The 72,089-nt window shown below is 45.9% G+C and overlaps 1 protein-coding gene across 1 annotated transcript; it reads right to left on the bottom strand.

The window, feature by feature from the left end:
- Positions 1–17,146: 17,146 nt before the first annotated feature.
- LOC311428404 (uncharacterized protein) lies at positions 17,147–68,505 on the bottom strand (the record flags this gene model as incomplete). Its single annotated transcript, XM_084539873.1, has 5 exons — positions 17,147–17,169; positions 21,985–22,251; positions 22,356–22,698; positions 67,841–68,070; positions 68,175–68,505. 5 exons carry the CDS (start codon positions 68,503–68,505, stop codon positions 17,147–17,149), a joined length of 1,194 nt encoding a protein of 397 aa, XP_084395999.1.
- Between the last annotated feature and the right edge of the window lie 3,584 nt (positions 68,506–72,089).

The raw sequence follows: 72,089 nt of genomic DNA, 5'->3' as shown, positions 1-72,089 counted from the left end.
ACGCAGGATCCACATCCCAAGTCTGTTGTGTGCCATATACACGCGGTTCTGTATGTACCCACATTTCCTAGCTTGCTCATGTTGAATTCTCAAAATTATGAGCAATAGCACCCAAGTGGAAAAGATACATGTCCTGGTTTCAGTTAGGACAGCGTTAGTTCTCCTCCTAGTAGCGGGTAGGTTGCTATGTTTTGGCTGAGGATGTGTGAAAGGATGTTTAGAAGAGTGCTGATACCACCCCAATATTTCAATTGCTGCAGAGCAGTACTTACAACAAGCCAAGGACCTTTCGGTGTCTCACTGTCCTATTGGCGATCAGAATCGGCGCACAGCAACAGCTGCGAGGGGACAGACTCAGGATGGCCGACCCCAACTGGCCAAAGAATTCTATGCCTTATGGCAACACGCTGCACCATGGATAGGGCGGGGCAGCCGGGCTGCTAGGGGTTACACTGGGCACTGGTCAGCGGGTAGTGAGCAACTGCATTGTACATCACTTGTTTTGTACACATTACTAGTAGCAGTACTATCATCATCATCATCATCATTATTATTATTTTCCTGTCTTAATAAACTGTCTTTATCTCAACTCGCGGGCTTCACTGTCCCGTTTCTCTCCCCCATCCCAGAGAGGGAGGTGGGAGGGTTGCAGAAGGGCTGTGTGGTGTTTAGCTGCCGGCCGGGTTAAACCACAACAACACCTCAAAGGGGTTGGGGAAAAAAACAGGCTTTTTTTAGAAAAGCAGAAGACTTTCACTGAGAAGAGGGATTCTAGTTTTAAGGTACTGGTACGCCATCAGCATGCTCATAGGCCTCTGCTGATTTTAGCCGGAGGTTTATCAGGCCACAACTCACTGCACATGCTTTCTCTCTTGCTTTTCAATCTACAAATCGAACAGAGATTGAACATATAGAAATACAGTACCTTGAAAAGCGTCTTCTCTTGACATTTCCCCTCAGTATCGCCATACTTTCTTCAAAGCTGGAGACTGAACACCGCAGGATGCTTTTGCTCATTGATCTTCAACGGTGTCCGTTGAAACATTCATTACTGGGAGAAGAATAATCCTAGGGAAAGAAGGAAACAAGAATATATTTATGTGAACCACGTAGATTCAGATAAAGAAATTCTGCCTCACGCAAGTTTAATTGACCCTCCTGACTTGGTAGTGGGGCAACTAATGGCAGGCAGACACTGAAACGCTGCTGTGCTCAAGAAAAACCTGGAGAGAAAAAAAAAAAAAAAAAAAAAAAACTTTCAAAACTAAAGCTTCCTTTTCCCCACCGTTTTCTTGTGGATAACTTAAGCTTAATATCCTTGGCAAAAAGATATTGCAGCAAAACCTTTCACATAAACTTAGTGTTTCGTGAAAAACTACAACAACAAAACATTAAATTCAATTGGAATTTTTTTCAATAAATTCAATTGGAATTTAAATTCAAAACTTTAAATTCAGTTGAATTTAAATTAAAAAAAATAAACTAATTAATTTAAATTAAAAAAATTTAAATTCAATTGACTGTTCAGAGGAACAGTCAAGCTTGACATTATACATCCTAGAATTAAAATCTAGTTTGAGTTTTTCTCCCATCTCCAGACCTTGCTAAAGATGCTTATTAGGAGCTCTGTCAAAAAAAGTGAAAGGCTTGTTATATCAAAGCTTCGAACCCTTCTTACTGCCCTTGACCTTCTTCACATTGCTGCTCCTACAAGGGTGAGTACTATCATTTTTAGTACGGGAGGGAAGCTGTCATATCCTTGAGTGGGGGGTCGTTCTGTTTACAAAATGAAGTTCCAGTAAGAGTACATCAAATGAACCAACTTTCTTTGAACTTTAATTCATCGCTATATTGAATGAATGACCTCTGGATTTCTCTCTCCCATTTGGAAGTCAATTTGAAAACAAACTACCTCTGCCATAAAGAGCCAGGCATCAGAGACACCTGTTGCGCCTCAAGAACAGAGAAGGTATGAATGACAAGAGCAGCTGAATAAAATGCAACTTGCCATTAGAAATGGGTGTACTGGCATCTACAGGTGCCGCTGGCATCTCCTCATTTTCATTACTCTCTTCATCTGGTTTCTCGTCTTCAGTAGCAGGGTTCTGCTGTGGTGACTTGGAGTTGTCGCATGGAGCACACGCTGCAGAGGTGCGACCTTGCAAGAAAGAATAGATACCAAAGATCTTCGTCATGCATTTTCAGTTACAAATGCAGAGACAAGTCTTCAAATCCTTAGCGTTAAAGCACGTACCTCTTTTCTCACGAGATTCTTTAATTTGTTCACAAAGTCGTCTAAACTCTGTATCCAGTTCGTTCCTCACCATTGAATATGCAGTGTCTTGCAAAACATAGGCGCTGTGACGATCTGAAATTTTACACACTTTAACTGAATGTTGTCTACCAACCAATGAAACTGTTTTGATCACAGAAGAAAATTGCTTTCTTCATAGGTTGGTTCCGAAAGGTTCTCTCAGTGAATATTTTCAGCATAACAACATCGAAGTTAATTAAAACAAAAGCACTAGTTCCTTGGGAACACTTATATCACAATTCCATGCCCAAGTAGCAAAATGATAAAATATTTACAGTCTGGACGTCCAAAATCAGCTAATCCATCCGAAGTCTATTGTCCGCACACAGCATTTATCCATCTATATGTTTGACAGATTTTTTAAACTAGGGCTAAAAAGCACATCCTCACCTGTAGATCTTTGATCCGGGTAGTACTCTAAGGCATTGTTACAGATTAGATCGATGTCCTTCAGCTAGTCTCCGGCAGCGAGGTACTGGCGCGAGTCAATTTGAGTCAGAACTGTTGAAAGATCCATCGGCTCTTTAATCCTTGTGGCATAGTCAGGTACCTGCAGATCAAATACAAGCATTCAGAGGTTTTCTTAACCTTGCACACTGTCTACCAAAATTATTCTGAAGACTTTAAATAAACGACTTCCTAAAAACTCTGAACATTTGCGATGCATCAGAAGATGCTGACATTAACCAGTTTGCTTCTCAAAAATGGAAGGGCTTTTTCATTTTTTCATTAGAGCGGCCACGAGAGGACAACAAGAAGTAGGGAGGTCAGAAGCACATGCATGGTAGAGAAGAAACACTGAGGGTGGGAGATTCATTTCACTTTGCTTCAGAAAATCACAACAGTGAAAGCTGAGCAAGCCATCCGGCATTCTCTTTGTTGTCGACATTGAGGAAAAGGTGCATGAATTGCACCTGTGAAGTACCTATTGCAGGCATCTACTTTAGAATGAGATAACTGGGCCCTGAGGTGCTCATTTCTTCCCTCAGACCAGAAGAGGAGCCTAATGACCAGTTCAGATGAGGACATATGTATCTGTCTAGATTTTTCACAGCTCAAGAACCTAGGAGAAAAGGGGAAGAAAAGCCAGTGGAGGCCCACATCAAGAGGACTTTGCTGATCCGCAGGTATATTCAAGTTACATCTGTCTTTGAAATATACGCCCCTAGTTTAGGCTTATCTCATAAATTAAGGAGAAAAAGGCATCTAAGCAGCCAATTGGAGGAAAAAGAAAACACACTGCACTTATGGTTGATTCCTATTGAGGAGTTCCAGATGAAACAGAGAACAGGATCTCAAAACTTAGTTTTACAAACTGCTGCTCCTATTCCTGTTCCCACAGGAACTGACAGTCCAAGAAAGGGCTTCAGACTTCACTCAAGTAGTCCTGTAAATACTGTTTGTAATTATAAGGAAAGATCTCTGTGCTTTGCAGTGCTGTGACACGCCTACATATCAAAGCTTTTTCACGAGCAAACTGTGTTGGCATTTGGACTGGCTTTTTAGAATGAAACCAGGGCTTTCAGCGAATAATCCCATAAGACACATTTGAGAGTCAGCAGAAGTAAAAGCACTGCCTCTGCTTCTTGCAAAATCCTTACAGTGCAGCCCTAAAAACAAAGTTGAACCTTCCCCAAAACGCTGAGAAGTACGAACACTGAGAAGTTACAGACACACACGGATCAGCACTACTTTACCTTCTGTGGGTCAACGGGCTTTGCAAATTCCCTGAAACGTCTGTCAGTGGCAAGTCTGCGAGTAACGTCCCTCAAGAAAATTCTAAGGTCACGCAAGGTATCCTCCTCTTCCTCCTCCAGCATCCCTACTTTTGTGGGGATCACTCTTGTGGCTTCTGAGGCTCAGCTGGTGGTGCTACAGGCACAACTTCCAATGTCCAATCAACTTCAATTCATCAGGAAAAATTAGCCAATTTACAGTACTCAAATACAAGCATACGACAAATTACTGACAGAAAATGACCACCAAAGCAAAGCCCTAAGAGCTAGTAACTTCGATAGGAAAGTTTTAGATGTACTTCTCATATCCTCCTCACCTCTTTTCTTTACGGGAGGCTTAGCCACTTCATTTAGAATTAGGTCCTCAAAAAAAGGCTGCTCTCTCTGCCCTACCAGGCAACTCAATATTGCACACTTCTCCAAATTCCGTATTAAATAATTTTTGGATCTAAAGCAGAAGGAGGAAAGACATTTCAGATTTAAGGCCACAAAAAACTCATCTTCTATTCCAAAAAGACGAGTACCTTTTCAAATTAAGAATAACCTGAAGAACACAAACTGAGAAAAGTTATCATCCTGGCCTTAAAACGCTACATTTTCAGAGGCTGGCACGGCAAATTCAAATATCACCTTTAAGAATCACCTGTAGAATTAAAGCTCGCTGAAGGGATTGTACGCTACACTGGTAAAGTAATGGCTTTCACCACATCCAACAGCGCCTCCTTTGTATTTACTTGCCTTGCTGCAGCCTTTACTTAGAACCTTTACGGCTATAGAGGGAAGAGAAAGGCTTCAGCAGACAAGTGAGGGCTTTTTGCTGAGTTTTTATTTCTCTACCAAAAGGTGTCTGAAGTAGCTAGTACCTCTACGTCTTCCTCCATTTTCAAGTTCTAGTAATAAAAGGTAGGTGAGGAATTTCACTACTTATTTTAGAAGGAATTTACAGCCTGTACAAAAACTTCTGTGGGAACTCAAGCACTTTCAAAGCAGTTGATAATAAACACGTCTAGGTAAGACCCGTTCTCTTCCCCCAGTGACTGAGACCAAATCATCAGAATGACAACAGCGTGGTCCTGTTTTGGGCACCTTCCCTTAATGTAAACTCTCAGAAGTCAATGAAGTTCTGCACCTACTTTTACTACAGTTTATTTAGGACTACAACTAGAATTCGATTCCAAAGTTACTTTAGCAGAAATTGGAACTCAGCTTTCCAGCTTGGAAAGCTTTGGCCTATATGAAGAAAGAAACTGATTTACTTATTTTTTTTTAATCAAAGTGTTTCAATTCTCTACTAAATTGCATTATTAGCAGTTTACCCAACATAGCATGGAATGGCAGACTGTCAGAAGAAATCTCTTCAGTAAAAACCTCCTCTTGTCATTTCAAGCACTGCATATTCTTGACTGAACCACTTTGTAGCCACCAGAATTATTGTATTAATTTATTATTTGCATGTGTGAGAAGGGGGTGAAAGTCACTTGCTTGACTCAGAAAAAACCTTAAGCAGATGCTTTCACGGTATTTTTTTCTCTAAGCAAATTTTAAGTGATTTGTTAGGGTGCCTGAGTAATAACAGCATGCATTTAAGAAAGCACAGCATTTTGATGCTGAAAGCATTCATAAATTACAAGACACTGAAGAAATAGTAAGGAAGGTATTGACAAATACCTCTTCTGGGAGATCTAGTGACGTACATCAGACGGAGCAAGCAGCAAAACTGGCAAAAATGCTGGAATGTTACGTAGTAGAGTTAGAAAAGTAAGTTTCAAGGCAGGTCCAGCGTTGTCCCACCATAAATGGATATCTGGGACATAAATTGTGCTTGGTGTTGTCTTCTGAGCATTTCGGATCAGCTAGTGAAAAGGAAAGCTTGCGTAAGAAAACTAAAACACGTACAAGAACCTCTTAATACATAGCTACATAGCCATCTGACTGCCCCATGAAATGAAACTATGTGAACAGAGTGGCAAGCATCCTTTCACATAAGGAATTTCTCTGTGCACCCTTTCAGATTATCAGTATTCGGAGAACTCTAGTCAGAAGATGGGAAGGATATATTCAGGCAGTGGCTAGACACCGTAGCTATATGGCCACAGCCACAATCATCGCATAACAAAGAAAGGAAATGTCCCGCTTAAGGGACACATCAGTATTCAGTCGTGTAACATGTCTGTCCTTACTTGTATGGCTCTCAAACGTTTCCACTAAAGGTAAAAGTATTTTAAGGTAGTGATGCCAAACAAGAAAATGGATTTCCTGCCTAAAAGTAAAAGCACCAAATCTGTTCATTTTTTCTAGTTAAAACCACATCACCGTGCAAATGAAGTGTTTTCTGAATGTTAATGCTTTTAGTGCACATACTGCAACAGCACAAGTTGTGTATGTCCGTGCGAAAACAAAATAAACAGAAGCCCCAAACCTTGGTTGCCTTACTAATATAATTTAGAAGAAGCCTACAAAAAGTAGCCGACATGCAGTCTGATACAGAGCCATCTACCGGGAGCACACAGTCTTAGGAGGCAATGAGAACTACTTTCTGGATCCCAGTGACATGAGCAGCATTTCTTTCCACAAAGAGATGTTTATTAGCAACACCGCCCAGCTTCCTGAGCTGCTAGCAACAGCCTCACTGTAAAATTGGGTATGGAAAATGTGGACATGTACAACATCCGGATTGTTTGTGGTGCTGTCTAAAAGAAAAGGGGATTTTCAGACAGAAGCAAACATCCCAGCACATTAAAACAAGGCCACCTCCATTACCAATGAATTTTGCTCACCTTACTTGCAACTCGATTGATCCTTTACATACAGTCAGTGAATCCGATGAGAAGAAAAAGAAAAAAAGGTACCTGTCCGCAGATTTCTTCTGGCGATGCAACGTTTGTAAGCAGAACAGAAAGGTCCAGGGTGTGAACGGGAAACTTCTCCAAAGCGTGCAACACCACGGGTGCCACGTAAGAAACCTGGCCGTACCCTTCTTTTCCTACTATTAGCAGACGGGGCTGGCATGATGTTGGTTCGCAGAAAGCACTCCTAGAACAAGAGTTAAGAAAACAAGCTTATAAATGAGGTGCTGAATAGACACACAGATGTTCCAAGTAATTTTCCTATAGACTTTCTTTTCCCTCCCCAAATAATCCAAATGGCAGCGGTACATTAAATACATGTAAGATTTCCAGTTAAGTTATTCACTCATTCCAATTGTTTCACCTTCTTCCCTTGTGTTTCCTATTCTTTACTAAACCAAGACTGCAAATTAATATCCCTGCAATCTTGCTTTACTTTATTATAAATTTATTATTTATTATATATTTATTATATACTTTATTTTAAATTTATTTTTATTTAAAAATAAATTGGTGAGGACCATTTGTTTCCCCACTACAATCAGGCTGTACCTCTGCTGGCTTAAATCAAAGATGCTAGAGACTTAGCCTTGCTCTAGAGGACAGAAAATCTTCTGGACAGCACAGCAATAGAAACTGAGAAAAATAACTGATCCAGCTGTGACAACATGATCTAACTTTCCAACTGTGGGCTTGCATGACTTCCATACTAAAATAGCACAAGATTAACACAACTTGGTGGCTTAACAAATAAAGACACCATTCACATTTTTCTCAAGGTGTTTTAACAAGCCATTTCTCAGTTTTCTTTCTGCTACATAATTCACTACTGGTTTAACAATCCTGGAAAACAGAAGGGCAAAAGGTGGCAACACAAACCCATAAAGTTGGGCTATTTTTAGCTAAAAGGACAGACTGCACATTTATGTGGTCTTGAGTCTTTCAAAGAATGCCATGGATTAAGTCAACGTGTTCTGGTAGTCTACGGATCACTTTGGCTTACGAAGAGAAGCCTGGGCTTTTCAATTTGGTCATTCAGAGCAACTTCATTACAACTTTAGTCCCTCCACCCTTTCTTCTTGTGAATACCAAGCACCCCTTCAACACACAAACTTGATGTTGCCCCTTCGTCTACCAACCCTCGCACTTTTAACAGCTGGAACTGTTTACAAAGACTCAGCAGACCTGAGAATTTAAACATAACAGGGATCTATCTTTCTTTACCTGCTGAAACAGAGGCATTTTTTCTCTGGTCCGTTAGGCATTCCATCTTTTAATTCATCTCCAGAAACCAAGGATGCATCGTCATCACTGTCAAACATATCATCTTGTAAAATAGGATTGAAATGCTCTGAAAGGCAAAAGAGGTTTGTTAACTTTCCTGAATAGCCTTTGTCTCTTTCTCTTCCATTAATACAGCTTCTAAATCAGTGCCAAAACCCTTTCTTCATTTGAGAGCACACACTGAAAGCTATTTCCTAGAGTTCAGCCCACCACAGATCTAAGGAGATGGCACAAGGCCCTACAAAGCTCTACTAAGTACCACTGATGTGTATGTATAAGGTACGCTACTCTTGGTGATTTTTTTCTCCCCCTTAGAATAAAGGAGATTACGAACAATTTCTGCAGTTGCTAAATAGCTAAAAAAACAAACAAACAAACAAACAAGACCATTTCTTTCTGGAGGAGGTTCCCACAATGAAAGCATGGGGATAAAGGATGTGATGGCCACAGAATTCCATTCATCTAGTAAATATCAATGCTAATTGATCTCATGTGCACGTGTATAGTACGATCCACAAACGTTTAAATTAGGAGACTGGTTAAAAAGGATGATAGCTAAAACAATATTTAGCTTAGACCAGTTATACTTGTATCCTGGTCCTGACATTCTTCAGAAAGGAATTAGAAACATTGACCTAGAAATGCTTCCCCTCCAAAGATCTGAGTTTTGATTTTTTAAAGAAAAATAGGTGCCTTATACTTCAAACCTCAAGTCAACCTCTACAAATGCTAATTATCTTAGCTGCCGTCAGAAGCAGGATGCTTCAGTAGAGAACGCATCGTCCTTTACTGTGTATTGAGTCATTCAGAGCTTCCATTTGGCATTTCAGTTTCGAATCCACAATAAAACCTATGTGTTGTATTCCAGACTTGCCCAAAAAAAAGACATGCACATGCAAATAATAAAATTCTACCACCATTATGTCTGAAAGCTATAAGTTGATTGCACAAACCACAAGTTTTTGCTTTAGCAGAATTATAAAGAAGTGGATGCTGTGGTTATACCTTGCTGTCGGTCCTCCTTTAGTGCAAGCTGTGCATGCGGGAAGATCTTCTGCACAACTTGTAAAATATTCTCTACTGATCTTTGAAAAAGTGGCTTGAAAATGGGTGATAGTGCTTGTACGGGTGAAGCCTTGATCCGGTTTGAAGCTGGAACAACCTTCTTCATAGCCATGAAAAAGTCCTTTGCTTTTATTTTAATAGAATTAACGTCTAGTAGCAACTTCTCCCTACTTGCATAAATCTGAGGATAGCATTGGCCATTGGCGTAGAGAGCACAGCGCAGCTTCAGTACAGAGGGATTTGATATCTGCACCACAGTCTCCTAACAAACAAAAATCAAACGTTACATCAGTCAAGGCCCAGGTTTACAACATGCAACATTTAAAGAATTTGTAATGCCAAAACCAAACAGCATAACAGGGAATTCAAAGTGCTACCGCTCTGCAAGGATGTTTCATGTTGCTCACTGCCTGATATCCTGCACTTATGCAGCTGAAGCAGACTCCTCATCAAAAACTATACTCTTGAGGAAGATGCCCCAGAACCACTTAATGTTCTCAGACAACAAGAGGAACGACAACAAAGAGTAAATAGATGAAAGGATCTCACACAGATTGCTATGAAGGCGTGCCAGCTGCCTCGTTGACTAGTTGTGCAACAAGGCACAAGAGCATGGGTACTGCCTGGTACAAGCTAAGGTTCTTTACAACTTGGTCACAAGCAAGAATCCGTTTCTGTTTCAGTCTTACCAATGCATTTCTCAGCTAGTTCATCAAGCAACATGTCCGGTGGCTGAGGGGTCCAGTCACGAGTATGAATCTTGACAATTTCTTTTCTAGCCTGGAAGCAAAATCATTGCATTTTAGCTTGTCCCAAGTTTTCCTTAAAAATACCAACAAGAAACAAACAAACCAAAAGGCAAACAAACAAACAACAAAAAACAAAACAGTCCTCCCTCAAAACCCCTCATCTACTAATACACTTTTCTTACTTGCTCAACTTTCAAGTATTTTACAGTTATTTAATATACACTCTGCATTGTCAACCAGGAAATTGAATATTTCTTATTTGTTATACTGAACTTTTTCTAGGAACCTACAGTGAAAGAAAAGGCATTTATAGCTTCAATAACAAGTTTCCAAACTACGAGACCTAAGGACCCAGAGGAAAATACTGTAATGAAAAATTTATCCAGAAACATTTCTTTGCTGTCCAAAAAACTTCTCTAAAACTTAGCAAGCTTTCATTGGGACAGTCTCATTACTTCATCACATTTGCTTTCCAGTCAGTAAATTCACAGAAAGCACTTCTGGCACAATGCTTCCAATTGCTACAATTACTATAAAGAAGAAAAGAATTATGACTCAAACTACTACCACCGAGCAGGGGCACAATCAAATGCAAACACGTCCCCTATTCATTCATAAGTGAAGGATTGAGACCAAAAACACAACTTCATGATGAAAACACCCAAGTGGACTAAATAATTAAGCAAACAGGTACAACTTTGGGAATGAAAGGTTTGATTATAGAACTAACTACTTGGTGGTATCATCCTGACCATATATATCCAGTACCAGATTTGTCCTCCATGGAACAACGCAGTGTCTCCACGTATCACTCTTTTGTTCAAGTTGTCAATATTTTTTTTTTTTCCTATAAAGTTGGACTTTGCCATGGTAGCACTAACGTTGAATTTAAGTTCTCACCTCTTTATTTGGCAAGTTGAAGAGGAAGTGTCTGCCAAAGCGTCCTGGTCTTCGTAAAGCAGGATCTATAGAATCCAGTCTGTTAGTAGCTCCGATTACCACGATCTCCCCTCTGTTATCTATGCCGTCCAGAAGGGTCAGAAGAGTTGAAACAATGGAACAAATAGAAAAATATAAGTTTTACTTACTGGTTCAGTAAATTTTGTTACATTCCACATGACTTTCTTGATGCCGGAATAACCTTCTTCCTAGCGGTCATTCAAAACTGGGAAAAAAATAGTCTACCAAGTCGGGGTTTTTTTGATTTGATAATAAATCTGCAGACTGTTAAGTCATCAAGCACTTCAAGACTGTTTGAAATAATCTCTACGTTAATATAAAAGGAGTACCGCACACTTCTGCTCAGGAAGAAAATCACGGAAAATGTCAACTTTGATTTTAAATGTTGAATTTGTTGCAGTGAGATCTTCCTCATCGCACGATTCTATTTGGATTTAAACCACATTATCTATGGAGAGACCAAGATTAGGACAAGAACAGCACAGAGTTCAGCATGAAGCCAATCAGGAGCTCAAGTTTGTATTCTTTGTATTCAACTTTATCCTTCTCTTGCTGGAAGGACCTGCTTTTTGACTCTCCTTCTCTTCACTAGGAGCATGTTCCCTCTTGCTTTGGTAATGCTCTTTCTCAGTGGTTTTAGTCTTGTCCTTTGTATCTTGGCATCTCTCTGTAACAGCTGAGGAGGAAAGGTTTTTAGAGCTACATTCAGTGTCAGACTCGAGAGAGGAAGTATGCCGCAATTTCTCACCAGGCTCACAAGACTCTTTGCCGGACAAAACGGTTTCTTTTGAAATGAGGTCACGTTCTTTTGATCTTCTTGCTTTCTCCTTGTCTCCACCGTCATCACATTGGTACTGGGCGAGGTATTCATCGTTCCCAGGAGATTTCGGAGGGTCCACGACACTGCACAAAATAAAATCACATTTCTCACTTCTGCTGAAGGACGTGAATATTAAGAGTAAAACCTTCCAAAGGCAAACAAACAAACAAAAACCTCCGGACTACAGGAACGCTCGCAAAGATATGCCATTTAGAAACCTCTCCGGTGATTAGGACACCTTCTTCAGCTCCCAGAGAAAGTGCTTTTTCCCCTCTTGCTTCTGAAGCCATTGCACTAAAAAAGCAAACGCATCTGTCTCCCTCCACATGCTGCTCTGAATAAGAGCCAGAATATTCAAAGCCACTCTATTTCTTCTCCCCACATAGCCGAAAAAACACCAGTTGAAAGAGTTTTCTACCTCTCTCCACGAATTTACATTCACATATCCTATGACTGCAAAAATAGAAGGCGGGGCTCAGGAGGAACAGCCAGTGCTGGAAATGAAAAAAAGCAGCCTGTTTCTTCAGAGTCTTAAGCCTATGCTACTAGGAACAAAACAAAACAAAACAAAACAAGAGGAGAGGAGAACAACAGCGGGAAATTTACCTATTCTCCAGGTGTTCAATTGCAAAGCCTCCTCTGGAGGATCAACAGTTGTGAATTCAGTGTGCTTAGGAGAAATCAGATCTACATCTGAACCACAACTATTTCAGTAGTATCACGAACTTCTGTTACTCTGAAGAAGCAGTCAGCACCGTTTCTATGTTAGGAAAGAGCTGAACAGAGTCTGTTACTCACATCAAGTAGTCAGGCAGGTTTCTTTAGGAAGGCTGGGTTTCACTAGAACATTACTAGCCTGTAAGCCTCATGGCATCACCTTCCATCTTGACTGCTGAACCTCCTTGCTCCCTACTATCTTCTTTGCCAAGATACAGCTGTCCACATTTACTTTTCCTACTTGGCTGGACTGAATTTAAGAAGATCTTGCATCTAAGAAAGGGAACAAAAGCTGCTGCCCAGCAGCGTCTGGCTCAGGGAGGAGTGAGAAAGCTCTGTGCAGCCCCCAGGGTCCGTGCAGCAGGAGGCAGGAGGTGCTCCAGGCTCACAGCAGCAGCTCCCCTGCGGCCTGTGCAGGGAGAGGCCCCTGGTGGAGCAGGCTGTGCCCCTGGTGGAGCAGGCTGTCCCCCTGCAGCCCATGGGTCCCCCGTGGAGCAGATCTCCACGCTGCAGCCCCCCTGCGGGTGGAGGAGCCCCCGGTGGAGCAGGTGGCTGTGGCCTGGAGGAGGCCGCGGCCTGTGGAGAGCCCCCGCAGGAGCAGGCCCCGGGCTGGACTGGAACAGGCTGTGCTGAGCCTGCTTTGCCCGTGACGCTCCTTGTGGAGTGATCTCCCTGTCCTTCTGGCAGCCCTTGAGCCCTTGCCAGCCTCTTTTCTCCCCTTGGCGTTGGAGGAGGGGCAGGGAGAGAGCGCTTGTGCTGGAGCTCAGCTGCCCAGCTGAGGAAAACCACCACGGCTCTGTCTTGCCGCTGCTGCAGCACGCTGGTAGCAGCCAGCACCGTCTGTTCTTCGAGCCTCAGCAAGCCCACAGCATCTTCCCAGAAGGGATCCCTTTCCTTCACGCCTGACAGGCGCCGCCTCCAGAGGCTGAGGGCTTGTGCCCTGTTTGCAAGCGCTTTCTCAGTGCCCCCTTCCCCAGAGAAGGATCCCAGCTGCTTGGCTTCCCTGCCCTCTGCTGCCAGGCTCCCGCAGCTGCTATCCCAGCAGCGCAGCAGCCAGCTGACAATGTGCTCGCCTGGAGGACAGCTGCAATCTTGTCCCATGGCTCGCAGCTCGCCCAGGGATGGGGATCACCTGCTTCCTGATGCTTTTCTCTCTGCTCTCCTTTCCAACAGCCTCCTGTGCCCTGGGATGGCCCTACCTTGGGGTAGGCTGCCTCGCCTTCCTCTTGCTCCTTCCCCTTCTTGGGAGGACTTTCTGCCCTTCCGAAACGAGATGACTTCTGCATGCATTCCTTCCCCTTGTGTGTATTGGTGCCTGAGACAGCAACGGGGTCGTCCCTGGAGCCAGCTGTAGGGCCTGTGCCAGGCTTGGAGGGGCTGCAGGGAACATGCCAGGGGCTGGAGTGGCTGGATGTGAAGTACTATCAGTAAAGAATTTCTTCCTAACATATATTAGAAATCTAACTTTTCAGTGTAAAGCTATTAGTCCATGTCCTGTCACTCCAGGCCCTGATAAAGACCCCCTCCCCAGCTTTCCTATAGGTTGCCTTTAAGTACAGGAAGGCTCTCGGCCTGGCACACAGTAAAAGTGATGGCAGATCCTTCACAATATTATTTGAATTTCACGTAAATAGAACAGACTATCAACTTACTTAGGAGAAGTAATACAATTTCAGAACTATTCAAAACCAAAGGCATTCCAAACTAAGTTTAAGTTCAGAGGAAATCCAAAGAAAAAAACTAATTTTGAAACTAATAATCAGAGACCATAATCTTCTTCAAATGATAGATTTTCCTCCTGTACTGGGTAATTTTGATCTGTCTTTAATGATCATCCAGACATGGCTTTGACACCGAGTATCTTGCTTTGCCTCTGCATTAAGTCTTCTTCTCATGTGAGGTAAATGTCCTGCTCTTATGGGATGGGCCTAGGAGACACACGCGCTGTGTCTCATGATGCTTGGATATCATCTTAATTCTGGGTGAAGATGAAAGGTCTCACTGCTTCCTGAACAGGGAAGTGGATGTCTGCAGTTAAGAACCCTCTGTCTAATCTAGAAACATGAAGGAAGGAGTTTGCTGGATTGCAAGTGACAGTGAAGAAAGCCACAGGTGACATATCAGACTGATTAAAATGTTATTTAGCTCAGGGCATGGCTAATGAAGTGGAGCTGGAATAGTTTGACGACTGTAATTACGCTCACTATCACTGTTACTTGTTTATAGGATGGTAATGCCTAAAGGTCCCACTGGAGCCTGAAACAAGGTTGTGCTGGGTGCTGCACGTGCATATCTCAGTAGCGCTTTGATAGCTAGTGATACAAACAGACAAAACAGAGATTGAAAGGAGAAACGGGGGGACAGAGATAAGAAGATCTTCCTGCAGGTCATTTAGGGTATGAGCCAGGAGTTCAGTGCATCCAGCTCTCTAGTGCTCTGCTGGCCCAGTGAGATGAATGGAAAACATTGCAGCCTTGGAAAAATAGTGCTTCTTCTAATTCTTTGGCCAGTTTTGATGATTTAGGACTGCTCTATTTATTTATTTATTGATTTTACTTTCCCCATTTGTGCTGGAGAAGGTGAACTTTTTAAATACCTATTCTGAATTCAAATATCATTTTCATTGTTATGTTTCTGTTTTGTTGGCACTATTCATAATGACTTCTACCCTTCAGTGGAAGCAAAAGCTTATCATACCATAAAACTGATAAAACAAAACATAAAACAAAACCAGGCTTAAAACGAAATTTTTGAGGCTTACAAATGCAAACTTTGAAATCTAAGGAAATGAATCATTGAGTCTGACTAAGCATCTCTGGGACTGGAGTGCAGAGAAGGCAGAGTTAAAATTCAAAATTCCGATGGGAAAAAAGCAATGAGAAAAGGTACATTTCAGAGGTTAAAAACTGCAAAAATAAAGTACGAATGACCCAAAACCTAGGTGAAACTTAATTTCACATAGGAAATTAAACAATAATAGTAAATGATACTTAAGCCACAGAACCCAGGGGGAACAAAGAGAACAAATTAGGACAGTTGCATACTCGAGGCAAAAATAGATCAAAAGTTAATGATGTCTCAAATGCTGCAAATCTTATTTCCTGCATCTAACAGCAACAACAATGTGATATTAAGGGCAGTGACAGGATTCCCATTGCAAATGAGGGTAGGGCACTAGGCACAACATCATCTGAGGTGAAATAAAAATCTACAGTGATTCAAGTGAAAAATGACAAGCTGATATCTACCTAGCCTATTAACAGCATTGGCACACAGAACAACAAGTCAAGTAGGAAAAATACATCACAACTGTGCAAATCAGGGATAGAGGGATAGTCCCCAGAATGGGAGAGTAACAAATATACTTCTGTCCAGGAGAATGTAAAGAGTGATCCAGACAAGTGCAGGCCTGTTAGTTTGACATCAACGCTGGGCAAAGTTTTGTAGCAAGAAGAGATAAGACTAGGGAAGTAGCGGGTAATGTGGAATTTACAAGATAATTTATTAAAGCTAATTTGTTTCCAGAGAATTTAGTAGCTTGCCTTTGTAGGACCAGTGTTCCCCTACACAGGGGATGAACTACATCTATTTCACTTTCTGTGAGCTTCTGATACCTTATCTATGGATTTGGGCTTTGGGGCTGCAAGTGAATCAAGGGAGTTTGCAATTGTTCACACTGTTCGAAGAGGGAATTACCGGCAAAGGAGAGGTTACCTGTAGTGATTCTCAGAGACAGTTCTGAAACTGCAGCTGCTAAGGAGGCAAAGACTCATGGAGAAATGTAGGCTGGAAGGGAGCTCTGAAAAACCAACCTCCTATTCAGAGCAGAGATGACTTCAAATTTAGGTATGTTCAGTACGGATATGGTGGCCGAAGACTAAAAATTACATATGAGCTTTGAGATTTCCAGGTGACGTAAAGTTGGGAAGTACTACCGAGCCTGACAGAAGGATATCCCTTGTGATTGAAATGGTTCAGGTGAAGTGACATTTGATAATACAAAGTAGAGCCATGCTTAGAGATTCTCAACAAAGGGTGTTTTTTTTTTTTTTTTTTTGTCATGTTTGCTATATGGCAGTCAGGAGTTTAAAACAAACAATAAAACAACAAAACCCCATGTTCATGCACTGTTAACAGAAGAACTGAAAAAGTTAAGTGGTTATATGGTATGTATGGCTATTCTTTTTTTTTTTTTTTTTTTTTCTCCAGTATAAATACACCTGACAGGGCAGCCCTGCCACACATATAAGACATGAGGCAAAATTCTGCCACTTGTATTCACATTGAACTTAGGAGGAAGTGTTCAGAAGACAGAAGGAACAAGTTGCCTATTGTGTGGAAGGGAATTAAAGGACATCATTCTGCTCAGCCAGATGCCAGTTGAGAGAAAAATATGATGTCTCTGTGAAAATGCATTTCTTGAGTAAATATCAAGGAGAATTAGGAAATGTGTAAGTTGGGAGATACATCTGAAATGATGATTGCAGTTGGCTTATGAGGAACTTTGGACAGGAAATTGGTAGAAACTTCCCATTTTAAGAATAAAGTGCACCATAGATATGAAGTCAGCATTCACCTAAAGAGTAGAGGCCAACTCAAAGCCCCCACAACAAAGCAGTGGACAAACCAGAACACTAACATGTTGTGGTCTAGAGTCACACAGATATACGTAAGTTTACTATACCAAAACATCTGAGGGGTTCCTTTGAGAGGCGGAGGGCTTGTGCCCCATTTCCATTTCCACTCTCAGTGTCCCCTGCCTCAGAGAAGGATCCCAGCTGCTTGGCTTCCCTGGCCTCTGATGCCAGGCTACCAGAGCAGGTATCCCAGCATCGCAGCAAACAGGTGACAATTTGAGTGCCACAGCAGTCCTCATTGCGAGCTGGACGCTCAGGGCACTTGCGGCCACCCACCTTTGTGAGCTCCAAGGCTGACAGTGACTCTCTGCTGAGCTGCCACGGCTCTCGGGTGTCCCGGTGACAGAGCTTTCGGCGCTAAGCTGACTGCCAGGAGAAAAGGCTGCCGTGAAATGGCTGCTCCACAATGCCAGGAGCAAGGTCTGCTGGGCTGGGGGTTCGCAGGGGAGCTCGGCCTTGGGCCTGGCAACTGCGCCTGGAAGCCAGGGACGGCCTTGGTGTGCAGCTGGACACCTGGGCCTGAGAAAGCAAGGTCTCTTTCCAGACACTTGGCACCATCGTCACCCAGTGGCTGTCTGAGGGGGACGAGAGAAATGCACAGCATCTCTTGCTTTCCTGAAAAAGGGATGGATTTGGACCCCAAAGCGAGCTCCTTTCTCTCGGAAGCATCACGTCCTCCTGTCTTTCTTGTATTTGGCTATGACTTTAGGAATCCCTGCAATCCCTGCAGCTGTGTCCCCTGCCAGCTTCTTGTGTGCCCCAAGCATCCTCGCTTGCAGGGCAGTAGAAGATGCAGAAAAGGCCTTGCCTTAGTGGAAGCACTGCCCTGCAGGAGCTCCAACAACCCTCTCAGCAGCACGCTGTAGCCCCCAAATGCCCCCGAAAGGGCACATTTCAGCTACTGGGAAGGAAATGAGTTCGCTCAAGGTGAGCTACCCGCTCAAGGCCCAGGTGTCTGTGAGGCAGTGTTGGCAAGGAGTCCTGTTGTGTGAGTCCGTTCTTTGTGGGTGCTCCGTCCCCACAAGGCTTGCTTTTCAAGGCCCAGGAGAGTCTTGTGGGCACTGGCCTGGGGTCCCAGGCTGAGCCAGCTGCTGGCTGGCAATCAGGGAGGCTCGCTCGGTGTCTTGGCTTGGGTTTGCGTGGCCAGGCTGTGGGAGCGGGGGGCTGCAGGGGTGTCCTCTGTGAGGAGAATGCAGCAGCTGCCCCATGGGAGCTCAGAGCCGCTTCCAGGAGGCTCCTTCCAGGAGGGACCCACCCGCTGCTGCCCAGAACGCAGAGCAAAAGGATGATGTTTGCGCCTGGGGGAGAGCCCATCTAAGAAAGGGAACAAAAGCTGCTGCCCAGCAGCGTCTGGCTCAGGGAGGAGTGAGAAAGCTCTGTGCAGCCCCCAGGGTCCGTGCAGCAGGAGGCAGGAGGTGCTCCAGGCTCACAGCAGCAGCTCCCCTGCGGCCTGTGCAGGGAGAGGCCCCTCGTGGAGCAGGCTGTCCCCCTGCAGCCCATGGGTCCCCCGTGGAGCAGATCTCCACGCTGCAGCCCCCCTGTGGCTGGAGAAGCCCCCGGTGGAGCAGGTGGCTGTGGCCTGGAGGAGGCCGCGGCCTGTGGAGAGCCCCCGCAGGCCCCGGGCTGGACTGGAACAGGCTGTGCTGAGCCTGCTTTGCCCGTGACGCTCCTTGTGGAGTGATCTCCCTGTCCTTTTGGCAGCCCTTGAGCCCTTGCCAGCCTCTTTTCTCCCCTTGGCATTGGAGGAGGGGCAGGGAGAGAGCGCTTGTGCTGGAGCTCAGCTGCCCAGCTGAGGAAAACCACCAAGGCTCTGTCTTGCCGCTGCTGCAGCACGCTGGTAGCAGCCAGCACCATCTGTTCTTCGAGCCTCAGCAAGCCCACAGCATCTTCCCAGAAGGGATCCCTTTCCTTCACGCCTCCAGAGGCTGAGGGCTTGTGCCCCGTTTGCAAGCGCTTTCTCAGTGCCCCCTTCCCCAGAGAAGGATCCCAGCTGCTTGGCTTCCCTGCCCTCTGCTGCCAGGCTCCCGCAGCTGCTGTCCCAGCAGCGCAGCAGCCAGCTGACAATGTGCTCGCCTGGAGGACAGCTGCAATCTTGTCCCATGGCTCGCAGCTCGCCCAGGGATGGGGATCACCTGCTTCCTGATGCTTTTCTCTCTGCTCTCCTTTCCAACAGCCTCCTGTGCCCTGGGATGGCCCTACCTTGGGGTAGGCTGCCTCGCCTTCCTCTTGCTCCTTCCTCTTCTTGGGAGGACTTTCTGCCCTTCCGAAACGAGATGACTTCTGCATGCATTCCTTCCCCATTCCTTCCCCTTGTGTGTATTGGTGCCTGAGACAGCAACGGGGTCGTCCCTGGAGCCAGCTGTAGGGCCTGTGCCAGGCTTGGAGGGGCTGCAGGGAACATGCCAGGGGCTGGAGGGGCTGCAGGGACCATGCCAGGGGCTCGAGGGGCTGCAGGGTGTGTGACAAGGCTTTGAGGGGCCTTAGGTCCTGCCGCAGTGGTTGAAGTCGATGCAGGGAACATCAGAGTTGTTGGAGGGGCTGCAGGTAAAATGCCAGGGCTTGCAGCAGCTGCAGGCTGCGTCACAGCTTTGCATCAGGTCAAGACGCATTTTCCTAGAACCATACATTTCCTCCTGAAGGGGCTGAAGAGCATGGAATGGTCTTCAAAATGCACAGAGCAGACCCCAGCAAATGTAGAGCTGCTGCTAGCAAGTAGGTAACTTTATTGTTCCTGTTGTTAATTTTGTTTCACAACAACAGATGCAAATATGTATCTTGAATGAGGGCAAAGGTGACCTTGGATCTGAAGCACACAGGCGTTCGCTAGTGTCCCCCCATCCGGAGTGAATCTAGAATGACTCGGAAGGAAAAATAAAGTCCAAACCAGTGCGTTGTGATAAAGAGAGTTTAATAGGGTAGAAAAGGAATAAAAACCAACAAAATAATAAATAATGATACTTACAGTTTATAAGATATTAATATATAAAAATATTTAATACTATTAAATACTTATAATTTTATAATAATAAAACAATGCCATACCGTACAACACAGTCAATAAGGTGGATTTAATTAAATAAATAAGAAAACCAATAAATTAAATGAAAATTAAAAAATTTAAATTTAATACAAATAAAACCCATTTTTCCCATTCCAATGAATTGCTATCCCCATCATCACTTCCCATCCCACTGATCATTTGCTATCCCAAAGACCTCCCAGTTCTTATCCCCTTGGCATGCCAGTGCAAGAAGAGCTGCAGGCAGAGGCCTTGCTGAGTGACCACCTAAGGAGAGGAATTTAATCCAGAAGGCAGGAAAGAAGAGCAATGCCCCGAAAGAAGAAGCAAGTCTTGTCTCTCAGCCCTTTGGTGTCCCAAGCAGCAGTTGCCATGGCCAAGCTTTCCCAGCCCAGCTGCTGCCAGCATCTCCCCAGCTTGCCATTGCCACCTTCCTGGGTGAGGCGCGCGCGCATTTGCCATTGGCGCTGTTGCCATCCCTGTGAGTGGCAAGCCCATCCCCTAGCTCCAGCACGAGAGAGGGGAGAGGGCAAGCGAGAGGGGCAAGGGCTGAGGAGCGTGGCTGAAGCTGGAGCACGTGCCTGCAGAGGTCTCTGTGCCTGCCTGGGTGCTGCGGGGGCCGTCGAGGAGAAGCCCGAGGTCGGTCACGGGTAGCTGGAGCCTGGCACTGTCGGCGGGGCGCTGGGCATGCTGCTGGGGCTGCTGGAGGTGGGCTGCGGCTGCACACAGGCCAGCTGGCACGCTGGCCCCAGCGCCTTGGCCCTGGCCCCCAGCGGCTGCAAAGTCTCGCTGGGGGTCTTTGTCCCCGGCTGCTGGCGCTGCAGCGTCCTGGCCCCGCTGGCCTGGGGACAGAGCCTGTCCTGGGGCCGCACGGCACGGGGCTCCCCACTCGGAGTCTCCGGCAGCAGCCGCGCTCTGCGGGGAGGTGGCGCCGCTGCTCCTTGCCCCCCTGCAGCCCCCGGGCTTCGCGCTCTCTTGCTGGGTGCCGTGGTGCTGTTGATCGCCAGCTGCTGCGCGCTGCTGCCTGCTTCCCTGCTGCTGCCAGCCACCGTGCTGCTGCCAGCCGTCTTCCCCTGGCACGGTCTCTTGCGGCCTTGGCCAGCCTGGCCCAGCAGCGTCTTCCTCTCCTTGCCGGGGGGGTTCTCTGTCGTCGGCCTCCTGTGCTGGCAGCTCTGCGCTGTCCCGGGGGTGCTGCTGGGCGCAGGGCGCTTGGCCCCCCGCTTGGTGCTGGTGGACGCAGGGGCAGGCGGGGGACTCTTGAGGGGACCCAGGGGGCGTTTGGGCAGGGGTCTCCTATGGTCACTGCGGCCCTTGGGGTTGGGGCGTTTCTTGGGGGAACTCAGGGGGGATTTGGGCTGGGGTCTACGAAGGGCACTGCGGCCCTTGGGGTTGGGGCGTTTCTTGGGGGAACTCGGGGGGGATTTGGGCTGGGGTCTACTAAGGGCACTGCGGCCCTTGGGGTTGGGGCGTTTCTTGGGAGAACTCGGGGGGGATTTGGGCTGGGGTCTACTAAGGGCACTGGGGACCTTGGGGTTGGGGCGGGTCTTGAGGGAACGCTGGGGGGGTTGGGGCAGGGGTCTACTAAGGGCACTGAGGAGCTGGGTGTCAGGGAGGCTCCTGGGGGGACTCAGGGGTGGACTGGGTAGGGGGCTCCTAAGCGCACTGGGCAGGGGACTGGCTGCAGGGCTGAGCGGGGGGCTCACTGCTGGCACGACGGGGGACTGCAGCGACAGCCCACCCTCAAGCTTCTCGGGGCGCAGCCCAGGGGTTGAGGGGACCTCACCGAGGGCTCCTGTGGCTTCCAGTCCCTGCGTGCTCGGCTCCTCGATGTCCTCGCAGAGGTCGGGCAGCTGCGAGAGGAAGCGGCTGAGGGCAGGACTGCTGGGCAAATCGGGGAAGGCGTCCTGGGGCTCCACGGCATCGAGCCAGCTGAGCAGCTCCTCCATGCCGGGGATGGGGATGTCCAGGTCGGCCAGGAGCTCGTCCTGCATGTGCTGCAGCTGCTGGCTGTCCCCTGCCAGCTCTGGAAAGGCCTCGGCAAAGGCATCAGGGCCCAGCTCGGGCAGCTGCGGGGGCTCCTCAGGCACCTGCGGGGCTGTCGCCGCTGAGGACGAAGCAAGAAAATCCCCCAAGACAGGCGATGTCAGCTTTCCCATGGCCCCTGGGTGTGGGGCGCCCAGCGGCCGGCTGTGCCAGCCCCAAACTCACCGTCAGGCGTCGCCGTCTGGGTGCTGGCGGTCCTTGGAGCCTGGGCAGGCTTGGGGGCAGTGGGGCCAGGCAGCGGGGGCCCCTGGTCCTCGCTGAGCCCCACGGCGTGCAAGCAGGGCTCCGGCAGCTGCCCCCGGCTGCTGCTCAGGGTGCGGGGCGTGGGGAGCGCCTGCCCCCGCAGCGGAGGCCCCGGGACGAGGGGTGGCGGGGGGTTGCGCTGGGCGGGGGCCTGCAACAGGCAGGTGCCTGCGGGGTGCAGGAGCTCCCCATGGAGCACGGCCCTGGGCCCCAGCCCCAGCGCATGGTGGGGTACCAGTGTCCCCGTCACCATGGGCTGTCCCCACTGATGGACACAGGGGGCACAGGGAGGAGCGGTGTGGGGGAGCTGCCCCCCGGCGGGGAGCTGCACCAGCTGCAGCTGGTGCCCCATGGTTGGGAGCTGCACCAGCTGCAGGTTTTGCCCCACAGCGGGGAGCTGCACCAGCTGCAGCTGGTGCCCCACGGCGGGGAGCTGCCCCACAGCAGGGAGCTGCCCCCCGGCGGGGAGCTGCCCAAGCTGCAGGTGGTGCCCCTGGGCTGGGAGGTGCCCCCCAGGTGGCAGCTGCACCCCGGCGGGGAGCTGCAGCACCTGCCCCTGGACCCCCGGCACCACGTGCCAGACGGTGGCCTGGGGCAGCGCGGAGGGGAGGGTGGGTACCTGCGGGGGCTGCAAGGGCAGCGCCGTCGCTCCGGGGAGGGAGGGCAGCAGCCAGGCAGCCACCGTTGGCGGCACGGCTGGGACGACGAAGGGGGAGTTTTGCGTCTGCGCAAGCCGCGGAAGCCGTCTGGGGAAACCCTCTGTGGGAAAAAGGCCGCTGGGCTGAGCTCTGGGGCGCTGGGCTCGCCAGCAGGGCCGCAGCCCCGGGAGGAGCGGGAGCCGGCTGCTGGACCTGCCATGGTGGCTGGAGAGTGGGGCGGTTGCTTGGGGAACCCGGGCAACGGGGGTTCCGTCCCAACGGCTCACCAGCCCCTCGCCGACATCTTGGGGAGGACTGCAGGCTTTGGACCCAAGCAGGCTGCCCAGCGCAAGACTTGGCCATGTTCATTAGAACATTACTAGCCTCTAAGCCTCATGGCATCACCTTCCATCTTGACTGCTAAACCTCCTTGCTCCCTACTATCTTCTTTGCCAAGATACAGCTGTCCGTCCACATTTACTTTTCCTACTTGGCTGGACTGAATTTAAGAAGGGAGCTTGCAACTCTTCCTCTTGTTTGCCACTTCATCATCAAACCAAATGAAAATAGAGCTTAGGGAAATGGTTTAGTGGGGACTGTTAGCGTTAGGTCAGAGGTTGGACTCGATGACCTTGAGGTCTCCTCCAACCTAGAAAATTCTGTGATTCTGTGAAAACCATTTGCCTTTAACCTCTTTATTTCAGGCCTTCTTTCCTAGTGGCCATTCAAAACTGGGAAAAAAATAGTCTACCAAGTGGGGTTTTTTTTTGATTTGATAATAAATCTGCAGACTGTTAAGTCATCAAGCACTTCAAGACTGTTTGAAATAATCTCGAGATTAATATAAAAGGAATTCCTCACACACGCTGCGGCCGCTTACCTTTAGTATAGTCGTTGGATGCGATGGAGCAGTATTTCTTGCTTTCGCCTGCACTGGAAGTCTTCCCTTCCTTGTAAGGTTGTTTACTGCTCTCACTTCTGCATTACTGACATGAAGAGCCATCTGGAGGATGGCATTCTTCCTTCTTCTCCCGCGTTATCTTCTGGAAACGAGGATCCAAGTGTTCCAAGGAGCCTTTTGCTTTCCTGGTGTTTCTCCTTTTTCTTCTTTTTCTTCTCCTTTTTCTTCTTTTTCTTACGCTTGCGATTGGCATTGTCAAAGCGGAGCGCACAGAAACACAAATCATGAAGTCTGAAAGAAACATGCAAGTTAAAAAGGGAAAAAAAGATGTGGCACTTGTTGCCTATATGAAACTTGATTTATTTTACCACAGGTGATGATTTGCAGCATGTCAGCTATTTTGTGGTGCTTTGTGCACACGCAACTTACTTTAGATGCAGCAAACTTAAGCCGTCAGATTGAAGGACCATAGGTCCTGGTTTGTACACAGATCATTAACAACGGCTAGCTCTGGAATATGTGCAAGCAGAAAAAATCTTTTAACCTAATCTGGAATGGTGTACGGATGTGATTCGAACTATGTGGTCCAAAGCTAGTGCTCTGACACAATTCAGCAAGAGCTTTCCTGTCTTCACTGATCAACCTAACAACATGATCCCCAGCCAGCTGGTGCTATCTAAAGAACTTAGAAACTACCAGAAAAAAAAAAAAAAAAAAAAAAAAAAAAAAGGAAGACATGAGAAGCACCCAGAAAAGAATTAGGATAAAAAATGCGGAGTATGCTGGAATCCTTGCTTACTTGGAATCCTTCTCTCCATCTTTATCCTTAGACTTCTGTTTCTTCCAGAACTTGTGATATTTTTGCATTTTTTTCACCACCTAAAAGCTCCTTTTCTATCTTTCTGTCTTTCCTTTCTATTTCACTTTCACTACCTTCTGCACGGGTATATTTTCTTTTTCTGTTTCCTTCTGTTTCATTTTTCTGGAGACAGTTCTCCAAATGAGCTGACACAGGTGGAAGCGCATGTCTTTCACGAGAATGTCTTCTGGAATGTTGCTGAGGTACCGAGCAACGATGCAAGTCTGCTCGGGGTGTGCTAAAGCGACGTACATCTTCCTCTCTCAAGAGGGAACCGTGAGGCCATCCGCTTTTGTAATGATAATGCTTATGTGACCTGCTGTAGTAAGTTGCAGTCCATCTGTCAAAGGCTGAATCGCCGTGAGAGAACTTTCTCTCTCTACTGTCTCCTGTCGCATGAGGTGAATAGTAATCCTTGTAATAGCCACATCTTTCCCATCTCCGTGCTTCGTCTCGATAGTATCTTTCTCTGCTCCAACTTCTTTCCCCTTTGGATCGGTAGTACCTATTGCTACCTTGTTCTGATCTTCCTCCGCTGCCAGATCTGTACTTTGAATATTTGACTGCTCTTCTGCCATTCTCAGGGCTGTTTCTTTCACGAGGGAAAGATCTGTACCTGCTTCCCTCCCAGTACTCCTGCTTGTGACTCTTTTGCTCAACAAATTCCACGCTCTGAGAACACCTCCTCTTGCTGGAAGGACCTGCTTTTTGACTCTCCTTCTCTTCACTAGGAGCATGTTCCCTCTTGCTTCGGTAATGCTCTTTCTCAGTGGTTTTAGTCTTGTCCTTTGTATCTTGGCGTCTATCTGCAATAGCTAAGGAAGAAAGATTGTTAGAGCTACATTCAGTGTCAGACTTGAGAGAGGAAGTTTGCCGCAATTTCTCACCAGGCTCACAAGACTCTTTGCCGGACAAAACGGTTTCTTTTGAAATGAGGTCACGTTCTTTTGATCTTCTTGCTTTCTCCTTGTCTCCACGGTCATCACATTGGTACTGGGCGAGGTATTCATCGTTCCCAGGAGATTTCGGAGGTTCCGCAACACTGCATAAAATAAAAACCCATTTCTCACTTCTGCTGAAGGACGTGAATATTAAGAGTAAAACCTTCCAAAGGCAAACAAACAAACAAAAACCTCCGGACTACAGGAACCCTCGCAAAGATATGCCATTTAGAAACCTCTCCTGTGATTAGGACACCTTCTTCAGCTCCCAGAGAAAGTGCTTTTTCCCCTCTTGCTTCTGAAGCCATTGCACTAAAAAAGCAAACGCATCTGTCTCCTTCCACCTGCTGCTCTGAGAAAAAAGGCATAGGGGCGAGCGGGGAACAGCCAGTGTTTCTCCAGACAGTGGAGAAAAATGGAAAAACATTCTATAAAGGAACACAAGTTCTCCTTGAGGCACCAACCTGCATCAGAGTGATATGCTCAGTGCTGATCATTAGTTCTGTTCGTGACACTGGACACACAGTATGGAATTGTACTAATTTAAATCCTTCCATTAAATACTATTAGTAGACAGATAAAACTGTAACGAACTTCCATAAAGTCTTGTCTTAATCAGACTGTGCTCATTTTACCTCATTTCCTCTGACAAGCTGTTCAGCTGGCTGGCTCTGAAGGACTCCGTGATGACTTCTCGATTGACTGAAGGCATAGCTCCAGGCATCTGCAATTAAAACGCACAAGTCAGCAGACAAAAAAATACTATTTGTAGTAGTACTGAGGACTAGTCTTGTCAGAATTTCTCCATTAAATGGTAAGCAAGACCGCTGTGAGTTGTATGCATTATCTACACTTCAAAGATAACCCCAACTCACCCCCCAAAATCTACTTTAGGAAACTTAGGAATTTTTATCTCAGCTGAGCTTAAGTTGACAAGTTCTAATGTAAGCTCAGGTCTGCAAATTCTAAGGGGATAATACCACAAAGTCTTATGATCACGTGTGTGCTGTGTTTTCTCAGTATTTCACCTGAATTAGGAACACAATAAACACTCCCGAATACATCGTAGGTGAGAAATTCTCGATGGAGCAAATCTATGTTTCAAGCAATCCATTTGTTTTAGAAAAGAACATCTCAGAAGGTTTAACAGGTTCTACTCGGCAAGTGGAATCATCAAGTTTCAGTCCGTTTTCTTTAGATTCATTAACTAACCTAATAGCACCATTTAGTGAATCTGTTTTTGGCAGCTCATGCTGGGATCTTCCTTTGTCAGCATTCTGACAGGAAGAATTGGAATGCTGCAATGTACGGACTACCTTTCACACCAAAATTCCATTAGAGGACATTGCATTGCATTTCAAATTCCTTTGAAATAAGCCCTTTGACTCCTCCTCAGATTTTCCTGAAGATTCTGCACCATAAGGGACTGTGTTATCAGAGCTGAGTTTAGGATTTTCATTCACTGTTGGCTCCACAAAAATTTCATCAGAAACTTTTTTGTTTGTTTGCATTTGCTTCATTTGCATTACCAAATTTGCAATTGTGGATGAAGGAACAGCCTGGTAGAGATCTTCATCCTCCACAGCACTGCTAAGAAAGTCAGGCTGTGACACAGTCTGACGAGCAGGCAATTTATTGTGAATACTGATGGTGATCTTCTGTTTTCTTGACGTATCAGTAATTGAAGGCCTGGTAATTGCCTGGTTTTGAACACAGGCCATTGGTGGTGCTGAAGATGGCCTTTTTAGGGTGACACCAGTGGTCTTTGCGTCCTCTTTTATGGATCCATTTCCATTTAAACGGCTTGAATTCTGTATTTAAAAAGAAGAAATTGCAAGATGGATTAACGCAAACACTGCATGTAACATTTTGAAACACAAAACTCTCCTACTGAGTGTTTCTACAAATGGTCTTAACACCTAAAAAGAAAAACACACTGCCCGTTAAGGATAAATGCAAGTCCAATAAGCGTATTCAATTCCTGCTTTTGGTTTACTGCAGATTGGTATCAAATTAACATCATCTTTGAAAAACAGCCAAGCAACTTAACATTACCTGCTGCTATTCCCAAATATATTTATTTTCCCCTTTAAACATACCCTGAAAAGCCTGAAGTAATCGTTCTGGTGCTCAGGAATAAGACATTTAGTTTTCCCTGTCTTAGCTAAAGTGACGAGGATAGGAAAAACAAGTCCTCTTTTAAATGATTTGAGGATTAGTACACTCTGCTTAAATAGTCAAAGAGCGTAGCTCTCTGTGCTTTAGAAAGCTGTCTTGGAGGTATAAAGTAATGGAGTCGCATGGCTGCACAATTTAGCAGTAACCACTGTTTGAATGACTCTGGCTGTAGCATGAGGGCTGTGAAGAAAGCTGCAGCGTGGGAAGGAAAACAAAACTAAGATGCCGAAAACCAAACAAAAAACCCCACACCAAACCCCAAACCCACTAGCAGTTTGGTGCCGTTATCTGCCCTCCCGCTTCCCTGAATTACCTTAATCATATGAGGAAGAAGTCGTGGTCCCAGAAATCCAGCCTGCTTACTATTAGCCCCCTGCTGACCAGGAGGGAATGAACAGGGATAAGATGGTGCTGGCAAGTAAAACGCACGTTCTCCAAGTGTCAAATCATAGCGCCTTCAGAAAAGAGCAGTGATCGTAGTTTAGTTTTTCTTTCAGCCTACTCTTGGATTAAATCCCATCCTATCATTTTAGAGGAACAGCTCATACGATATGGAAGCCTTCTCTACAGAAGGCTTCGCCATGACTACAGACTGAAAAGTAGAGAACAGTCTTCCTACTAAGACTATCACTTGCACAGCAATAATTCATTCTTACACCACAGATGGCCTTCATTTCTCTCCTTCTCTAAATTAGCCAGCTACAGATAACACATAGATAGCAATTTACATGAGTGCTGCAGTTTAAGGCCGAGCAACAAAAGATAATAAACGACACAGAGAATTTCAGGTTAGACAGAACTGAATTAGACAAATAATAATCTTCTCCCGGGATAGCAAGAAAAACACTTGCAAAACAGAAAAATATCAATAACAGGAAAGTAAATCTCTTCTGAACACATTTTAAGATTTGTTATTACCTGATATAAAAAAGTATGTAAGCTTGCTGACCAAGAACTCTTTTAATGTCAGTATGCACTACTTTAGCATCATTCATCTGATACCAAAGTCCATTACCAGCCTGCAAATAAAGACAACGATTTCTTTAGGTGAATTGCACGTTTTCCAATTGAAATCACGGATAGGAACAAAATACACACATGTCAAATAAAAATATAATGAAATCTTTTTCCCTAGAAACAGTAGCTGCTAGTCATGCTTTAATTGGTTTGCCAGCACAACCTTTACCCTGTTAGAAATGCTGTTGACTTCTACCTTTACATAGCATATATAGTGTCCTGAGTGACAGCTGACACCGTGATGTACCAGCACCGCGTATAAGGCATAGAGCAGTGGTTCTCCCATTGACTGCGACATGTAGGCTCTCAGGTCCAAATACTCCGGATATTTCACCTCCTAAAGAGACATCAAGAAGATAGAAAAATTATCCCAGAGTACTTCGTGGACTAGCCAGAGAAAAACACTTCCAAAAAACACAGACTAGAATTGATTTCTAGAATATATTTCTCGAATATATTTCTTGATTCACTACAAATAAGTCTTCCCATAAACAACGGTTAAGACTAGAAGTTGCAGAGAACTGTTTCCTGATGAATCAGCCTTCTCAGAGGAAAGCATATGCTTCTTGTCAAGCGGGAACTTTATTGATATTAAGAGAAAGAATAAGCCATAGTCGTTAGTCTACAATTATTGTCTGAAAATATTAACAACTTTCAGCTTTGGGGGATGTCCCATTACACAATGATATAGTTGCATTACAGTGGTAAATATACCTTGTTGATCTTTCCACCTGTGAAATCTGCAAATCTTTTCAGTGATATTGTGAGAACCTTGGAAGAACGGTGTATGGTAAATCTCTTGGACGCAGGAACCATCTTTTTACACCTTAAAACCAAGCAGAGATAAGTGTTTGAAGGCATCTTCTTTTTTCGCCCCCAAAACAAACTCCTTTTAATGTCTCACGCATGCCTATGCTATTTGAATGATATTTACTTGCATAATAGGTTGGTCTTTTTTCTTTTCATAAACCCATGCACTGCGTGTCAGGTTTGTTAATACAGAGAAGAAGGTCAATTTTCCCAACAACTCAGAGCATAGCGGGAACAGGAATCTCTCACAAAAGGGTATGACCAGGTTGGATGGCAAGGTACCATTTCTTGGTCTACAAAAGTGGCTATTTGAACTCCAATCCTGGATACATTCTTTCAGCTTTCAAGGGAAATACAAATACTGAAAGCGGAACGAGAGAGCCTTGGTCCCCAGGGCTAGAAATTGCAAATAATCTCCAACATAGGTCGACTATCAACATCAAAAATACAACAGAAGCACATGGTCATTCTACAGGAGAGAGACATTTAACAGTAGGAAGTCTTCATGTACTGAGCTTGTCTGGAAAGACACTGAACCCATCTGCCATCCTTTGAAACAAAATAGTTCAGTTTGACACATTGCCCGCTCCAAGGTAGGACCTACGGTGTAAGCAGTGAAAATTAGCCACTAGCCCAGAGAACAACGGAAACTGGGCAGTTTACATCAAGAAAAGTACTGTCGAGAGCTAATAAATAGAAAGAACAAAAGTAGCTCTTTTTGAATTCTGATGGCAAAATACAAGCCAGAGAATTGCAAACCCATAGGGAATGCTTATGAACAAGACTTCCCCCCTCCAAGGAAACAAAAATCCAAGTCTTTTATAAACTTCCACAAAACTTGTAAGTAGATCCAAAGTTTAGAGGTAGTCCAACAGAGTCATGCAACATAGAAAACTGACATCTAGGATTAAGACCTAATTCGTCAAAATCTTACTCGCTACATTTATAGCAATTCTCTCCATCCAGCTCTTCAGGTTTCACAAAGAGTTCCAGAGCTCTGCTAACAGACGAAACCGCCTAGAGCAGCGAGAAAGAAGAGCGTAAAGTCACCGTAATTCAAAATTCCAGAGACATACTAGTAGTTTATAAGAGAATCTTACTAACATACTCAAGCGATCTACTAGGAGCACTGTGAAGAAGGAGGCAGAAAGAGCATGCTCAGCATTGACCTCACCTGGAAGGCATTTGACTTTGGAACAAATACTTTCCCAGTTGCCTAGACAGCATCTACAGTGTGCTTTGTCATCAATACTGGGGACAAATTCATCAGTCTAACAATTAGATGTATATTGAGGTAGAACAACAAAGAAGTAGGACAGCATTATAATTTTTGCAGAAAGAGAATTCTTTCCCCTTAAACCCAATGCAAATGTGGAGACTATTTACATGGGTTCCACGGAAGGACAAAGTCCAATCCACTTCCTTAGCACCACCAAGCTCTTACGTTTTAACATTATATGTGGTTTGTTTTTTTAAGTTAAACAAGTTTAATTTAGAAAGTTATGCATGTACTTAAACATCATGAATTATATTTAGAAAACATCTTACCTTTATATCCAAAGTGATATCAAGAAATGCCTCATACGTATCCGAAACTGCTTTGCAATTCAAGCACTTCACTGGAAACAAAATATAAATGCTTAACATTATGTGAAGGAGACTAACTGTCCAAATTCAAGTTGTTGACAGATACTACTTTAGACAAACTACAGACTGCTTTACTACTGACAAAAGACACAGATCAGTTCTAAGGACAGGAATATTTTTTCAAGTACCTCTTGATCTTAGAAATCCTCCAAATATTTGATGAATGATGGTGGTAGCTTGAGAAGATCTGTCCAATCTGGAAATAAATTATAATCAGACCTCAGAAGATTTAAGGCACAGAATTAACTCTTCAAAGAGTTTGATGAAAACCAAGGATGATGTAGACTTGCGTTGCTGATAGTAAATAAGGCACTAAAAGGTGCTAGAGATCATTTCTGAGAGTAAATAAAGGACTAGAAGGTGCTAGAGAATGTATGAAAGTGAACTTGTTTATGCTTACTCGGTGCTTCCGTTCAAGCACGCTTCCTGCATAGCATCAACAGTATAGCGCAAGAACTCGTGTGCGTCTTCTTGACTGCCAAAACGGAAATGTTGTCCTATTCCTAAATAAGAAGATGATAGTATTGACCTCATTTAAAAATGAAATCATTCTTGTATTTCTAAAATCTCTCTTCATTGGAGTGTTAAAACCACTTAGACACATCAAATAATTATTTGAAGATTACAAGCTATCGAAAAGAAACACATCTGAAGCCACTTACGACTGAGATTACTGATAACATGCGTAGGCTCGATGGCATCAACAGTGCAACGCAGGGCCTGGTTAATGTGAGTCTCCATCGTGCACATCATGCAAAAATCTTGTTCACGACCTGAAGAGTGAAAGAACAAAGCATCCCAGTCCAGCGAAATATCCATACCTACAAACATCTAAGTACAATTTAAGCTATAGATACCATATCCACTCTCCTTGCTACATTCTATTCTCCCAAGATGCCAATGTCCCAACAGTCTTGTAACATTTCATTTCACACAACTTGACAGAAGAAAAATATCCACTAAGCCTGTATTCAAATGCATTTTGTGATGAGAAATCTAAAAGACTACTGCAAAGTCGCAGTTGTAAAGGCTGACAGGAATGTGAACTCCACAGGCTGCAAAATGTATTACTCTCTAAAATTATTACTAAATGCATTACTGTCCAATGCACTTCATTATTCCCATGAAGCAATAAATGATCCTTTAATAAACAAACAAACAAACAAACAAACAAATAACTAAATAAATAAACCATGGTGCATTAATTGCACTCCATATGCTATTCGGAGCCCACTGCTAATACAGTGCTCAAAGCCAGCTGCTACAGGTAAAATCAGGCAAATAAGCTTATCTCACAGAATCACTGCTGTTCTTTCACCTTCAGAGCTATCCAACAGATTCAAAATACTGTTAGAAAGTACTCACATGACTGGCTGTGCTCAAGAGAAAGCATGTAATTGGCAAGTGGGGGTGTGTAGGTCAAACACTGCAGAGTAGCATTAAGAAAACATGTGTTGCCAAGATTGTACAGGCCAACTCCAACACTTTGTGTTTCTCGCCAATCCATACAAATCTTCTCAGGTGGAAAAAGAATGCTCTGTGGCGGAGCAATTCCATCATTAACGACTGCAAGAAAGTTAAATTTAAAAAGAGATCTTGTTTGTTTGTTTCGAAGAAAGGTATTTAAAAAAATACTATTCTGCAGGAGCACCTAGAGGAGCTAGCTACAATCCAAACCAGAAAAACTTATTGCAGACAGCTTTAATACCACCAAATTCAAATTGGCTGGTCAACACAATGTTTTGGGGAAAAAAAAAACAAAAAACAAAAAACAAACAACTTTAGTCAACCATTTTAATTCTTCTAAGGCAAGGCTAACTGCCATTCTGTTTGTAGCACCTAATGCCAAGTTCCTCTCCATCTATAATCTTTAACCTGATTAACTCAACTACTGTTTTTTTCCTTATTATAACTTAAACCACAAACTTAGACTTGAAATTATACGGTAAAAACGTGAAAACTAGGAACTAGGAATGACGGTACCCCTACAGATACCAGATTTTTTCCTGAGCAATGTTATCCTTCAAAAAACCTGTGAAAAATGGAAGCTGTGAATAGCAACAATCAAACACTTTTCTCTGCAAAACAGAAAAGACATGGAGGAATCTGTGCATTACAAAAAGCTCCCCGTATTTCTCTGTTGACTGTAAATATATCAAAATTAATTTCTGTAACATCAGTCACTTCAGTTGCCTTAGGGGATTCGCTTTTGAAGTCTTTGTTCACAGTAGTCCCCTTCTCTATCAGTGCAACAAGTAAGAACTGCATTTTCTACTTTTGCTTTGAAGAAAATGGAGGCAGGATAAAACACACACTTACTTAGATCTCTTGGGGCAAAAGCCTTAGATTTTTCAGATGATCTACAGTAAATAGCACCTCCACGTCCTTGGGCCACAGAGACTTGGCTTGAATCTTCTGCAGGCACTATCCGGCCCCAGTTGGCGGTGCGTGACATCACTATTTTAGGACTTGGTTTCTTGGATTTGCCAGACCGCCTTGAAGAGGGCTTTTTAGGCTTTGAAGATTTGGGCTTCTTAGCTACGGTCATTGTTCACATCTGCAACAGAGACAGAAGTTCTGGCTGACGTAAGAATATCAAGAAGCATTCCAAGAAGAAAAGAGTAACAGAAGTCCTGTCACTTAATCTCAAAGAAACAGCCTTAAGAACTAAATCGCTGGTATGAATGATTTAAAAAGAATCCCCAAACTAAACACACAAAGTGAAAATTTCCATCTAAACTCTATCAGTATTACTTTTCGCTTCTGCAGAACTAGTGGCTGATGCCATTTCTTTCCCTTCCGTAGGATTTTAATCCATTACAACTCTGGAGTCTTTTTAATATAAAAATGTAGAAGACATTCTCTGAGGGGAATCAGTTATTTATTGATTTCCGGAGTTGCGCAATTATCTGTTAATTAGTACCTATGATCTAACAGATAATTGTTGCAATTATCTATTGCTGGCATTAGTAACGGAACACTATTACTTCACTGCCTGTGTTTTTCTGTTTCGTCTGCACAAAGGTACCCAGAACTCACTGCTACTTTTCTTCTGTCTTTCCAGGGCTCGCCCTCTACCTCACTGTCTACTGCACCAGTCATGAGGGGTTTGTTGTGATTCTATAATGAGCCTAGCTTTTAAATACACCTTTCATGGGCGTCACTTGGTGACGGCAAGTTAATTTGTGAGGGCTCCTCAGTCTACATCATGCGGTCGCTTTTTCCAGGTGAAAAAGCGGAGCTGTAAGTGGCAGTACACTAAAGCCCTGGCATGCTGAGATCCAAGAGGAGAGATGTTTGGCCCTCCTTTTCACTCCTGGGAACCATATACCTCAAAACCCACAGAGGATGGGCTATATCTCAGAGAAATCTTGGGAAAGGAGAGCATGAAGAGCATGTTTGCAAATTCATTTCTCCCTGGGCTTCTTCTGCTTCTCCAAGAAAGACGAGTTTGAATATAACTTTGGCAGCAGTACTTCTGGTGTTTTACTCCTACCACATTTAAAACTCCTATGAAAAACTGAAAAGTTAGACTAAAAAGCAGCTCTTTCCGTTCTCCTTTGAAAAGTTGCATGCTTTCCTCATGCAAAATAACAGGGGAATGTAAGCTAGAAACGGAAATGCTGAATGTAAAACAAAACAAAACAAACCTCAGCCCTCCAGGACAAAAGCCAATAACTGCTACAAAGTCCTTTTTAAAATGCTGATTAGGTTTCAAGGTGATACCGCTTTAAATAAGCGTAGTTGTGTGTCCATAGGCAGAAGCTGAATAATGACAGGATGAACTTCTATACTTCATGTTTTGTTACTGTCTTACTGTAGCACACAGGGACTTGTTACCTTTAGGGAAACCACTAACCTCATGGAGGGTTTAAAACATAAGCTAGTTTGTTATACCAAAATGACGGAGAGAACAAAGCATAAAGTGCTTTCAGATTTCTAGCACGCCTTGATTGCTGTCCATTAAACTTCAGACACGTTAAACAAAACACAGTAAATAAGAAAACTCCTAGTCCCACAGCTGGCAAATTGTGTGCAGAGGTTGTAATTAGAACTTTTTTGCCCTGACGTTTTACATTTAAAATTGATTTTAAATCCATTCTATACACACTTTCCATTCCTGAAAAAACAATACGCAAACCTGACAAATGCATTTACATGAGAAATGAAGTCGTCCTTGTCCGATTGGAAGACTAAGGTGACAGCTCCTGGGCTCAGGGATAAGCTCCGATCTTCACCAGTGACAGCTCCTTTTGTAGGATTGAAAGGGAAAATGTTTCAGCAACACTTTGGAAACATACTTAAGGGACAAGAAACAAAATCAAGACTGCAGTGAGAAGGAGAACAGAAAAACAATACTGGGGAAAATGAAAAGGGAAGGGAAGGGAAGGGAAGGGAAGGGAAGGGAAGGGAAGGGAAGGGAAGGGAAGGGAAGGGAAGGGAAGGGAAGGGAAGGGAAGGGAAGGGAAGGGAAGGGAAGGGAAGGGAAGGGAAGGGAAGGGAAGGGAAGGGAAGGGAAGGGAAGGGAAGGGAAGGGAAGGGAAGGGAAGGGAAGGGAAGGGAAGGGAAGGGAAGGGAAGAAGAAAAAAAAGAAAAAAAGAAAAAAAGAAAAAAAGAAAAAAGAAAAAAAGAAAAAAGAAAAAAAGAAAAAAAGAAAAAAAGAAAAAAGAAAAAAATAAAAAAAGAAAAAAGAAAAAAAGAAAAAAAGAAAAAAGAAAAAAAGAAAAAAGAAAAAAAGAAAAAAAGAAAAAAGAAAAAAATAAAAAAAGAAAAAAAAGAAAAAACGAAAAAAAGAAAAAAAGGGAAGGGAAGGGAAGCAAAGCGAAGCGAAGACCTTGATCTTTATACTCACCAATGAGATAAGCCTTACACATTTTTAAGTTTATTTTTGACAACTGATTGAGGTGTTACCAGGTATTAAGTACGATTCAAGAGCAAATATTAACACTAGAAAGAAGAAATCCGATCCACCACCACTGTTTCAAAATACATCCATTTCTCATTTGGAGATGACGTCTCTCTGGCAAGATAGTAGAAAAACTGTAAATACCAATAGAGCTTCCTCTCCCGATGTTCCATATACATACCGATGCTGTTCCTACACCTACGCTCTGAGCATAAATTTATGTTGACATGAGTGACAAGAGAGGGTGTTACTCCTCTCTTTGTTTGCCTTGAGAGACACACCTCTTGTCCATTGAAAAGTAAATTCAAGATTCCAGATCACTTAAGACAGTTGCTATCCCCCCATTCAGAGTTCTGCAGCAGCACTCTTCAGATGTGTTTAGCAGTCTCTTTAGAAAATGTTATCACTTAGGACCTGCTTCTCAGTAGGTCCACGTTTGGCCTCCGCTTAGCAGAGAGTCAATCCCAGCTTAAGCTTTCGTACAAGAGCCCCTTCACGAAACGGAGTTGAACCCTGACATAACTGAGTTGAACCTTTAACCTTGAAGCTTCCTTAAAGAAGAAAGCAGCACCCAGGCCAGGAAATAGAAATTAATCGTCACTTTACCCTGAAACGCAGTGGGCTATTCTGTGCTGGCAGGATTGCTGCCGGGCTGGCCGACGAGGCGGCGGGCAGCTCCCCGGGGCCACAGGGCCTGGCACAGGGAGCCGCCGGGGGTCTCCAAGGTCCGGGAACAGCGGCAACAGCGGCAACAGCAGGGACAGAGGGGACAGCAGCGACAGCAGCAGCCACCTCAGCCGGGGCCGTCTCCACAACCGCCACAACGGCCTCGGAACGCCGCCGAACTCGGAGCTCCAGCGTGACGCCTTTTGAACCTGGCCGCGCTGCTCATGGCTAAAACCAGAGCGTTTCCTCCGGCGTGTGTTTACTGTCGGTGCCGGATCGGCCCTCACCCCGAGCTCTCCCTGCCGGGAGGGCTTTGGGGTTGGGGTTTCCCTCCCGCCGCCGCCGCGGGCAGGCCCCGCGCGCAAGGGGTCCGCGCTGGGGAGCAGCATCTCACCCACGGCGAGAGACCGAGGGCACGACATGAAAAAGCCCCGACACGAAAAAGCCACGACATGCGGCCGAGGCGGCGGGGAGACGGCTCTGAGGGAGCTGCCACTTCGCCCCGCCGTCCTCCCCTCCCGGGCCGCCCCGCCGAGCCCCGTGCGCCTCAGGTGCTGCGCTGAGGGGGTGGCTGGCTACTGAGACAGCTGCCCAGGGCACTGCTCATGGCACCGAGCCTGACGGAGGTCAACAAGTGTTGAACAATGCTCTCAGACATCGGGTCTCACTTTGGGGTGGTCCTGTGTGGAGCCACCAGTTGGACTTGGTGATTATTGGGAGTCCTTTCCACCTTGGGATGTTCTCTGATTCTAGGTCAGCAATCCAGTAGCTGATGAGAAGTGTGGAGTCATTCAAAGGGAAGAGAGAGCACAACACTTCTCGTTTGCAGAAGCGGCTATTTGGTTACCAAACCGACGATTCCTTTGCTTCTAGAGCAACTAACAGCAGGGATCCGCTTTACAATGGAGGGAAAAGAGTCGTTGGCATGTCATGTGAAGTAACCTTCAAATCCCAGAGGATGATTTTGTTGGAACTTTATTCAGCTGAAAACACAGAAGCCTTGCTTTTGCTTGTGTTAGTTACAGCTCCAGTTTACTTTGGTTGGGAGGGAAGGCATTCCAGGCTAATGTGCTGTACCTGTTCCTTCAGCTCATTGTCCATAAATGGAGGAGCAAACGAAATCAGTTTTATCTCCATTAAATGCAGCAGACAAAGCGGAGTAGAGGGCGATCTAGCACTTAATTTTTCCTGTAAGCAGGAAACCCAGAACTCAACAACACTTTTCAAATCTTGTCCTGCAGTAAATGACCAGCTGAGTGAAGCTTGCATTTAGAGGATGTGCTCCTCCAGTAGACGGAAATAGCTTTTCCTCTTCACAAGTGCAACTGAGTGGTGGACTGGCAGCTACGTGGTTAACTAGTTGTGCCAAAGGGGTTGTGTTGAATGCACAGAAAAATATGCAGGTCCCAACAGTAAAGGGTTGTCTGTAGGCATGACACTGAGTACAGATGTTGTCTGCAGGTTCGTGCAGAGTGCACCGCGCCAATAAGCACCCAGAGTCGGAATGCACACGAAGGTCTTTTAATTATAGAATTACTTATAGAACTCTGCAGAGTCAGGTACTTGGCCATCTTTCGCAAAGCAAGCACACCTCTGACTCGAATCGCCGTCATTTATACACAGGAAACTTGTGAAAACTCTCTCTTTGGCTCCTTTGGATTGGTTATTACAGCTCACCTAACTTATCTCCACTGAGCTTGTGCATTACAGAGGAATACCGGGGGGGAGGGGGAACAGGAGAGGGGGGACACACACCGAATCCCACATTAGCATAGTTTAGCATTTTGACAGGTGTGATTTTTAATGTGCTAATGACCCTTAATGAGAAAAAGGTTACTAGAGGTCAGTCTGGAGCTGGTGTTCTCCTTCCTGTTTTTTCCCTTTTAGCCCTTCTCTTCCTTGCTTCTGCTAGCTCAAGGCTACCTGTCTCTCTCCTTCTTTATTTTCTCAGCTAAAAGACTGCACAAGCTACAGGCCTCCCTATTTGCTTCAACATTTCCTTGGTTTTGTTTTTTTTTTTTTTTTTTCCCAGCTTTGGGACGACACAGGTGTGGTTTGATATTTGCCAGTATAGCTAAAACTCACGCCAGTCTGCTCACGCACAATAAGAAGTAAGATTTAAGGACTGGTTTCATCGGCTTCTTCCATACTAACATCCTTCTTATGTTTTAGATATGCTGAAGTTAAATCAACACTAAGTTACTACTTGTGGAGTAATCGCCTTAAGCGACTAGGCATCATAAGCACACCTCCATCCCAAAAGCTACCCGCCTCCAAGGTGCAACCACCCCTCACTGAGCACGCCCTCGGAATTTCTCACAGCCTGTACCTTTAAACGCAAGTGAGATCATTTCTACCAAGCACAACCAAGATATGCATGACTAGAGTCACTCAAGCTCCACCTTAAAGATAGAAAATAATATCAATTGCTTTAAGAGAAAGGGGATGTTAGGGAAGATACTTTCAGGAAGGATTCCTTCTGACATCACTCGACAGGCTGAGCCTCTCACTCCCCCACCCCCACTCCATTGGGACGCCGTGGGGTAAGATCTGAACGCTTGCTTATACCAGGCGTCTCTGTGGAATCTTAGAAATCTCTAGAGTTTTGATGCTTTTTCATGTCTTAATACCTAGGCTGTGTACCTGTGCATTTCATGCATGCTAGCTTGCTTTTGCAGACAGTGAATTTATCACTGACAATCCAAAGAACCTGTGTACCTGTCGCCGTAAGAAATTGCACTTAATTGCATTCTTCCTAGCTGTGAGAGTTCTCCTTGAATGCGACTAGAGCGAGGCCGTACTGCGTTGTTGGTGAATCCGTGACCGTGATAGTTCAGCACCCTGAATCCGACGGGACCCATGACGGTCAATCGGCTACACCCCTTAACGCGACACTACTAGACGAAGAAGATGACAGGGCTTGCATGCACTGCATTAGGCTTTGCATGTGAAAACACCCCCAAATAATTTCACGTACATTTAACGTTTTTAAAGGGAAAAAAACAGGAAGGTGTAGTCTCTCTGTAAGCTACAGCCCTACATAGTTAAGGCATCAGCATTCATTCCTTTGCTTGATAGCAAAGTATGAACATACAGAAGAGTTAAATATTTTCTTTGCATTCTTAAAGGCGATTTTTCAGACTTGGGCTTCAGTTGTTGGAGTTGAAGAAATCAGTAGACATCCTTACTTTTACGTTAAGACCAAAATCTTTATCTAAGATTGTGTTATCTAACGCAACTAAACTCCCACCCCCACATGGTTTTTTTGTAACTTCGCAATGATCTTGCTGCGGTCCCACTCTGATGGTCTTTCAGTAACATGCAAACTGCCGTGGCAGATTCTGTTACAGTGCTTTTCTATTGACAGTGTGCATAACACTCAAGGTAAAGCCCCTCATTTTGCAGTGGGGACATAAAGTGTTTCTTTGGACCCTGCTGCTTCTGTTAGTACTCATTTTTTCACAAACTTCTTGAACCTGAGCCGTGCCTACTGAGCCAACGAATGCTTTGATGACACAGTATTTTGTCAAAGCAGTTTTGCTTCTTGGAGCTACAGAAGCAGCTCTGGCTACGTGATAGGGAATTGTGCTGCATTGGCAAAACCAGACTTAGCTACAGACTTACAACACTTGCTAACTCGATCTATTTCAAATCTCATTTTAACTTTAAAGGACAATCATTTTTGTGGCTCCTGTCTTACTAATTTGCCTTGTTTTGCATGGAAGGGCAGCCTGTGAATGTTTTGCTTTATTGCATGCTTCAAAAAAAGGCTGAGGAAGAGACTGGAGGAACCTTTGCTATTCTATGGACTTTCCCCCGAGAGTGTGGAATTGCAGGCTACTTGGATGAATGTTCCAATGTGAGTAAGGGAGCAGACCTCAGCCAAAGGAGGTGGAATCCTTGCTTAATAGTAAGTATCAGTGTGGGGACATCTTTGCTTAACGGGAGCCGTTTAAACTCTTCATAGAAACAAAATAAGCTGGACATCTTATGTTTGGAAAGCAGTATGGTTACACAGCTGCTAACATAATGACTTGAGTCTACTGCTCTGCAACTTCAGGTTTTGTTTTCAAGCAGTGCATACATCAGTTTAAGCTTTGGACAAGGAGATTTGCAATGCAAATAGTGATAAACCAGAATCAGCGGCGCTGACGAGTGTAATGGTGAAATGCAGCAAATCAAGTATTCCTGCAGAAATGTGAGATTACAAAACTAGCAAGCCATGAAGCACTTTTGTTGTTGTTGTTGTTGTTTTTTAAATCAATTCTTATATGCTGAAATAGCACCTTCAAGAAAATCTGTTTATCTAGCCAGGTAACGGTGTCTCCCTGTAAACAGGAAGGAAATGCCAGGAGCAGCCATACCTCTTTGCTGTCAAACTAAAGAGCAAGTCGAGGCCAACATCATGCCATAGTGCAAAGGCTTGCTAAGAAAGATCATTCTAAGAGGTCTGCAAGAAAAGATGACTTACTTTGTCATAAGTTTGTCAAATAGAATGGACGAGTTAGTAGTCGAGTACCGCCTGTGTCCGACTCTACAGCTGCGGCGCAGCTCCAAGTCCCTGTTTTCTCCGTGGACTCAGAATCACAGAATCACAGAATTTTCTAGGTTGGAAGAGACCTCAAGGTCATCGAGTCCAACCTCCAACCTAACGCTAACAGCCCTCCACTAAACCATATCCCTAAGCTGTACATCTAAGCGTCTTTTGAAGACTTCCAGGGATGGTGACTCCACCACTTCCCTGGGCAGCCTGTTCCAATGCCTCACAACCCTTTCTGTAAAGAAGTTCTTCCTAACATCTAACCTAAAACTCCCCTGGCTCAACTTAAGCCCATTCCCCCTCGTCCTGTCACCAGGCACGTGGGAGAACAGGCCAACCCCCACCTCTCTACAGCCTCCTTTAAGGTATCTGTAAAGAGCAATAAGGTCACCCCTGAGCCTCCTCTTCTCCAGGCTGAACAAGCCCAGCTCCCTCAGCCGCTCCTCGTAGGACTTGTTCTCCAGGCCCCTCACCAGCTTCGTCGCCCTTCTCTGCACCCGCTCAAGCACCTCGATGTCCTTCTTGTAGCGAGGGGCCCAAAACTGAACACAGTACTCGAGGTGCGGCCTCACCAGAGCTGAGTACAGGGGGACGATCACCTCCCTAGCCCTGCTGGTCACGCTGTTCCTAATACAAGCCAGGATGCCGTTGGCCTTCTTGGCCACCTGAGCACACTGCTGGCTCATATTCAGCCGACTGTCCACCATCACTCCCAGGTCCTTCTCTGCCTGGCAGCTTTCCAACCATTCCTCTCCCAGCCTGTAGCTCTGCTTGGGGTTATTGCGCCCCAGGTGCAGGACCCGGCACTTGGCCTTGTTAAACTTCATGCAGTTGACCTCAGCCCATCGGTCCAGCCTATCCAGATCCTCCTGCAGAGCTTTCCTACCCTCAAGCAGATCGACACACGCACCTAACTTGGTGTCATCTGCGAACTTACTGAGGGTGCACTCGATGCCCTCGTCCAGATCATCGATGAAGATATTAAAGAGGACCGGCCCCAGCACCGAGCCCTGGGGGACGCCACTAGTGACTGGCCTCCAACTGGACTTGGCTCCATTCACCACGACTCTTTGGGCCCGGCTATCCAGCCAGTTTCTAACCCAACGAAGCGTGCGCCAGTCCAAGCCAAGAGCAGCCAGTTTCTTGAGGAGAATGCTGTGGGAGACGGTGTCAAAAGCCTTGCTGAAGTCAAGGTAGACCACATCCACAGCCTTTCCCTCATCCACCCAGCGCGTCACTCTGTCATAGAAGGAGATCAGGTTCGTCAGGCATGACCTGCCTTTCATAAAGCCATGCTGACTGGGCCTGATCGCCTGCTTCCCCTGCAAGTGCTGCATGATGACTCTCAGGAGGATCTGCTCCATGAGCTTTCCTGGCACTGAGGTCAAACTGACAGGCCTGTAGTTTCCTGGGTCTGCCCTCCGGCCCTTCTTGTAGATGGGCGTCACGTTTGCTAGCCGCCAGTCGATTGGGACCTCCCCCGATAGCCAGGACTGTTGATAAATGATGGACAGTGGCTTGGCCAGCTCCTCTGCCAGTTCCCTCAGTACCCTTGGGTGGATCCCATCTGGCCCCATCGACTTGTGCACATCTAAGTGCCGTAGTAGGTCACCAACCAGTTCTTCATGGATAATGAGGGCCACATCCTGCTCCCCATCCCCTTCCACCAGCTCAGGGTACTGGGTATCCAGAGAACATCCGGTATTGCCGCTAAAGACCGAGGCAAAGAAGGCATTGAGCACCTCCGCCTTTTCCTCATCTCTTGTAACTAAGTTTCCCCCCGCATCCAGTAAAGGATGGAGATTCTCCTTAGTCCTCCTTTTTGTGTTGATGTATTTATAGAAACGTTTTTTGTTATCTTTAACGGCAGTAGCCAGATTGAGCTCCAGATGAGCTTTGGCCTTCCTAATTTTGTCCCTGCACAGCCTCGCTACTTCTTTAAAGTCCTCCTTAGTGGTCTGCCCACTTTTCCAAAGCTTATAAACCCTCTTTTTCCTCCTAAGATCAAGCCACAATTCTCTGTTGAGCCAGGCCGGTCTTCTTCCCCGCCAGCTCGTCTTTGGGCACGTGGGAACAGACCGTTCCTGCGCCATTAAGACTTCCCTCTTGAAGAGCGCCCAGCCTTCCTGGACCCCTCTGCCCTTCAGAACCGCCTCCCAAGGGACTCCACCAACCAATGTCCTGAGCAGCTCAAAGTCAGCCCTCCGAAAGTCCAATACAGCGGTTTTACTGGTCCCCTTCCTGACCTCGCCAAGAATAGTGAACTCCACCATTGCATGGTCACTCTGCCCTAGACAGCTCCCGACGATCACGTCCTCCACCAGTCCTTCTCTGTTTGTGAAGAGAAGGTCTAGCGGGGCACCTCCCGTGGTAGGCTCACCAACCAGCTGTGTCAGGAAGCTATCTTCCACGCTCTCCAGAAACCTCCTAGACTGCTTTCTCAGGGCTGTGTTGTGCTTCCAGGATATGTCAGGGAAGTTGAAGTCCCCCACGAGTACAAGAGCTGATGATTTTGCAACCTCTGTCAGCTGCCTGTAGAATTCCTCATCCGTCTCCTCATCCTGGTTCGGCGGTCTATAGCAGACCCCGACCAGGACACTAGCCTTGTTGTCCCTGCCGATCCTAACCCAAAGGGACTCGACCTTGTCATTCCCAACCTCGAGTTCTACAGCCTCGAAAGACTCTCTAATATAGAGAGCCACACCACCACCCCTTCTATGCTGCCTGTCCCTTCTATAGAGCTTATAGCCAGGCATTGCAGCACTCCAGTCATGAGACTGGTCCCACCACGTCTCCGTGATGGCAACCAAGTCGTAGCCTGCCTGCCGCACGATGGCTTCCAGCTCCTCCTGTTTGTTACCCATGCTGCGTGCATTGGTGTAGATGCACTTCAGCTGGGCCATTGCCTTATCCTCCGGCCTTGCCATTGTTCCCCCTGGCACAGCCCCAACAATCCTAGCCTCAGCCCCATCCCCCTTCCTACCTAGTTTAAAGCCCTCTCAATGAGCCCTGCCAGTTCCTGGCCCAGGATCCTGGCCAGTTCCTGGCCCAGGACTCGTCTCACAGTTTTTGCACCAGCTCTACTCCTCAGTGTTCTGGTGACTGAAACGCAGAAACAAAGGATTTTGAAACAGTGAAGATGGGATTCTCCTTATTTCACCGTTGCTCTTGTAAAATGGAAACAGACAAACAAAAAAGGCACCCTGAAGTGGATTGAGTTTTCTTTACATTTCAGATCAGAAGTTGGTGTCACAACCACTGCATTCCACTTCTTTATCGCTCTGCACGTTTAAACTGTCTACTTAAAACTGGGACCTGTAGGGAAATTTTTAAAGAGACTGAAAGCTAGCCAGACAAAAACAAACGTGCAACTTTTGTTCCATGCAGGAGGGAAATCTACTCCACTTATTTCTGTCTTGGAAAAGTGAGAACAATCAACACCTTTCTCTAAGGTGTTTTCACTCCATTCATGTCAAACTGTATCTACCAGTGCTCAAAACAAACACTAGGACATTGCAAGCCTCTTCCTAAGAGGTGTATGTTTGATTACTCTGTTTATGCATGCAGCACTTCCATTTCCTGCATTAGGATCTAACAGCTCAAGGAGGGAAGAATCGTTTCAAGAGAAACACCCAAACACCACATAAACTCGTGCTTTTTAGAAAAAAGCCTGCCCATTGTTTGCCATACAGCACCCTTTGGCACAGGTTGGTTGCTTGCACTGTCATTAAAAGAGCTAAGAGGACAAGGGGAAGGGAAGAGCTACACCACTGTGCTGCTAGGATCACAGCTAAGGTTTACTTTTGTGCTTGCCAACTATAAAACTAAGTTTGAACTTATCAAGTATCGATTTACTTTGCACAATTAGAACGGTTTGCTTTGTGCCTACCAAGCTGCAATTCACACTGCTCCCTCCCCAAGGAATTCATAAAATCTCCTATTTGCACCTACCTCTCTTCACAGAAAAGTCACTGAGGAGTGAATTCAGCTGACTACAGAAGGCTTTGGGGCCAAATGAAAGCCATGGAGTGACCAAGTGCCATCCTCTTCAGTAACCAGCGTAAATAGGTATCCCGGGGACTTACAGCCACTTACCTGTGTTATATTCTTTTTTTCGTTCCAATTTTGGCTTTCTCAACTGCCTACATTAAGAAAGAGGACAGGGCAGAGAAGGGAGAAAAGACTTGTTGTATTAGACCCATCAAGGATGGGAAATTTCACCATGTTTACAAGCCAGTGCTCCATGGTATACAAAGAGAAGCCTGTAGGCCTCACGCAGGATCCACATCCCAAGTCTGTTGTGTGCCATATACACGCGGTTCTGTATGTACCCACATTTCCTAGCTTGCTCATGTTGAATTCTCAAAATTATGAGCAATAGCACCCAAGTGGAAAAGATACATGTCCTGGTTTCAGTTAGGACAGCGTTAGTTCTCCTCCTAGTAGCGGGTAGGTTGCTATGTTTTGGCTGAGGATGTGTGAAAGGATGTTTAGAAGAGTGCTGATACCACCCCGATATTTCAATTGCTGCAGAGCAGTACTTACAACAAGCCAAGGACCTTTCGGTGTCTCACTGTCCTATTGGCGATCAGAATCGGCGCACAGCAACAGCTGCGAGGGGACAGACTCAGGATGGCCGACCCCAACTGGCCAAAGAATTCTATGCCTTATGGCAACACGCTGCACCATGGATAGGGCGGGGCAGCCGGGCTGCTAGGGGTTACACTGGGCACTGGTCAGCGGGTAGTGAGCAACTGCATTGTACATCACTTGTTTTGTACACATTACTAGTAGCAGTACTATCATCATCATCATCATCATTATTATTATTTTCCTGTCTTAATAAACTGTCTTTATCTCAACTCGCGGGCTTCACTGTCCCGTTTCTCTCCCCCATCCCAGAGAGGGAGGTGGGAGGGTTGCAGAAGGGCTGTGTGGTGTTTAGCTGCCGGCCGGGTTAAACCACAACAACACCTCAAAGGGGTTGGGGAAAAAAACAGGTTTTTTTTAGAAAAGCAGAAGACTTTCACTGAGAAGAGGGATTCTAGTTTTAAGGTACTGGTACGCCATCAGCATGCTCATAGGCCTCTGCTGATTTTAGCCGGAGGTTTATCAGGCCACAACTCACTGCACATGCTTTCTCTCTTGCTTTTCAATCTACAAATCGAACAGAGATTGAACATATAGAAATACAGTACCTTGAAAAGCGTCTTCTCTTGACATTTCCCCTCAGTATCGCCATACTTTCTTCAAAGCTGGAGACTGAACACCGCAGGATGCTTTTGCTCATTGATCTTCAACGGTGTCCGTTGAAACATTCATTACTGGGAGAAGAATAATCCTAGGGAAAGAAGGAAACAAGAATATATTTATGTGAACCACGTAGATTCAGATAAAGAAATTCTGCCTCACGCAAGTTTAATTGACCCTCCTGACTTGGTAGTGGGGCAACTAATGGCAGGCAGACACTGAAACGCTGCTGTGCTCAAGAAAAACCTGGAGAGAAAAAAAAAAAAAAAAAAAAAAAACTTTCAAAACTAAAGCTTCCTTTTCCCCACCGTTTTCTTGTGGATAACTTAAGCTTAATATCCTTGGCAAAAAGATATTGCAGCAAAACCTTTCACATAAACTTAGTGTTTCGTGAAAAACTACAACAACAAAACATTAAATTCAATTGGAATTTTTTTCAATAAATTCAATTGGAATTTAAATTCAAAACTTTAAATTCAGTTGAATTTAAATTAAAAAAAATAAACTAATTAATTTAAATTAAAAAAATTTAAATTCAATTGACTGTTCAGAGGAACAGTCAAGCTTGACATTATACATCCTAGAATTAAAATCTAGTTTGAGTTTTTCTCCCATCTCCAGACCTTGCTAAAGATGCTTATTAGGAGCTCTGTCAAAAAAAGTGAAAGGCTTGTTATATCAAAGCTTCGAACCCTTCTTACTGCCCTTGACCTTCTTCACATTGCTGCTCCTACAAGGGTGAGTACTATCATTTTTAGTACGGGAGGGAAGCTGTCATATCCTTGAGTGGGGGGTCGTTCTGTTTACAAAATGAAGTTCCAGTAAGAGTACATCAAATGAACCAACTTTCTTTGAACTTTAATTCATCGCTATATTGAATGAATGACCTCTGGATTTCTCTCTCCCATTTGGAAGTCAATTTGAAAACAAACTACCTCTGCCATAAAGAGCCAGGCATCAGAGACACCTGTTGCGCCTCAAGAACAGAGAAGGTATGAATGACAAGAGCAGCTGAATAAAATGCAACTTGCCATTAGAAATGGGTGTACTGGCATCTACAGGTGCCGCTGGCATCTCCTCATTTTCATTACTCTCTTCATCTGGTTTCTCGTCTTCAGTAGCAGGGTTCTGCTGTGGTGACTTGGAGTTGTCGCATGGAGCACACGCTGCAGAGGTGCGACCTTGCAAGAAAGAATAGATACCAAAGATCTTCGTCATGCATTTTCAGTTACAAATGCAGAGACAAGTCTTCAAATCCTTAGCGTTAAAGCACGTACCTCTTTTCTCACGAGATTCTTTAATTTGTTCACAAAGTCGTCTAAACTCTGTATCCAGTTCGTTCCTCACCATTGAATATGCAGTGTCTTGCAAAACATAGGCGCTGTGACGATCTGAAATTTTACACACTTTAACTGAATGTTGTCTACCAACCAATGAAACTGTTTTGATCACAGAAGAAAATTGCTTTCTTCATAGGTTGGTTCCGAAAGGTTCTCTCAGTGAATATTTTCAGCATAACAACATCGAAGTTAATTAAAACAAAAGCACTAGTTCCTTGGGAACACTTATATCACAATTCCATGCCCAAGTAGCAAAATGATAAAATATTTACAGTCTGGACGTCCAAAATCAGCTAATCCATCCGAAGTCTATTGTCCGCACACAGCATTTATCCATCTATATGTTTGACAGATTTTTTAAACTAGGGCTAAAAAGCACATCCTCACCTGTAGATCTTTGATCCGGGTAGTACTCTAAGGCATTGTTACAGATTAGATCGATGTCCTTCAGCTAGTCTCCGGCAGCGAGGTACTGGCGCGAGTCAATTTGAGTCAGAACTGTTGAAAGATCCATCGGCTCTTTAATCCTTGTGGCATAGTCAGGTACCTGCAGATCAAATACAAGCATTCAGAGGTTTTCTTAACCTTGCACACTGTCTACCAAAATTATTCTGAAGACTTTAAATAAACGACTTCCTAAAAACTCTGAACATTTGCGATGCATCAGAAGATGCTGACATTAACCAGTTTGCTTCTCAAAAATGGAAGGGCTTTTTCATTTTTTCATTAGAGCGGCCACGAGAGGACAACAAGAAGTAGGGAGGTCAGAAGCACATGCATGGTAGAGAAGAAACACTGAGGGTGGGAGATTCATTTCACTTTGCTTCAGAAAATCACAACAGTGAAAGCTGAGCAAGCCATCCGGCATTCTCTTTGTTGTTGACATTGAGGAAAAGGTGCATGAATTGCACCTGTGAAGTACCTATTGCAGGCATCTACTTTAGAATGAGATAACTGGGCCCTGAGGTGCTCATTTCTTCCCTCAGACCAGAAGAGGAGCCTAATGACCAGTTCAGATGAGGACATATGTATCTGTCTAGATTTTTCACAGCTCAAGAACCTAGGAGAAAAGGGGAAGAAAAGCCAGTGGAGGCCCACATCAAGAGGACTTTGCTGATCCGCAGGTATATTCAAGTTACATCTGTCTTTGAAATATACGCCCCTAGTTTAGGCTTATCTCATAAATTAAGGAGAAAAAGGCATCTAAGCAGCCAATTGGAGGAAAAAGAAAACACACTGCACTTATGGTTGATTCCTATTGAGGAGTTCCAGATGAAACAGAGAACAGGATCTCAAAACTTAGTTTTACAAACTGCTGCTCCTATTCCTGTTCCCACAGGAACTGACAGTCCAAGAAAGGGCTTCAGACTTCACTCAAGTAGTCCTGTAAATACTGTTTGTCATTATAAGGAAAGATCTCTGTGCTTTGCAGTGCTGTGACACGCCTACATATCAAAGCTTTTTCACGAGCAAACTGTGTTGGCATTTGGACTGGCTTTTTAGAATGAAACCAGGGCTTTCAGCGAATAATCCCATAAGACACATTTGAGAGTCAGCAGAAGTAAAAGCACTGCCTCTGCTTCTTGCAAAATCCTTACAGTGCAGCCCTAAAAACAAAGTTGAACCTTCCCCAAAACGCTGAGAAGTACGAACACTGAGAAGTTACAGACACACACGGATCAGCACTACTTTACCTTCTGTGGGTCAACGGGCTTTGCAAATTCCCTGAAACGTCTGTCAGTGGCAAGTCTGCGAGTAACGTCCCTCAAGAAAATTCTAAGGTCACGCAAGGTATCCTCCTCTTCCTCCTCCAGCATCCCTACTTTTGTGGGGATCACTCTTGTGGCTTCTGAGGCTCAGCTGGTGGTGCTACAGGCACAACTTCCAATGTCCAATCAACTTCAATTCATCAGGAAAAATTAGCCAATTTACAGTACTCAAATACAAGCATACGACAAATTACTGACAGAAAATGACCACCAAAGCAAAGCCCTAAGAGCTAGTAACTTCGATAGGAAAGTTTTAGATGTACTTCTCATATCCTCCTCACCTCTTTTCTTTACGGGAGGCTTAGCCACTTCATTTAGAATTAGGTCCTCAAAAAAAGGCTGCTCTCTCTGCCCTACCAGGCAACTCAATATTGCACACTTCTCCAAATTCCGTATTAAATAATTTTTGGATCTAAAGCAGAAGGAGGAAAGACATTTCAGATTTAAGGCCACAAAAAACTCATCTTCTATTCCAAAAAGACGAGTACCTTTTCAAATTAAGAATAACCTGAAGAACACAAACTGAGAAAAGTTATCATCCTGGCCTTAAAACGCTACATTTTCAGAGGCTGGCACGGCAAATTCAAATATCACCTTTAAGAATCACCTGTAGAATTAAAGCTCGCTGAAGGGATTGTACGCTACACTGGTAAAGTAATGGCTTTCACCACATCCAACAGCGCCTCCTTTGTATTTACTTGCCTTGCTGCAGCCTTTACTTAGAACCTTTACGGCTATAGAGGGAAGAGAAAGGCTTCAGCAGACAAGTGAGGGCTTTTTGCTGAGTTTTTATTTCTCTACCAAAAGGTGTCTGAAGTAGCTAGTACCTCTACGTCTTCCTCCATTTTCAAGTTCTAGTAATAAAAGGTAGGTGAGGAATTTCACTACTTATTTTAGAAGGAATTTACAGCCTGTACAAAAACTTCTGTGGGAACTCAAGCACTTTCAAAGCAGTTGATAATAAACACGTCTAGGTAAGACCCGTTCTCTTCCCCCAGTGACTGAGACCAAATCATCAGAATGACAACAGCGTGGTCCTGTTTTGGGCACCTTCCCTTAATGTAAACTCTCAGAAGTCAATGAAGTTCTGCACCTACTTTTACTACAGTTTATTTAGGACTACAACTAGAATTCGATTCCAAAGTTACTTTAGCAGAAATTGGAACTCAGCTTTCCAGCTTGGAAAGCTTTGGCCTATATGAAGAAAGAAACTGATTTACTTATTTTTTTTTAATCAAAGTGTTTCAATTCTCTACTAAATTGCATTATTAGCAGTTTACCCAACATAGCATGGAATGGCAGACTGTCAGAAGAAATCTCTTCAGTAAAAACATCCTCTTGTCATTTCAAGCACTGCATATTCTTGACTGAACCACTTTGTAGCCACCAGAATTATTGTATTAATTTATTATTTGCATGTGTGAGAAGGGGGTGAAAGTCACTTGCTTGACTCAGAAAAAACCTTAAGCAGATGCTTTCACGGTATTTTTTTCTCTAAGCAAATTTTAAGTGATTTGTTAGGGTGCCTGAGTAATAACAGCATGCATTTAAGAAAGCACAGCATTTTGATGCTGAAAGCATTCATAAATTACAAGACACTGAAGAAATAGTAAGGAAGGTATTGACAAATACCTCTTCTGGGAGATCTAGTGACGTACATCAGACGGAGCAAGCAGCAAAACTGGCAAAAATGCTGGAATGTTACGTAGTAGAGTTAGAAAAGTAAGTTTCAAGGCAGGTCCAGCGTTGTCCCACCATAAATGGATATCTGGGACATAAATTGTGCTTGGTGTTGTCTTCTGAGCATTTCGGATCAGCTAGTGAAAAGGAAAGCTTGCGTAAGAAAACTAAAACACGTACAAGAACCTCTTAATACATAGCTACATAGCCATCTGACTGCCCCATGAAATGAAACTATGTGAACAGAGTGGCAAGCATCCTTTCACATAAGGAATTTCTCTGTGCACCCTTTCAGATTATCAGTATTCGGAGAACTCTAGTCAGAAGATGGGAAGGATATATTCAGGCAGTGGCTAGACACCGTAGCTATATGGCCACAGCCACAATCATCGCATAACAAAGAAAGGAAATGTCCCGCTTAAGGGACACATCAGTATTCAGTCGTGTAACATGTCTGTCCTTACTTGTATGGCTCTCAAACGTTTCCACTAAAGGTAAAAGTATTTTAAGGTAGTGATGCCAAACAAGAAAATGGATTTCCTGCCTAAAAGTAAAAGCACCAAATCTGTTCATTTTTTCTAGTTAAAACCACATCACCGTGCAAATGAAGTGTTTTCTGAATGTTAATGCTTTTAGTGCACATACTGCAACAGCACAAGTTGTGTATGTCCGTGCGAAAACAAAATAAACAGAAGCCCCAAACCTTGGTTGCCTTACTAATATAATTTAGAAGAAGCCTACAAAAAGTAGCCGACATGCAGTCTGATACAGAGCCATCTACCGGGAGCACACAGTCTTAGGAGGCAATGAGAACTACTTTCTGGATCCCAGTGACATGAGCAGCATTTCTTTCCACAAAGAGATGTTTATTAGCAACACCGCCCAGCTTCCTGAGCTGCTAGCAACAGCCTCACTGTAAAATTGGGTATGGAAAATGTGGACATGTACAACATCCGGATTGTTTGTGGTGCTGTCTAAAAGAAAAGGGGATTTTCAGACAGAAGCAAACATCCCAGCACATTAAAACAAGGCCACCTCCATTACCAATGAATTTTGCTCACCTTACTTGCAACTCGATTGATCCTTTACATACAGTCAGTGAATCCGATGAGAAGAAAAAGAAAAAAAGGTACCTGTCCGCAGATTTCTTCTGGCGATGCAACGTTTGTAAGCAGAACAGAAAGGTCCAGGGTGTGAACGGGAAACTTCTCCAAAGCGTGCAACACCACGGGTGCCACGTAAGAAACCTGGCCGTACCCTTCTTTTCCTACTATTAGCAGACGGGGCTGGCATGATGTTGGTTCGCAGAAAGCACTCCTAGAACAAGAGTTAAGAAAACAAGCTTATAAATGAGGTGCTGAATAGACACACAGATGTTCCAAGTAATTTTCCTATAGACTTTCTTTTCCCTCCCCAAATAATCCAAATGGCAGCGGTACATTAAATACATGTAAGATTTCCAGTTAAGTTATTCACTCATTCCAATTGTTTCACCTTCTTCCCTTGTGTTTCCTATTCTTTACTAAACCAAGACTGCAAATTAATATCCCTGCAATCTTGCTTTACTTTATTATAAATTTATTATTTATTATATATTTATTATATACTTTATTTTAAATTTATTTTTATTTAAAAATAAATTGGTGAGGACCATTTGTTTCCCCACTACAATCAGGCTGTACCTCTGCTGGCTTAAATCAAAGATGCTAGAGACTTAGCCTTGCTCTAGAGGACAGAAAATCTTCTGGACAGCACAGCAATAGAAACTGAGAAAAATAACTGATCCAGCTGTGACAACATGATCTAACTTTCCAACTGTGGGCTTGCATGACTTCCATACTAAAATAGCACAAGATTAACACAACTTGGTGGCTTAACAAATAAAGACACCATTCACATTTTTCTCAAGGTGTTTTAACAAGCCATTTCTCAGTTTTCTTTCTGCTACATAATTCACTACTGGTTTAACAATCCTGGAAAACAGAAGGGCAAAAGGTGGCAACACAAACCCATAAAGTTGGGCTATTTTTAGCTAAAAGGACAGACTGCACATTTATGTGGTCTTGAGTCTTTCAAAGAATGCCATGGATTAAGTCAACGTGTTCTGGTAGTCTACGGATCACTTTGGCTTACGAAGAGAAGCCTGGGCTTTTCAATTTGGTCATTCAGAGCAACTTCATTACAACTTTAGTCCCTCCACCCTTTCTTCTTGTGAATACCAAGCACCCCTTCAACACACAAACTTGATGTTGCCCCTTCGTCTACCAACCCTCGCACTTTTAACAGCTGGAACTGTTTACAAAGACTCAGCAGACCTGAGAATTTAAACATAACAGGGATCTATCTTTCTTTACCTGCTGAAACAGAGGCATTTTTTCTCTGGTCCGTTAGGCATTCCATCTTTTAATTCATCTCCAGAAACCAAGGATGCATCGTCATCACTGTCAAACATATCATCTTGTAAAATAGGATTGAAATGCTCTGAAAGGCAAAAGAGGTTTGTTAACTTTCCTGAATAGCCTTTGTCTCTTTCTCTTCCATTAATACAGCTTCTAAATCAGTGCCAAAACCCTTTCTTCATTTGAGAGCACACACTGAAAGCTATTTCCTAGAGTTCAGCCCACCACAGATCTAAGGAGATGGCACAAGGCCCTACAAAGCTCTACTAAGTACCACTGATGTGTATGTATAAGGTACGCTACTCTTGGTGATTTTTTTCTCCCCCTTAGAATAAAGGAGATTACGAACAATTTCTGCAGTTGCTAAATAGCTAAAAAAACAAACAAACAAACAAACAAGACCATTTCTTTCTGGAGGAGGTTCCCACAATGAAAGCATGGGGATAAAGGATGTGATGGCCACAGAATTCCATTCATCTAGTAAATATCAATGCTAATTGATCTCATGTGCACGTGTATAGTACGATCCACAAACGTTTAAATTAGGAGACTGGTTAAAAAGGATGATAGCTAAAACAATATTTAGCTTAGACCAGTTATACTTGTATCCTGGTCCTGACATTCTTCAGAAAGGAATTAGAAACATTGACCTAGAAATGCTTCCCCTCCAAAGATCTGAGTTTTGATTTTTTAAAGAAAAATAGGTGCCTTATACTTCAAACCTCAAGTCAACCTCTACAAATGCTAATTATCTTAGCTGCCGTCAGAAGCAGGATGCTTCAGTAGAGAACGCATCGTCCTTTACTGTGTATTGAGTCATTCAGAGCTTCCATTTGGCATTTCAGTTTCGAATCCACAATAAAACCTATGTGTTGTATTCCAGACTTGCCCAAAAAAAAGACATGCACATGCAAATAATAAAATTCTACCACCATTATGTCTGAAAGCTATAAGTTGATTGCACAAACCACAAGTTTTTGCTTTAGCAGAATTATAAAGAAGTGGATGCTGTGGTTATACCTTGCTGTCGGTCCTCCTTTAGTGCAATCTGTGCATGCGGGAAGATCTTCTGCACAACTTGTAAAATATTCTCTACTGATCTTTGAAAAAGTGGCTTGAAAATGGGTGATAGTGCTTGTACGGGTGAAGCCTTGATCCGGTTTGAAGCTGGAACAACCTTCTTCATAGCCATGAAAAAGTCCTTTGCTTTTATTTTAATAGAATTAACGTCTAGTAGCAACTTCTCCCTACTTGCATAAATCTGAGGATAGCATTGGCCATTGGCGTAGAGAGCACAGCACAGCTTCAGTACAGAGGGATTTGATATCTGCACCACAGTCTCCTAACAAACAAAAATCAAACGTTACATCAGTCAAGGCCCAGGTTTACAACATGCAACATTTAAAGAATTTGTAATGCCAAAACCAAACAGCATAACAGGGAATTCAAAGTGCTACCGCTCTGCAAGGATGTTTCATGTTGCTCACTGCCTGATATCCTGCACTTATGCAGCTGAAGCAGACTCCTCATCAAAAACTATACTCTTGAGGAAGATGCCCCAGAACCACTTAATGTTCTCAGACAACAAGAGGAACGACAACAAAGAGTAAATAGATGAAAGGATCTCACACAGATTGCTATGAAGGCGTGCCAGCTGCCTCGTTGACTAGTTGTGCAACAAGGCACAAGAGCATGGGTACTGCCTGGTACAAGCTAAGGTTCTTTACAACTTGGTCACAAGCAAGAATCCGTTTCTGTTTCAGTCTTACCAATGCATTTCTCAGCTAGTTCATCAAGCAACATGTCCGGTGGCTGAGGGGTCCAGTCACGAGTATGAATCTTGACAATTTCTTTTCTAGCCTGGAAGCAAAATCATTGCATTTTAGCTTGTCCCAAGTTTTCCTTAAAAATACCAACAAGAAACAAACAAACCAAAAGGCAAACAAACAAACAACAAAAAACAAAACAGTCCTCCCTCAAAACCCCTCATCTACTAATACACTTTTCTTACTTGCTCAACTTTCAAGTATTTTACAGTTATTTAATATACACTCTGCATTGTCAACCAGGAAATTGAATATTTCTTATTTGTTATACTGAACTTTTTCTAGGAACCTACAGTGAAAGAAAAGGCATTTATAGCTTCAATAACAAGTTTCCAAACTACGAGACCTAAGGACCCAGAGGAAAATACTGTAATGAAAAATTTATCCAGAAACATTTCTTTGCTGTCCAAAAAACTTCTCTAAAACTTAGCAAGCTTTCATTGGGACAGTCTCATTACTTCATCACATTTGCTTTCCAGTCAGTAAATTCACAGAAAGCACTTCTGGCACAATGCTTCCAATTGCTACAATTACTATAAAGAAGAAAAGAATTATGACTCAAACTACTACCACCGAGCAGGGGCACAATCAAATGCAAACACGTCCCCTATTCATTCATAAGTGAAGGATTGAGACCAAAAACACAACTTCATGATGAAAACACCCAAGTGGACTAAATAATTAAGCAAACAGGTACAACTTTGGGAATGAAAGGTTTGATTATAGAACTAACTACTTGGTGGTATCATCCTGACCATATATATCCAGTACCAGATTTGTCCTCCATGGAACAACGCAGTGTCTCCACGTATCACTCTTTTGTTCAAGTTGTCAATATTTTTTTTTTTTCCTATAAAGTTGGACTTTGCCATGGTAGCACTAACGTTGAATTTAAGTTCTCACCTCTTTATTTGGCAAGTTGAAGAGGAAGTGTCTGCCAAAGCGTCCTGGTCTTCGTAAAGCAGGATCTATAGAATCCAGTCTGTTAGTAGCTCCGATTACCACGATCTCCCCTCTGTTATCTATGCCGTCCAGAAGGGTCAGAAGAGTTGAAACAATGGAACAAATAGAAAAATATAAGTTTTACTTACTGGTTCAGTAAATTTTGTTACATTCCACATGACTTTCTTGATGCCGGAATAACCTTCTTCCTAGCGGTCATTCAAAACTGGGAAAAAAATAGTCTACCAAGTCGGGGTTTTTTTGATTTGATAATAAATCTGCAGACTGTTAAGTCATCAAGCACTTCAAGACTGTTTGAAATAATCTCTACGTTAATATAAAAGGAGTACCGCACACTTCTGCTCAGGAAGAAAATCACGGAAAATGTCAACTTTGATTTTAGATGTTGAATTTGTTGCAGTGAGATCTTCCTCATCGCACGATTCTATTTGGATTTAAACCACATTATCTATGGAGAGACCAAGATTAGGACAAGAACAGCACAGAGTTCAGCATGAAGCCAATCAGGAGCTCAAGTTTGTATTCTTTGTATTCAACTTTATCCTTCTCTTGCTGGAAGGACCTGCTTTTTGACTCTCCTTCTCTTCACTAGGAGCATGTTCCCTCTTGCTTTGGTAATGCTCTTTCTCAGTGGTTTTAGTCTTGTCCTTTGTATCTTGGCATCTCTCTGTAACAGCTGAGGAGGAAAGGTTTTTAGAGCTACATTCAGTGTCAGACTCGAGAGAGGAAGTATGCCGCAATTTCTCACCAGGCTCACAAGACTCTTTGCCGGACAAAACGGTTTCTTTTGAAATGAGGTCACGTTCTTTTGATCTTCTTGCTTTCTCCTTGTCTCCACCGTCATCACATTGGTACTGGGCGAGGTATTCATCGTTCCCAGGAGATTTCGGAGGGTCCACGACACTGCACAAAATAAAATCACATTTCTCACTTCTGCTGAAGGACGTGAATATTAAGAGTAAAACCTTCCAAAGGCAAACAAACAAACAAAAACCTCCGGACTACAGGAACGCTCGCAAAGATATGCCATTTAGAAACCTCTCCGGTGATTAGGACACCTTCTTCAGCTCCCAGAGAAAGTGCTTTTTCCCCTCTTGCTTCTGAAGCCATTGCACTAAAAAAGCAAACGCATCTGTCTCCCTCCACATGCTGCTCTGAATAAGAGCCAGAATATTCAAAGCCACTCTATTTCTTCTCCCCACATAGCCGAAAAAACACCAGTTGAAAGAGTTTTCTACCTCTCTCCACGAATTTACATTCACATATCCTATGACTGCAAAAATAGAAGGCGGGGCTCAGGAGGAACAGCCAGTGCTGGAAATGAAAAAAAGCAGCCTGTTTCTTCAGAGTCTTAAGCCTATGCTACTAGGAACAAAACAAAACAAAACAAAACAAGAGGAGAGGAGAACAACAGCGGGAAATTTACCTATTCTCCAGGTGTTCAATTGCAAAGCCTCCTCTGGAGGATCAACAGTTGTGAATTCAGTGTGCTTAGGAGAAATCAGATCTACATCTGAACCACAACTATTTCAGTAGTATCACGAACTTCTGTTACTCTGAAGAAGCAGTCAGCACCGTTTCTATGTTAGGAAAGAGCTGAACAGAGTCTGTTACTCACATCAAGTAGTCAGGCAGGTTTCTTTAGGAAGGCTGGGTTTCACTAGAACATTACTAGCCTGTAAGCCTCATGGCATCACCTTCCATCTTGACTGCTGAACCTCCTTGCTCCCTACTATCTTCTTTGCCAAGATACAGCTGTCCACATTTACTTTTCCTACTTGGCTGGACTGAATTTAAGAAGATCTTGCATCTAAGAAAGGGAACAAAAGCTGCTGCCCAGCAGCGTCTGGCTCAGGGAGGAGTGAGAAAGCTCTGTGCAGCCCCCAGGGTCCGTGCAGCAGGAGGCAGGAGGTGCTCCAGGCTCACAGCAGCAGCTCCCCTGCGGCCTGTGCAGGGAGAGGCCCCTCGTGGAGCAGGCTGTGCCCCTGGTGGAGCAGGCTGTCCCCCTGCAGCCCATGGGTCCCCCGTGGAGCAGATCTCCACGCTGCAGCCCCCCTGCGGGTGGAGGAGCCCCCGGTGGAGCAGGTGGCTGTGGCCTGGAGGAGGCCGCGGCCTGTGGAGAGCCCCCGCAGGAGCAGGCCCCGGGCTGGACTGGAACAGGCTGTGCTGAGCCTGCTTTGCCCGTGACGCTCCTTGTGGAGTGATCTCCCTGTCCTTCTGGCAGCCCTTGAGCCCTTGCCAGCCTCTTTTCTCCCCTTGGCGTTGGAGGAGGGGCAGGGAGAGAGCGCTTGTGCTGGAGCTCAGCTGCCCAGCTGAGGAAAACCACCACGGCTCTGTCTTGCCGCTGATGCAGCACGCTGGTAGCAGCCAGCACCGTCTGTTCTTCGAGCCTCAGCAAGCCCACAGCATCTTCCCAGAAGGGATCCCTTTCCTTCACGCCTGACAGGCGCCGCCTCCAGAGGCTGAGGGCTTGTGCCCTGTTTGCAAGCGCTTTCTCAGTGCCCCCTTCCCCAGAGAAGGATCCCAGCTGCTTGGCTTCCCTGCCCTCTGCTGCCAGGCTCCCGCAGCTGCTATCCCAGCAGCGCAGCAGCCAGCTGACAATGTGCTCGCCTGGAGGACAGCTGCAGTCTTGTCCCATGGCTCGCAGCTCGCCCAGGGATGGGGATCACCTGCTTCCTGATGCTTTTCTCTCTGCTCTCCTTTCCAACAGCCTCCTGTGCCCTGGGATGGCCCTACCTTGGGGTAGGCTGCCTCGCCTTCCTCTTGCTCCTTTCCCTTCTTGGGAGGACTTTCTGCCCTTCCGAAACGAGATGACTTCTGCATGCATTCCTTCCCCTTGTGTGTATTGGTGCCTGAGACAGCAACGGGGTCGTCCCTGGAGCCAGCTGTAGGGCCTGTGCCAGGCTTGGAGGGGCTGCAGGGAACATGCCAGGGGCTGGAGTGGCTGGATGTGAAGTACTATCAGTAAAGAATTTCTTCCTAACATATATTAGAAATCTAACTTTTCAGTGTAAAGCTATTAGTCCATGTCCTGTCACTCCAGGCCCTGATAAAGACCCCCTCCCCAGCTTTCCTATAGGTTGCCTTTAAGTACAGGAAGGCTCTCGGCCTGGCACACAGTAAAAGTGATGGCAGATCCTTCACAATATTATTTGAATTTCACGTAAATAGAACAGACTATCAACTTACTTAGGAGAAGTAATACAATTTCAGAACTATTCAAAACCAAAGGCATTCCAAACTAAGTTTAAGTTCAGAGGAAATCCAAAGAAAAAAACTAATTTTGAAACTAATAATCAGAGACCATAATCTTCTTCAAATGATAGATTTTCCTCCTGTACTGGGTAATTTTGATCTGTCTTTAATGATCATCCAGACATGGCTTTGACACCGAGTATCTTGCTTTGCCTCTGCATTAAGTCTTCTTCTCATGTGAGGTAAATGTCCTGCTCTTATGGGATGGGCCTAGGAGACACACGCGCTGTGTCTCATGATGCTTGGATATCATCTTAATTCTGGGTGAAGATGAAAGGTCTCACTGCTTCCTGAACAGGGAAGTGGATGTCTGCAGTTAAGAACCCTCTGTCTAATCTAGAAACATGAAGGAAGGAGTTTGCTGGATTGCAAGTGACAGTGAAGAAAGCCACAGGTGACATATCAGACTGATTAAAATGTTATTTAGCTCAGGGCATGGCTAATGAAGTGGAGCTGGAATAGTTTGACGACTGTAATTACGCTCACTATCACTGTTACTTGTTTATAGGATGGTAATGCCTAAAGGTCCCACTGGAGCCTGAAACAAGGTTGTGCTGGGTGCTGCACGTGCATATCTCAGTAGCGCTTTGATAGCTAGTGATACAAACAGACAAAACAGAGATTGAAAGGAGAAACGGGGGGACAGAGATAAGAAGATCTTCCTGCAGGTCATTTAGGGTATGAGCCAGGACTTCAGTGCATCCAGCTCTCTAGTGCTCTGCTGGCCCAGTGAGATGAATGGAAAACATTGCAGCCTTGGAAAAATAGTGCTTCTTCTAATTCTTTGGCCAGTTTTGATGATTTAGGACTGCTCTATTTATTTATTTATTGATTTTACTTTCCCCATTTGTGCTGGAGAAGGTGAACTTTTTAAATACCTATTCTGAATTCAAATATCATTTTCATTGTTATGTTTCTGTTTTGTTGGCACTATTCATAATGACTTCTACCCTTCAGTGGAAGCAAAAGCTTATCATACCATAAAACTGATAAAACAAAACATAAAACAAAACCAGGCTTAAAACGAAATTTTTGAGGCTTACAAATGCAAACTTTGAAATCTAAGGAAATGAATCATTGAGTCTGACTAAGCATCTCTGGGACTGGAGTGCAGAGAAGGCAGAGTTAAAATTCAAAATTCCGATGGGAAAAAAGCAATGAGAAAAGGTACATTTCAGAGGTTAAAAACTGCAAAAATAAAGTACGAATGACCCAAAACCTAGGTGAAACTTAATTTCACATAGGAAATTAAACAATAATAGTAAATGATACTTAAGCCACAGAACCCAGGGGGATCAAAGAGAACAAATTAGGACAGTTGCATACTCGAGGCAAAAATAGATCAAAAGTTAATGATGTCTCAAATGCTGCAAATCTTATTTCCTGCATCTAACAGCAACAACAATGTGATATTAAGGGCAGTGACAGGATTCCCATTGCAAATGAGGGTAGGGCACTAGGCACAACATCATCTGAGGTGAAATAAAAATCTACAGTGATTCAAGTGAAAAATGACAAGCTGATATCTACCTAGCCTATTAACAGCATTGGCACACAGAACAACAACTCAAGTAGGAAAAATACATCACAACTGTGCAAATCAGGGATAGAGGGATAGTCCCCAGAATGGGAGAGTAACAAATATACTTCTGTCCAGGAGAATGTAAAGAGTGATCCAGACAAGTGCAGGCCTGTTAGTTTGACATCAACGCTGGGCAAAGTTTTGTAGCAAGAAGAGATAAGACTAGGGAAGTAGCGGGTAATGTGGAATTTACAAGATAATTTATTAAAGCTAATTTGTTTCCAGAGAATTTAGTAGCTTGCCTTTGTAGGACCAGTGTTCCCCTACACAGGGGATGAACTACATCTATTTCACTTTCTGTGAGCTTCTGATACCTTATCTATGGATTTGGGCTTTGGGGCTGCAAGTGAATCAAGGGAGTTTGCAATTGTTCACACTGTTCGAAGAGGGAATTACCGGCAAAGGAGAGGTTACCTGTAGTGATTCTCAGAGACAGTTCTGAAACTGCAGCTGCTAAGGAGGCAAAGACTCATGGAGAAATGTAGGCTGGAAGGGAGCTCTGAAAAACCAACCTCCTATTCAGAGCAGAGATGACTTCAAATTTAGGTATGTTCAGTACGGATATGGTGGCCGAAGACTAAAAATTACATATGAGCTTTGAGATTTCCAGGTGACGTAAAGTTGGGAAGTACTACCGAGCCTGACAGAAGGATATCCCTTGTGATTGAAATGGTTCAGGTGAAGTGACATTTGATAATACAAAGTAGAGCCATGCTTAGAGATTCTCAACAAAGGGTGTTTTTTTTTTTTTTTTTTTGTCATGTTTGCTATATGGCAGTCAGGAGTTTAAAACAAACAATAAAACAACAAAACCCCATGTTCATGCACTGTTAACAGAAGAACTGAAAAAGTTAAGTGGTTATATGGTATGTATGGCTATTCTTTTTTTTTTTTTTTTTTTTCTCCAGTATAAATACACCTGACAGGGCAGCCCTGCCACACATATAAGACATGAGGCAAAATTCTGCCGCTTGTATTCACATTGAACTTAGGAGGAAGTGTTCAGAAGACAGAAGGAACAAGTTGCCTATTGTGTGGAAGGGAATTAAAGGACATCATTCTGCTCAGCCAGATGCCAGTTGAGAGAAAAATATGATGTCTCTGTGAAAATGCATTTCTTGAGTAAATATCAAGGAGAATTAGGAAATGTGTAAGTTGGGAGATACATCTGAAATGATGATTGCAGTTGGCTTATGAGGAACTTTGGACAGGAAATTGGTAGAAACTTCCCATTTTAAGAATAAAGTGCACCATAGATATGAAGTCAGCATTCACCTAAAGAGTAGAGGCCAACTCAAAGCCCCCACAACAAAGCAGTGGACAAACCAGAACACTAACATGTTGTGGTCTAGAGTCACACAGATATACGTAAGTTTACTATACCAAAACATCTGAGGGGTTCCTTTGAGAGGCGGAGGGCTTGTGCCCCATTTCCATTTCCACTCTCAGTGTCCCCTGCCTCAGAGAAGGATCCCAGCTGCTTGGCTTCCCTGGCCTCTGATGCCAGGCTACCAGAGCAGGTATCCCAGCATCGCAGCAAACAGGTGACAATTTGAGTGCCACAGCAGTCCTCATTGCGAGCTGGACGCTCAGGGCACTTGCGGCCACCCACCTTTGTGAGCTCCAAGGCTGACAGTGACTCTCTGCTGAGCTGCCACGGCTCTCGGGTGTCCCGGTGACAGAGCTTTCGGCGCTAAGCTGACTGCCAGGAGAAAAGGCTGCCGTGAAATGGCTGCTCCACAATGCCAGGAGCAAGGTCTGCTGGGCTGGGGGTTCGCAGGGGAGCTCGGCCTTGGGCCTGGCAACTGCGCCTGGAAGCCAGGGACGGCCTTGGTGTGCAGCTGGACACCTGGGCCTGAGAAAGCAAGGTCTCTTTCCAGACACTTGGCACCATCGTCACCCAGTGGCTGTCTCAGGGGGACGAGAGAAATGCACAGCATCTCTTGCTTTCCTGAAAAAGGGATGGATTTGGACCCCAAAGCGAGCTCCTTTCTCTCGGAAGCATCACGTCCTCCTGTCTTTCTTGTATTTGGCTATGACTTTAGGAATCCCTGCAATCCCTGCAGCTGTGTCCCCTGCCAGCTTCTTGTGTGCCCCAAGCATCCTCGCTTGCAGGGCAGTAGAAGATGCAGAAAAGGCCTTGCCTTAGTGGAAGCACTGCCCTGCAGGAGCTCCAACAACCCTCTCAGCAGCACGCTGTAGCCCCCAAATGCCCCCGAAAGGGCACATTTCAGCTACTGGGAAGGAAATGAGTTCGCTCAAGGTGAGCTACCCGCTCAAGGCCCAGGTGTCTGTGAGGCAGTGTTGGCAAGGAGTCCTGTTGTGTGAGTCCGTTCTTTGTGGGTGCTCCGTCCCCACAAGGCTTGCTTTTCAAGGCCCAGGAGAGTCTTGTGGGCACTGGCCTGGGGTCCCAGGCTGAGCCAGCTGCTGGCTGGCAATCAGGGAGGCTCGCTCGGTGTCTTGGCTTGGGTTTGCGTGGCCAGGCTGTGGGAGCGGGGGGCTGCAGGGGTGTCCTCTGTGAGGAGAATGCAGCAGCTGCCCCATGGGAGCTCAGAGCCGCTTCCAGGAGGCTCCTTCCAGGAGGGACCCACCCGCTGCTGCCCAGAACGCAGAGCAAAAGGATGATGTTTGCGCCTGGGGGAGAGCCCATCTAAGAAAGGGAACAAAAGCTGCTGCCCAGCAGCGTCTGGCTCAGGGAGGAGTGAGAAAGCTCTGTGCAGCCCCCAGGGTCCGTGCAGCAGGAGGCAGGAGGTGCTCCAGGCTCACAGCAGCAGCTCCCCTGCGGCCTGTGCAGGGAGAGGCCCCTCGTGGAGCAGGCTGTCCCCCTGCAGCCCATGGGTCCCCCGTGGAGCAGATCTCCACGCTGCAGCCCCCCTGTGGCTGGAGAAGCCCCCGGTGGAGCAGGTGGCTGTGGCCTGGAGGAGGCCGCGGCCTGTGGAGAGCCCCCGCAGGAGCAGGCCCCGGGCTGGACTGGAACAGGCTGTGCTGAGCCTGCTTTGCCCGTGACGCTCCTTGTGGAGTGATCTCCCTGTCCTTTTGGCAGCCCTTGAGCCCTTGCCAGCCTCTTTTCTCCCCTTGGCATTGGAGGAGGGGCAGGGAGAGAGCGCTTGTGCTGGAGCTCAGCTGCCCAGCTGAGGAAAACCACCACGGCTCTGTCTTGCCGCTGCTGCAGCACGCTGGTAGCAGCCAGCACCATCTGTTCTTCGAGCCTCAGCAAGCCCACAGCATCTTCCCAGAAGGGATCCCTTTCCTTCACGCCTCCAGAGGCTGAGGGCTTGTGCCCCGTTTGCAAGCGCTTTCTCAGTGCCCCCTTCCCCAGAGAAGGATCCCAGCTGCTTGGCTTCCCTGCCCTCTGCTGCCAGGCTCCCGCAGCTGCTGTCCCAGCAGCGCAGCAGCCAGCTGACAATGTGCTCGCCTGGAGGACAGCTGCAATCTTGTCCCATGGCTCGCAGCTCGCCCAGGGATGGGGATCACCTGCTTCCTGATGCTTTTCTCTCTGCTCTCCTTTCCAACAGCCTCCTGTGCCCTGGGATGGCCCTACCTTGGGGTAGGCTGCCTCGCCTTCCTCTTGCTCCTTCCTCTTCTTGGGAGGACTTTCTGCCCTTCCGAAACGAGATGACTTCTGCATGCATTCCTTCCCCATTCCTTCCCCTTGTGTGTATTGGTGCCTGAGACAGCAACGGGGTCGTCCCTGGAGCCAGCTGTAGGGCCTGTGCCAGGCTTGGAGGGGCTGCAGGGAACATGCCAGGGGCTGGAGGGGCTGCAGGGACCATGCCAGGGGCTCGAGGGGCTGCAGGGTGTGTGACAAGGCTTTGAGGGGCCTCAGGTCCTGCCGCAGTGGTTGAAGTCGATGCAGGGAACATCAGAGTTGTTGGAGGGGCTGCAGGTAAAATGCCAGGGCTTGCAGCAGCTGCAGGCTGCGTCACAGCTTTGCATCAGGTCAAGACGCATTTTCCTAGAACCATACATTTCCTCCTGAAGGGGCTGAAGAGCATGGAATGGTCTTCAAAATGCACAGAGCAGACCCCAGCAAATGTAGAGCTGCTGCTAGCAAGTAGGTAACTTTATTGTTCCTGTTGTTAATTTTGTTTCACAACAACAGATGCAAATATGTATCTTGAATGAGGGCAAAGGTGACCTTGGATCTGAAGCACACAGGCGTTCGCTAGTGTCCCCCCATCTGGAGTGAATCCAGAATGACTCGGAAGGAAAAATAAAGTCCAAACCAGTGCGTTGTGATAAAGAGAGTTTAATAGGGTAGAAAAGGAATAAAAACCAACAAAATAATAAATAATGATACTTACAGTTTATAAGATATTAATATATAAAAATATTTAATACTATTAAATACTTATAATTTTATAATAATAAAACAATGCCATACCGTACAACACAGTCAATAAAGTGGATTTAATTAAATAAATAAGAAAACCAATAAATTAAATGAAAATTAAAAAATTTAAATTTAATACAAATAAAACCCATTTTTCCCATTCCAATGAATTGCTATCCCCATCATCACTTCCCATCCCACTGATCATTTGCTATCCCAAAGACCTCCCAGTTCTTATCCCCTTGGCATGCCAGTGCAAGAAGAAGTGCTCTGCAGGCAGAGGCCTTGCTGAGTGACCACCTAAGGAGAGGAATTTAATCCAGAAGGCAGGAAAGAAGAGCAATGCCCCGAAAGAAGAAGCAAGTCTTGTCTCTCAGCCCTTTGGTGTCCCAAGCAGCAGTTGCCATGGCCAAGCTTTCCCAGCCCAGCTGCTGCCAGCATCTCCCCAGCTTGCCATTGCCACCTTCCTGGGTGAGGCGCGCGCGCATTTGCCATTGGCGCTGTTGCCATCCCTGTGAGTGGCAAGCCCATCCCCTAGCTCCAGCACGAGAGAGGGGAGAGGGCAAGCGAGAGGGGCAAGGGCTGAGGAGCGTGGCTGAAGCTGGAGCACGTGCCTGCAGAGGTCTCTGTGCCTGCCTGGGTGCTGCGGGGGCCGTCGAGGAGAAGCCCGAGGTCGGTCACGGGTAGCTGGAGCCTGGCACTGTCGGCGGGGCGCTGGGCATGCTGCTGGGGCTGCTGGAGGTGGGCTGCGGCTGCACACAGGCCAGCTGGCACGCTGGCCCCAGCGCCTTGGCCCTGGCCCCCAGCGGCTGCAAAGTCTCGCTGGGGGTCTTTGTCCCCGGCTGCTGGCGCTGCAGCGTCCTGGCCCCGCTGGCCTGGGGACAGAGCCTGTCCTGGGGCCGCACGGCACGGGGCTCCCCACTCGGAGTCTCCGGCAGCAGCCGCGCTCTGCGGGGAGGTGGCGCCGCTGCTCCTTGCCCCCCTGCAGCCCCCGGGCTTCGCGCTCTCTTGCTGGGTGCCGTGGTGCTGTTGATCGCCAGCTGCTGCGCGCTGCTGCCTGCTTCCCTGCTGCTGCCAGCCACCGTGCTGCTGCCACCCGTCTTCCCCTGGCACGGTCTCTTGCGGCCTTGGCCAGCCTGGCCCAGCAGCGTCTTCCTCTCCTTGCCGGGGGGGTTCTCTGTCGTCGGCCTCCTGTGCTGGCAGCTCTGCGCTGTCCCGGGGGTGCTGCTGGGCGCAGGGCGCTTGGCCCCCCGCTTGGTGCTGGTGGACGCAGGGGCAGGCGGGGGACTCTTGAGGGGACCCAGGGGGCGTTTGGGCAGGGGTCTCCTATGGTCACTGCGGCCCTTGGGGTTGGGGCGTTTCTTGGGGGAACTCAGGGGGGATTTGGGCTGGGGTCTACGAAGGGCACTGCGGCCCTTGGGGTTGGGGCGTTTCTTGGGGGAACTCGGGGGGGATTTGGGCTGGGGTCTACTAAGGGCACTGCGGCCCTTGGGGTTGGGGCGTTTCTTGGGAGAACTCGGGGGGGATTTGGGCTGGGGTCTACTAAGGGCACTGGGGACCTTGGGGTTGGGGCGGGTCTTGAGGGAACGCTGGGGGGGTTGGGGCAGGGGTCTACTAAGGGCACTGAGGAGCTGGGTGTCAGGGAGGCTCCTGGGGGGACTCAGGGGTGGACTGGGTAGGGGGCTCCTAAGCGCACTGGGCAGGGGACTGGCTGCAGGGCTGAGCGGGGGGCTCACTGCTGGCACGACGGGGGACTGCAGCGACAGCCCACCCTCAAGCTTCTCGGGGCGCAGCCCAGGGGTTGAGGGGACCTCACCGAGGGCTCCTGTGGCTTCCAGTCCCTGCGTGCTCGGCTCCTCGATGTCCTCGCAGAGGTCGGGCAGCTGCGAGAGGAAGCGGCTGAGGGCAGGACTGCTGGGCAAATCGGGGAAGGCGTCCTGGGGCTCCACGGCATCGAGCCAGCTGAGCAGCTCCTCCATGCCGGGGATGGGGATGTCCAGGTCGGCCAGGAGCTCGTCCTGCATGTGCTGCAGCTGCTGGCTGTCCCCTGCCAGCTCTGGAAAGGCCTCGGCAAAGGCATCAGGGCCCAGCTCGGGCAGCTGCGGGGGCTCCTCAGGCACCTGCGGGGCTGTCGCCGCTGAGGACGAAGCAAGAAAATCCCCCAAGACGGGCGATGTCAGCTTTCCCATGGCCCCTGGGTGTGGGGCGCCCAGCGGCCGGCTGTGCCAGCCCCAAACTCACCGTCAGGCGTCGCCGTCTGGGTGCTGGCGGTCCTTGGAGCCTGGGCAGGCTTGGGGGCAGTGGGGCCAGGCAGCGGGGGCCCCTGGTCCTCGCTGAGCCCCACGGCGTGCAAGCAGGGCTCCGGCAGCTGCCCCCGGCTGCTGCTCAGGGTGCGGGGCGTGGGGAGCGCCTGCCCCCGCAGCGGAGGCCCCGGGACGAGGGGTGGCGGGGGGTTGCGCTGGGCGGGGGCCTGCAACAGGCAGGTGCCTGCGGGGTGCAGGAGCTCCCCATGGAGCACGGCCCTGGGCCCCAGCCCCAGCGCATGGTGGGGTACCAGTGTCCCCGTCACCATGGGCTGTCCCCACTGATGGACACAGGGGGCACAGGGAGGAGCGGTGTGGGGGAGCTGCCCCCCGGCGGGGAGCTGCACCAGCTGCAGCTGGTGCCCCATGGTTGGGAGCTGCACCAGCTGCAGGTTTTGCCCCACAGCGGGGAGCTGCACCAGCTGCAGCTGGTGCCCCACGGCGGGGAGCTGCCCCACAGCAGGGAGCTGCCCCCCGGCGGGGAGCTGCCCAAGCTGCAGGTGGTGCCCCTGGGCTGGGAGGTGCCCCCCAGGTGGCAGCTGCACCCCGGCGGGGAGCTGCAGCACCTGCCCCTGGACCCCCGGCACCACGTGCCAGACGGTGGCCTGGGGCAGCGCGGAGGGGAGGGTGGGTACCTGCGGGGGCTGCAAGGGCAGCGCCGTCGCTCCGGGGAGGGAGGGCAGCAGCCAGGCAGCCACCGTTGGCGGCACGGCTGGGACGACGAAGGGGGAGTTTTGCGTCTGCGCAAGCCGCGGAAGCCGTCTGGGGAAACCCTCTGTGGGAAAAAGGCCGCTGGGCTGAGCTCTGGGGCGCTGGGCTCGCCAGCAGGGCCGCAGCCCCGGGAGGAGCGGGAGCCGGCTGCTGGACCTGCCATGGTGGCTGGAGAGTGGGGCGGTTGCTTGGGGAACCCGGGCAACGGGGGTTCCGTCCCAACGGCTCACCAGCCCCTCGCCGACATCTTGGGGAGGACTGCAGGCTTTGGACCCAAGCAGGCTGCCCAGCGCAAGACTTGGCCATGTTCATTAGAACATTACTAGCCTCTAAGCCTCATGGCATCACCTTCCATCTTGACTGCTAAACCTCCTTGCTCCCTACTATCTTCTTTGCCAAGATACAGCTGTCCGTCCACATTTACTTTTCCTACTTGGCTGGACTGAATTTAAGAAGGGAGCTTGCAACTCTTCCTCTTGTTTGCCACTTCATCATCAAACCAAATGAAAATAGAGCTTAGGGAAATGGTTTAGTGGGGACTGTTAGCGTTAGGTCAGAGGTTGGACTCGATGACCTTGAGGTCTCCTCCAACCTAGAAAATTCTGTGATTCTGTGAAAACCATTTGCCTTTAACCTCTTTATTTCAGGCCTTCTTTCCTAGTGGCCATTCAAAACTGGGAAAAAAATAGTCTACCAAGTGGGGTTTTTTTTTGATTTGATAATAAATCTGCAGACTGTTAAGTCATCAAGCACTTCAAGACTGTTTGAAATAATCTCGAGATTAATATAAAAGGAATTCCTCACACACGCTGCGGCCGCTTACCTTTAGTATAGTCGTTGGATGCGATGGAGCAGTATTTCTTGCTTTCGCCTGCACTGGAAGTCTTCCCTTCCTTGTAAGGTTGTTTACTGCTCTCACTTCTGCATTACTGACATGAAGAGCCATCTGGAGGATGGCATTCTTCCTTCTTCTCCCGCGTTATCTTCTGGAAACGAGGATCCAAGTGTTCCAAGGAGCCTTTTGCTTTCCTGGTGTTTCTCCTTTTTCTTCTTTTTCTTCTCCTTTTTCTTCTTTTTCTTACGCTTGCGATTGGCATTGTCAAAGCGGAGCGCACAGAAACACAAATCATGAAGTCTGAAAGAAACATGCAAGTTAAAAAGGGAAAAAAAGATGTGGCACTTGTTGCCTATATGAAACTTGATTTATTTTACCACAGGTGATGATTTGCAGCATGTCAGCTATTTTGTGGTGCTTTGTGCACACGCAACTTACTTTAGATGCAGCAAACTTAAGCCGTCAGATTGAAGGACCATAGGTCCTGGTTTGTACACAGATCATTAACAACGGCTAGCTCTGGAATATGTGCAAGCAGAAAAAATCTTTTAACCTAATCTGGAATGGTGTACGGATGTGATTCGAACTATGTGGTCCAAAGCTAGTGCTCTGACACAATTCAGCAAGAGCTTTCCTGTCTTCACTGATCAACCTAACAACATGATCCCCAGCCAGCTGGTGCTATCTAAAGAACTTAGAAACTACCAGAAAAAAAAAAAAAAAAAAAAAAAAAAAAAGGAAGACATGAGAAGCACCCAGAAAAGAATTAGGATAAAAAATGCGGAGTATGCTGGAATCCTTGCTTACTTGGAATCCTTCTCTCCATCTTTATCCTTAGACTTCTGTTTCTTCCAGAACTTGTGATATTTTTGCATTTTTTTCACCACCTAAAAGCTCCTTTTCTATCTTTCTGTCTTTCCTTTCTATTTCACTTTCACTACCTTCTGCACGGGTATATTTTCTTTTTCTGTTTCCTTCTGTTTCATTTTTCTGGAGACAGTTCTCCAAATGAGCTGACACAGGTGGAAGCGCATGTCTTTCACGAGAATGTCTTCTGGAATGTTGCTGAGGTACCGAGCAACGATGCAAGTCTGCTCGGGGTGTGCTAAAGCGACGTACATCTTCCTCTCTCAGGAGGGAACCGTGAGGCCATCCGCTTTTGTAATGATAATGCTTATGTGACCTGCTGTAGTAAGTTGCAGTCCATCTGTCAAAGGCTGAATCGCCGTGAGAGAACTTTCTCTCTCTACTGTCTCCTGTCGCATGAGGTGAATAGTAATCCTTGTAATAGCCACATCTTTCCCATCTCCGTGCTTCGTCTCGATAGTATCTTTCTCTGCTCCAACTTCTTTCCCCTTTGGATCGGTAGTACCTATTGCTACCTTGTTCTGATCTTCCTCCGCTGCCAGATCTGTACTTTGAATATTTGACTGCTCTTCTGCCATTCTCAGGGCTGTTTCTTTCACGAGGGAAAGATCTGTACCTGCTTCCCTCCCAGTACTCCTGCTTGTGACTCTTTTGCTCAACAAATTCCACGCTCTGAGAACACCTCCTCTTGCTGGAAGGACCTGCTTTTTGACTCTCCTTCTCTTCACTAGGAGCATGTTCCCTCTTGCTTCGGTAATGCTCTTTCTCAGTGGTTTTAGTCTTGTCCTTTGTATCTTGGCGTCTATCTGCAATAGCTAAGGAAGAAAGATTGTTAGAGCTACATTCAGTGTCAGACTTGAGAGAGGAAGTTTGCCGCAATTTCTCACCAGGCTCACAAGACTCTTTGCCGGACAAAACGGTTTCTTTTGAAATGAGGTCACGTTCTTTTGATCTTCTTGCTTTCTCCTTGTCTCCACGGTCATCACATTGGTACTGGGCGAGGTATTCATCGTTCCCAGGAGATTTCGGAGGTTCCGCAACACTGCATAAAATAAAAACCCATTTCTCACTTCTGCTGAAGGACGTGAATATTAAGAGTAAAACCTTCCAAAGGCAAACAAACAAACAAAAACCTCCGGACTACAGGAACCCTCGCAAAGATATGCCATTTAGAAACCTCTCCTGTGATTAGGACACCTTCTTCAGCTCCCAGAGAAAGTGCTTTTTCCCCTCTTGCTTCTGAAGCCATTGCACTAAAAAAGCAAACGCATCTGTCTCCTTCCACCTGCTGCTCTGAGAAAAAAGGCATAGGGGCGAGCGGGGAACAGCCAGTGTTTCTCCAGACAGTGGAGAAAAATGGAAAAACATTCTATAAAGGAACACAAGTTCTCCTTGAGGCACCAACCTGCATCAGAGTGATATGCTCAGTGCTGATCATTA

The sequence above is a fragment of the Aythya ferina genome (genome assembly GCF_964211825.1).
Source record: "Aythya ferina genome assembly, contig: HAP1_SCAFFOLD_72, whole genome shotgun sequence".
NCBI lineage: Eukaryota > Metazoa > Chordata > Aves > Anseriformes > Anatidae > Aythya > Aythya ferina.
This window is presented reverse-complemented; position numbering and strand designations above follow the sequence as displayed.